We start from the raw sequence: 70,825 nt of genomic DNA, 5'->3' as shown, positions 1-70,825 counted from the left end.
CGTTAGCATTTCATTATTATTATATATGATGGATTTCACATTCAATCCTCACACACATGCATTATAATTACAAATTTACAACCCTTCTCAATTTCATCTCTCCACCACCTTTCCATCTTTCTTTATTCCCAAAGCTTTTCTCATCACCCAAACTCAAACAAAATGTCCAAAATAATTCCATACATCCTCTACTTCACTATTTTCCTTTGTTTTTACCCTACAAAAATTACTTCAACAACTGTTTCCAAGGAACAAATTGCATGCACAATGTGTGAAGTTTGTGAGAACCCTTGTCAACCACCACCAGTAGTAGTAGTACCACCACCTCCGCCGCCCGCCCTACCCGAATGCCCTCCACCACCCTCCTTGACACCCACAGTTCCAAAGGATAACCCACCACCTTACGGCGGTATCTCCGTGCCTACTATGAATTATTACTCTCCTCCACCACCCGTTGGCGGTGGAGGTGAACCTGGTGGTGGTGGTGGTGGTGGTGGTGTTGGACCTTACAACGTACCCTCGCCCCCGAATCCAATAGTTCCTTACTTTCCTTATTACTACTATGGTCCACCCCCTCCAAGAGATCACTCTAGTTCAACCTCTTTAAAATCAAAAGGTCATTTCTTTGTTACTTGTTTCCTCATTTTCTTGTCTTTATTTTTGAGATAAAAGTAAGCCTAAATATGATTTCCATTTTTGATATACATAAATAGTATATCTATCATAGTTTTTTCCATTAATAATAAGGTGATGAAGGTTGATAAAGCAGAAGATGATGATGGTTGATCGACCTTTCAACAATTGAAGAAAAAGAGATTGATGATGTATCAAGATCAGCATTTCTTTCTCTTAATTCAAATGTAGGTTTAATAATTTTTTTTTTTGTTGTAGTAATTATATACCGTCTACATAATTTACTAAGATAGTATACTTGTTATTGTATTTTTTTATTTTTTATGCTCTAATGTTGCATTAATATTAATCACTATTTCATGAATGAAATAATGTTTTGAAGGTGATATTTTATTGAGTAGCATACATTGTAATATTACGGAGTATTATACACATGATGTTGAAATTTGAATGCTTGATTCGCATTATGGCCTTATGGGTGATCATAAGTAGTTTAGGTTAATTCCTATACTGATACAGAATAACCCCTTCAAAAACACTAGTCGTATTTTGTCGATCTACAACTCACATATTTGTCATAGAAATCAGCATATTCGATTCAATAAGTGAAACACATTACATGAGAAGGAAAATATTGTTATTCGGACATTAAAATGATTAAATGTCTACTCGTATAGTCGTATATATTAGTATAGTAATTAATTAGTGGACTATAGTTTGACGGTGATTCAAAATAATGCATTAAGTAGTCATCAATTATTTTAATAACCAAATTTGCAATTTAATTACAATATGCTTCCATATGATGCTATTGTAAGATTTGTAACAGAAATTTGGACGTACGTAGAATATTTTTATATAAAGTAGTTAAGTATAATAGGTTGTTAGATTACTGTATTAGAATCATTATATTATGAACCGATTCCGAAGGTTCTGAATGCAAAAAACAAGAAGAGATCACATGGGGATGGGGTTGGCTAGCTTCAAACGTATGTATGGAAGGATATTAGGCGGCGCCGTAGCTAAAGGGTACAATTTTTGCATTTAACGTTACCATACGTTATGCTATATTAACTTGAAGCTTTGAAAGTATACCCCTTTGTTTTAGTATGATACTCTAGAGTTTAATACATCCCCTTTTACATGAATTATGACACTATATGTACAGTGATTTTGTATAAGTTAGGGTATAATATCCACAAAAAACTATATTAATTTTTTGTTTACCTTTTCTTTTACAAAATAAAATGTACATTGGTCCGTAATTTATAAAAATAAAAAAAAAATGAATATTTTTTTTAAAAAAAAAGAAAACTTTAAAATGAAAAAGTGTTGTAATCTTGTACGAAGTATGTCTATAGTAATTTATATGCTTTTATCTATCTATTTCAAAATAATTGAAATTGTTTGATTAGTCACATTACTCACATATTTCAATTCAACGCATACTTTTCATCGTTGGTCGTTTGACTATTAATACTCAAATATTGATCTATTGATCGAAACACAATTTTGACCATTAATATCTTTAATCATCGTGTCTTGTGTGCGGCTGGCCACATCATGTGGCCGCTTGTGAAAAATAAAGTAACCCCATAACACTGACTGAGTAACCCCTGTAATAATGACCAAGTAACCCCAAAAACACTTAATGAGTAATCCCTATAAAACTGACAAAGTAACCCCTATAACATGGACTTAGTAACCCCTATAACACTAACAAAGTTATACTAACGGTGTGACCAGCCACATATAAGCTAAGCTATAATTTCTGATCTTTAAGTACATTTTAGTAAAAAGTATTTAATAAACATTTATATTATAAAAGTAGATCTTATTATATTAAATCCAACAAGATATTACATGATGATGTTTATAAAGTCAAAGGTAACACATAAATAGTGCAAAATCACAAGTGATGCATTAAATAAAAAATAAATAAATGAATAAAAGGGTATCAGGGTAATAGTTAGTAATGCCTATGTGGCTAGTTAAGAAAAGAATTTGTAGAGATCCTAGGTCTTAATTCATCAAAGATAGTACAGTAGTACTCTTCAAGGCAATACGGGGATCGGGGTGATTATTTAGGCACAAATTTTGACAAACTATTAAGTACAGTAATGGAAAACTCTTATCATACGAAGAATCAATGGGACGGTGATGTGTTTCAAACTAATACAAGTACTATATTCTTTACTCTTGTACACCATTGACATGTTTTGTATAGTGTGTAATTATAAACAGAGATAATGAGGGTCTTTTAGTTTAACTAATGGGAATGGAATGGATAGGTTAGTTGAGAACCCATACCATATCATGTTGGTATGGATCAACCCCATACCTTGCTAAACTTGCTTGTTTAGTTTGAAATTGGAATCGATAGAATCTTAGGGGAAGGCGGGTATGAGATTTTAGGGGTACGGATAGAGTGAATACCAGAGTGAATACAATTAGCAAATTAAACAATGTACAATCGTACGTACTCCGGCAGTAATTAAGCTCTTCATTAGTATGAGACTCCATACCAAAAAAATGTCAAGGACTATAATCTTGCTTTCATAAATATCATTCCCTGAATCCCTTATTTGCATTGTTTTGGCTACTCTGCAGCCAAACTTGCAGTCATTAGTTAAGCTGTAAATCTGTGATATAGTCATAACTGATAAATCACATCCTATTCACGTTAATTCAACCAAAAAAAAAAACAATGGTTTTGAGCCAAACGTAAAGTGTCCAAGTGTCATGCTAAGTGTCGAGAATCCGACATAGACATGGATACTTGAAGTGAAATCAAGAGTCAATGGATATTTGAGGTGAAATCAAGAGTCAATGGATACTTGAGGTGAAATCAAGATCCATGTAACACACTCCGTAATATGAAGTGCCTAAAGTATTACAAGGAACAATTTGGAAGTAAACATTACCAATTACACAAACGAAGCTAACACATATACTATACTAATCTTAAAATTAAGTACTTAAAGTAGTGTCCATTTTTATCATCTTCGACATGTTACGGCACATTTACATAATACATATCATCCTAATATCTTATCATGGTTTGGCCTAATAATCACCAAAATTCACCACGAAGTTCCCTAAGAACTCGACCATGAGGAGAATCAGGATCACCCCTCATCTTATTCCACTTCCATATCTCAACAGCCCTCAGTAACGAAGCCTCGGCCGTATCCTGCTGCTCAGGCGTAAACAGGATCAACCCGGGTTCCCTCCCGTAATACGACGTCGGACTATCCGTAGCCTGCGTTACAGGCTTCCTAGTATCAGCAAAATCCACCTCTGATAAAGGAGATGCCTTGTGATCTTTAAAATAATTCTTGTTGTCTTCTTCTTGGGCTCGGTTTTGGGCCTTTCGAGCATCTGCGTTGTCTGATTGGGCCGGTTGGTTTGACATTTTACGCCTTTGTTGAGTGTTGGGCTCTGATGAGTGGCCCACTTCTGTGTGTCCTATCTTGGTGGATGAAGAGATTGGTGGCTTTGGTTGGACTGGTGGATCCGGTTCATCGGTCGCTGTTCGAGGCGGTGCGGTGGCCGCTTTGAATTTTGCTGCCTCCTCGGAATCTTTTCCCTATGACAAGAACAATAGTCAATTTTTCTCCGTTGCATTTGAAATTTACAAATTTATAGTTATGTGCATGTTTTGAAGAAGCATAGATGTCTCAAATATTACATTATGCAAAAGATCTTATAGGTGTATGTAATGGACCAATTAGGGCCGTCTCCAACAATTTGATGGCCCTGTTCTAACTATTAATATTGGGCCCTTTAATTTTTAGAGGACTATTTTAAAAGGTTAAAAAATATCATTATTATAAAATGACTTTTTTTTTTCAAGTAGTACTACAAATTATTATAGATCTTGCCCTCAAAAAAGTTATTATAGATCTTAAATATTCATATTACCAAGTTTAATAGTAAGTCAATCAAACAACAAAAAAAAAAAACTTTTTATTTAAAGGGTGTGATCCTTTTAATATTTTTTGAAGCAAAATCCTTAATTATATCTTCATAATCAAAGATGAATTTTAGGTTTTAGTTTGGAAATTGTGGTCTTTTACGAGGAAGAAGGTGAATATATAAGGTTATAATTTTTATTTTTTAAAATTTCGGCCCTGATTAATTTTCGCAGGCCCTGTTACATGTGTGAGAAAAAACATGTCTAAAGACGGGCCTAGGACCAATACAACTATTAGCAAAAATGCAAAGTAAACAAATATAAGTTCTGTAATTGGTCAAAAAAAAAAAAAAAAACACTATTTGATGCATAAGGGAAATATGATGGGTTTGGGTCTATATATAAAACTATCCTAAAATAAGTGACAGGTTTTAACTTAAACGGTTTTATAAGATCTAAACTTCATCGATTGATATATATGTTTTTTCATATTGAAGCATTACAATTGAATGAATTGATAAGTCTTTGTTTCGAAAATATACATTGTAACAACATATAACAAGTATACATAATAGCAAGACATTTACTCCGTACCTTAAAGTCTTAAACACAATCAAAATACATACAAGTACAAAAATTAAATCAGCTCGATATATTAATCTTGGCTTCTTAATATTGACTTAAATCATACGTGAGAGAATACAACCTATCGACTTAAATCATATACGAAGTATGACCTACTAAATGTCAAATGCTAATACTAGTCATAAAGCATGCTAAACAAGACATACCTAAATCTTATTAAGCGTGATAACACAGAATATGTAATAGAATTGATAATCAAATATATTGAAACAAAAGATTAAGGAAAATGTACATACCTTAGGAGCCTTACTATCTTCACTAATTAATCTTTTAGCAAATGTCCAATTTGCCCCTAAGTTGTTCTTGCTAATTAAAGCAGCTCTTAATCTCGATTGCAACATCTTTCTATTTCTGGAATTTGGTTCTTTTCTGTTTGAATAAGGTGGCTAGTTTTGACGTTTATAAGTTGAGCTTATTACAAAACATGAAAGATTTTAATGAAATTAATTAGTGGATTTGATGAAGTTCTAGAAGGTGTAATTGAAGATACTAGAAATAATCAAATAATCATGCTTTTGACACGAGAGAGTAGATACCAATCGTGGCATTTCATTCTGGTGACTTCTGGATTATGTCTTACGTGCCTTCTTTTAATTTCTTGGGCTCCAGAAATTTCCAGATACGGCCTGGTCCATTCTGTGATGGGCTTGTGTTACTTTCATATTTTGGCTTGGGCTTGTATCTTACAATGCCCTTTTTTGATAAATGGTTTTTTCATGGATTTTTTTTTTTAAAAAAATAAAATTAATTTTTGGCTTTTAGCTTTTTTATTAAGTCAAAACAGTTAAAATTTTGTTTATTTTAAGCCAAAGCAAAAAAGTTGCTTGGAGTAAGTTTGAGTTATTGGCAACAAACAAACATAAAAAAGTCAATGTATATAGGGCATGTTCACATTAACTGAAATAAGTTGAACTGAACTGAACTGAATTGATTAAAGTTAAAGTGAACTGAATTGATTGGAGTTGAACTAAACTGAACTGAACTGAACTAACCAGAGCTGAAATAAATATTTTATGAGAGAAGGAAATTAAGTGCTTCACAGAACTGAACTGAACTGATTGGAGCTGAAGTGAACAAGCTCATAGTCAGTCAAATCAATCAATCATCAACAGCCAATCATCAAATGTCCGTGTTGCGAGTGAGGGATAGCTCAAATGGCAGGAGCTTCCTTCCCGGTTCTAAGAGATCTTAGGATCGATTTTCACCCTCGCCCTTTATGGCTCTCTAAACACCATAAAAAATAAATAAATAAATAAATAAAAACCGTGTTTGTGTTTAGAAGTGAGTACCTCTATATTTTATGACAAAGAGCACCTCTATAATATTACATTGCTTTATTTATTACGAATAAATCTCAAGCAACAGTCAAAGTGAAATATTTAAATAGTGTCCAAATTCAAAGTGTGACCAACTATCAAAAAATAAAAATATACTCCCTCCGTCCTTCAGATATATTTCACTATTCATGTATTAGCTTTGAATCATTTGACTATAATTTTTACTAACATAATAAAAATATATTTTATCATAAAATATGTTGTTAGATAGGTATTAATGTAAAAGTTTCATCATATAACTTTTAAAATAATTTTTATAAATATTTAATCACATAAAAATAAAGTCAAATTAGTGCATTGGCATGTGTACAATGTTGACTGTGCCAAATATTCTGCGAGAGTGAGTATCCAAAGTGTAACCATTATTTCAAAACATAGTACAGTAATAAATAATTTTTCCTTTAAAAAAAAATTTAAGTAACGCTTGAAATATGAATTTTATATTTATGTACACTACTACAGTTCATAAGAGATTATGAATGGCTTTGATGATGTTTTGGTGGGCCAATTCATTGCAAATTGACTCAAACTTAATAAGGTCAACCAAGCTAGCTAGCCCAGTTCGTACAAGGCTCATTAGCTGGAATTTGATAATTGGTATACACTAGACCCTAGTGTAGATACCCCAACCTACACCCCCTCTAAACGATGTGTTTAGAGTGTTACCCACCCCACTAACCCACTATTTCTACCCACTAACTGTAGTAAAATAACCCTACCCCACATATATATCTACATAAATAAAAAAATCTATTTCAAATCATTTTCTCTCTCTAAAACCTTCTTTTTCATTTCTCTAGACTTTCTCTCTCATCAAACCCAACAAATTGGAATGAAAACTGCTTCAAACTACAACAAAATTGCTTCAAAAACTCCGAAATTGCTTCAAAATAGTAGAAATGTCTGACATTCGAGAAGAAATCTTACAATTGCAACAACCTTTACGAAAAGAGTAAGTACTTTGTTCATTTTAGTAAAATTGTTTGTGTAAACCCTAGATTTTATAATTTGTTGATGAAATTGCAGGTTCGAAAACATTATATCTAACTTCATTATAATTACTATTATGCATAATTGTGCATTTCTAATTATTTTTCTAGAACCAAAAAGATGTTTTAGAGAAGAGTACTACAGGAAAAAAATACTTTGGAGAAAATCATGTTGAAGAAGAAGTGTAAGTTTTATTTCAAATTAATGTAAAATTTCAACTTTATTACTGTATTTATTTGCAAAAACATTAACAAATTGTGAAAAAACAGAGAGCAAGATGTACAAAAACTAAAAAAAAAAAAAAAACTGTGAACAAAAGTCTCAAGTTATAGATCCAGAACTTTTAAAAGATATTAAACAATTTTATGGTACAGATGTTAATATTTTCCCTATACCGAGGTAATATATGAACATATACCGATTTATAAATGTTCATTAGTTCATTTGAATTTAAATTGGACTTTATATGCCAAAATAAAACATGTTCATTTGTATGATTCGTTATGCACATTTATAAAATTTATAATATTCATTCATTTGAGTAAGCAGATATGTTTATATGCCTAAATTTTACTTTGAAATATATGATCATATTTGATGCTCATAATGTTCATTTATAGATATAGTTATGATCATATGTTTATATTTGTTCATTTGAGTATTCATTGAAGCTTAAATAACAAATGTACATTTCATTGAAACATAATGCACATATATAAATATGATAATAACTATTGAAGACTACACAGTTATTTTGGAGAAGATGAAATGGCATAGCAACGATGATTATACAAATTGTGGAGTATACATCATGAAGCATATGGAAACCTTCATTGCTGATCCTAATGAGAGTTGGATTTGTGATTTAAAACCAAACAATGTAAGTGTGATAAATGTTCAATAATATTAGATATAATGTTCATTTATAAAATTGTGCATAATAATTAACATTTGTTAATTCATTTTGTTCAACAGGTGGACCAAATTAAGAAGTTAAGGATCCAATACATAACAAAACTGTTGTTATTTGAAGAAAACACTGAATCAAGGATAAATAGAAGAAAATCAAGAAAGTTTGCAAAAGAGTAGTGTCACATGTTCATTTACAAATATGTATATGTTCATATCTTATATATAGACTTATAGATGTTTTTTTTTTCTTTTGAGAAGCAGACTTATGGATTTTTTTTTTTTTTGGTGTTTAGAGAGCCACAAGGGCGGGGGTGAGAATCGATCCCAAGATCTCTTGGAATCGGGAGGGAGCTCTAACCACTTGAGCTATCCCTCACTCTCACAGACTTATGGATTTTATTTGTTAAAAAATTATTGTAATTGATATTTCATTTTAATCTTTGAATGAATTTATTTTTTTATAAATTTTATAAATTGGTTGTTGATTATTTAATTTTATTCTTTTTCAAATTACTAAATAAACATATATAAAGTTATACAGACATTTATAAAAACAATTTACTAAAAAATGTACTATATAGGAACAAATTTTTGTCCTTTACATACCTGAAAAAAAAAAAAAATTCAACATAAAAAAATAGTAGTTATATCAACATTTATAAAGTTCTAATATGCTAACTTATTAATTTTAATTACCCAAACTTTTAGCTACATTTGTATCAAAAAAGGCTAACAACTTGTCATATTTAAAAGAAATATTTCCAAAATCAAATTGAACATTTCTTGATTGAACATTTCTAACATGAGCACCTTGATCATTTCTTTGAAGTGTGGGAGGAGTAACTTGAACATTTGTTGATTGATCATTCATGGAATGAGGCCTGAACATTTCTTAATTGAAGTTTGAACAATCCTGAGTTGAAGTTTGAACAATGCCGGAAATCGTAGGTTGAACTTTTGGATTAACTTGAGCATTATTTTTAACACCAGCACCACCTTTATTTATAGGAACATTACATTGAGCTTGAACAGCAGAAACACCAGCAGCGCTTTTATTTGTAGGAACATTTAAATCCTTCGACTGCAAAAAAAAATTAAATGATCATATTGAAATATATAAATGTTCAATTACAAACACTTAAATAAACAGATAAGAAAAACAAAACTTTAGCAAGATATGAAATATCAGCTTTTTTTCCCACTGCACGAAGTTTTAATATACAATTATAAATGAACATAACAAGTTTAAAAAATGATCATATTAAATCCTTTAAACACTAAATCCTTCGCCTACAAAAAAAAAAGTTAAATGATCATATTAAAATATATAAATGTTCAATTACAAACACTTAAATAAACGGATAAGATAAAAACCTTAGCAAGATATGAAATATCAACTTTTTTTCCCACTGCACAAAGTTTTAATATACAATTATAAATGAACATGACAAGTTTCAAAAATGAACAATAATTAACAAATAAAATGTTCAATAACAAAACTGCACATGATCAATATGAAAATTTTGACACATAATATTATCAAGAAAAAAATGGTAAAAACAAATAATCATATATGACATAAAAAATATTAGTAAGTACAAATGATAAAACATATTGATTAATTTAAAATATAAAAATGATCCAAAAAAATAAAAAAATTAAAAGCATACAAACAAAATCACGTAATTCTCAAACATAGAGCAATGAAATAAATTGAAGCAACAAAATATTCATAACAAAGTATGAACAATCCAAAAACTTTCATCATAATCATAATCAAAATTTGAAAATTGACAACGAAAAGAATAATAATACATAAATTAAGTTGAAATAAACAGAGCATTATAACACAACAAAGTATTGATGATTAAAATTAAAAAATTATGATTGTAATTACTCACATTGTTGATGAACAAACGAATCAATCAATCGAACTCTATATAGAAACACACTTTCGTAATCACGATCGAAATTAGCAGAGGAAGAATCAGCCATTGATGATGAACAACAATTATCAAAATCGTGGGAAAAACAAACTGCAAAATTAGTATAAAGTCAAATGAAGAAGATGAATTAACCGAGAGAATGTAGGTACAAAAATGGAAATTGATCAATTGAGGAGAGAGAAAATATAGGGTTTAAAATCACTTATATACATAGCTTGATTGCTTGAATAATAAGAAACAAGTAATTAAAAAATAAAATTTATAAAAAAAAAGGATAGATTTGAAGCATGAGGTAGCTCGTGAGTACTCCCCGCAAGCTACAAAACGACGTAGCATCAGGGGGTGTAGGTAGACCATCCTACACTAGGGTGTAGGGTATAATTTTCAGGAATTTGAACCCACGTGGCCACAAATTATCCTCTGAAGGGCCCATTTAGGTCGAGATAATACGGGCCGTTACCGGTAGCCCGGAAACCGTTTAAAATTACACTTTAAAAATAAATATTTCTACTGTAAATATCTGATGCATGTTCATAACTGAAAAGACCAACCAGATGTTCTTATTCATTTGGATGTTTGAATATAAACCCAAAGGTCCAAACATGAAACGTTGCTTTTTTTCATCGATATTTGTTCTCTTTTCCGATTTTCAAAATTTATACATTTAATATTTGACTACAATTTTTATGTATTTTTTAATTTTCCCACTTCTTTTTCATACCTAAAATTACCAATTTACTGTAGCATTCATTAATTAGAGATTGATCTTTTACTGTGATGAGCTTGATCACATAGACCATCCTGTTTAATCGACACACTTTTCTTTCATGTTTAGTTGTCACACTTTTCTTTCATGTCAAATCGTTACACTTTTTTTCTTGATCATTAATCATGTTAAGCCATGATCACAACGAAAATGTGCTTAAATTTTTGAACTATTTGTTTTAATTATCATACTTTTCTTTCATGACGGTTTATTTTATGTTAAGCCATGATCACAATTCAATTAATTGTCACACTTTCTTTCATGATCATTTATTCATGTTGGAAATCATTACATTAGTCATGAAAGATGAAACCTATAAATCATGCAATTTGTGAAAAGAAAATAAGGATGTGATCAAAACACGTCGAGCAATATTTGCGATCAATAACCGAATTCATATTTGCGGATGATATGAAATGAGTATGATCACAATGAAAAGATTTCCGCCGCTCCTATTTTTGTACTACTTTTGACAAATTGTCACAACATACAAATATAGCAACAAAAAAATTTGCAAAAAGGAAATTAATGTCATGATCATAATACTCAAGCCAAAAATCCTTTGATAATTCAGCAAATTGCCAAAATGACACCACACTATCTACTTTTACAACAATGCCCTAATTATAAATAAATAACAAATCCGAAAAAAAAAAAAGAAAAACCCTTCACCCCACAAAACTTGAAGCCTATTTCGGCAGGGGTAAAATTGGAAAAAGAAAAAAACAGGACATTGGAAATACAGATAAGGGGTAGTAGGAACTAGGAAAGGGTAAGATTATGTTGGTCCTAGTCAGAGAAAGGGGTATTATCGGAAAACATAAAATATTCTCTCCCCTAAAAATAAAAACTAAGCATAAACAGAGCCATAAGACAGAGCCATCAAAAGCATAGCGGCTTGTTCAACTTCACCTAATTTATCTCTTAATTTCTCAGCACTTTGCCTAATTCCTCCTGAAGCCATTACTTTAATCTTCAATGGCGGCATTCCATGGCTTCCATTACTGCTACTCCCACTACTATTACTACTACTTCCACTACTTTTGTTGCTGTTGTTGTTGCTGCTCATGTTTTTGTTGATTTTCTTCTTTTCTACTTTGCCTTTGTCGAGGCCGAGAAGCGCCCTTCGTCGCTTGTGGTATTTGATCCCACATGCATTGCATAACGTCTGCGGAGAACAAACTCAAAAGATTAATTACATAAACACGACTAGGTTACGAGAATGTGAAAGCAAGAAAATGGGTTAGGCTTACTTTAGGACCAGCAGGACCGCCTCGCCAAAGAGGGGTTGTGGTTGTTTGACAATCGGTGCATCTTTTCAGCAACTCGCTGCTACTGCTCTGTGATTCGGATACTGAACACGGCTGCTGTAAATTCAAACACAAAATCAAAATTAAAACAAGAAAACAAATTACACAAAATAAAATAATCACATTATTTTATAATCACAAAAGGGTAAATGAAAGGATTATGAAAAAGAATACTCACTTCTTCTTTTAGATCTAACATCATTTTTAATTTTGAATTTGAGAGGAAATGAGAGGAAGAGAAAAGAAGAATGAGAAGAAATTGAAAAATTAAGGAGTGATCAAATAAGGGGGAAAATGAAGGGATGATCAAAGTGAAAATGGCGGGATAAAATGGAAAGAAAGAAGAGGAGGCGGCGGGCGGGGAGAGAAAACAGCGGAAAGAAGAAAGACAGAGAGTGGGTATTTAAACAAGTGAAGGAGCACTGTTTATTTTGCTGTTGGTCGCCGAACCCTAGCATGCTCTCTTTTTAATTGAGTACTTACCAAATTACCAGATTACCCTTCCCATTTTTCATTTTAATTTTATTTTTAGGTTTACGTTGTTTTATGAATTATATACCCGCCTCATTTTATTTTTCACGGTTTTTAAAAAGTACTTCGTATACTCTCATTATACATCCGAGTATAAAGTTATACAGATAATAGAGTAGTAGAGTAACTTTTTTTTTTTTTTTCTGGTTCATCCTTTAGGCTAATTTGGATTCGGGATCAATTTAGGTGTTTAGGTTCCCGTCCCCTCCCAATTGTTGTTATGGGAGATCGAACACAGATTCTCTCTACCAAGTGTAGTCTCAATCACCACTACACCAACATCTAATTGGTATCTTCTTTTGTTCTTTGATTATTCGTTAAAACAGTTTTATGACTTTAACATTGTTAAAACGTTTTTTTGACTATCTGATAATAGTCCGTATATACGTAAGGAACAAATTAATCATGCGAATATGGTGACTCTACCTTGTTTTTTTTTACTACTTGGGGTGATAGAGAACACTCTGTATGTACATAAGAAACAAAATGATCATTTGATTAATACGTAGTACTCCCTTCATCCCCGATTAATAGTCACTTTTGGTAGAAAATCACGGGAATTAGTAAACATAATTAAGAAGTAACAAAAGTGCATTCAAAAAGTACATTTACATTGGGTATGAAAAAAGTAGAGTGAGAAAGTAATTAAAGTACATGGGAAAGTAAAATTTACATAGGAAAGTTAAATTTGCACAAATATTTTTGCAAATGGGAGAAAATTTTGGTAAAAAAATAATATTAATAGTACTTAAAAAAAGCAAATGTGACTAACATTTTAGGTCACCAAAAATGGCAAAAGTGACTATCATTTTGGGGACGGAGGGAGTAGTTCGTAGTTGTCATGTTAAATCTGTCTTGATTTATATTTTGTATTTTTTAGATTTCTATTATTATGCCATCATATTGCAGTAATACAAACATTTTTTTTTTAATACAAACATGAATATATTTTACTTCGTAATATTTATGTTATATAATATTTCAAAATTATAAATATTTTACATGATACTCCAAAGTAATGTATTCGTATTTTCATTATTTGTTAGTTAAAACATAATCAAAGCTTACAAAAGTTAGACACTCAAAAAATTTCTTTTAATCAACAAAAAGATTAATTTAAAATTGAGAATGGCTCAGAATTGCTCTGTGTTTTCAATAAAATATTAATATAGATGTTCGTGTTGGTGATTGTTGTCGATCATGATTTTTTTAGACATGGAATTTTAAAATTATTAAAAAAGGACTAGTGAAATATATTAGTATAGTTGTACTAAGGTGGGTGGTGATACAATCAACAATCACCAAATTTTGGTCAAATGTAAGTTTGACTAGTGATGATATCAGGGATTAGGTTAAGGGATTTGCTAGTTTGCTGCAGCTTTGCATGATTTATTATTTTTTGGAATACAAGAATGCGGCTACTGTTGTATTTCTTGCAAAGGTGTTTATGTGTTTAACCCTCGTACCCTATATTTTATTTTAAGTTAATTTGATATACTTTGACGTTTTTAAAAAAAAAAAATGACTAAGAGAACTCCAATGGTTGAAAAAAGGGACTAGCTTGCAAATATTTAAGTTCTTAAGCTAGTAGCTAGTAGTAGCTACACCATTGTTGCACACCTTGTTGATTAGCTTTGGTAAACAAATTAGCTTTGTAGAGCTAATTAGCGTGGCAAATATTTATTAGATAAAAAATATTATTAATATAAAAATAAATTAATTTATAATTAGCTTAACCAATGGAGCCACAAATAGCTTTAATTGTTGTAACTTAAGAAAATGATGTGGCATGCCAAGCTATTAAATAAATTAGCTAACCATTGTAGTTGCTCTAAAGAGCTATCAAAGAAAAAAAAAACAATAACAGGAATAAACAAGCTAGAACTGAAAAAACAACAACTGCCGACAATTTGATATACTTTGATTATTTTAGATGAGTCGTATACTTTGGCTTTCATGTTTACCCATTGACTCGACTAATGACATATACTTAGCTTGTATATTTATAATTAAAAACCAGATTAGTTTCGTGCGATGCACGATATTAAAAATTTCTTTGAAACATAGAGTATATATTGAATGTATTCATATTATTTGATTACCTCATATAAAAAACATGGATTATGCATTGAAGGTGAAAAAGAAAATTAAATAAATTAAAGAATATAGATAAATTGAGAGGAGGTGAAATTAAATTTGAAATTTGAAACCAAAGAAAAATATTGACATCATATTTATTTTGGAGGGAAAATTTTTCTTGTAAACCTGCCATGTGGACAATATAATGTCAGCGGTTGTTACTTTAGTTATATTTATAGATTTATAGATAAGTAAAATAAATAATATTCTATAAAATCTAGATGATGTTACATGATTTTTTTTTTTTTTTTTGTAAAAAATAGGAATCAGTTTATGTTAATAGAGCAAAAATCAAAGTGTACATGAATATGAGATTACTCATTCATAGCAGTATATGCGTTCATGAACAACTTTTTTAATAATCATGAACAAACATGATTCCGTTCTATAATATGAATCTCGTTTTTTGTTTTGGGTGTCCTAAAAGATAGTTCCCATTATTCAAAATATAGTTCTTGAACACTCTTAGGGCATGTTCACATTTACTAAACTGGCTTAACTGAACTGAACTGAACTGAACTAAAGAGAGCTGAAATGAATAATTTATGAGAGAAGGAAATTAGGAGCTGAACTGAACTGAACTAAGCTGAGCTAGATTGAATTGGACTGAACTGATTGGAGCTGAACTGAACTGAACTGAAATTAAGCTGAAGTGAACATGTCCTTAGTTTAAAAGCGAGAATCAATTAATGAAAAATTTTCTAAGGACGAATAAGTATGGTTACTAAAATCAATTATTTTATTTCTCTATTTTTTTTATTTGCAACACACCCTTATGACACTCGTCTTGATAAAGAATTAGATAATATAAACAAGCATATTAATCAAAATGAAGGTAAAGGATATATAGCTCAAGTAGTTAGAGCTTCCCTTTTAATTCTAAGGGATTTTAGGATCGATTTTCATCATCCATCCTCATGGTTATCTAAACACCCAAAAAATAAAGAATGGTAATCAAAATTATTTATATAACTTTCGCTACATTTAAGTTGCAAATTTCACCACAACACGAATTTTAATACAAATTTTCATAATGGTTAATTAAGGGGGAGTGAGAGAAAGAGACGGAAATTAATAAATTAACCACCACCAACAACACCCACCCCACCACCCAACAATAGCCACCCTAAAACTATCCCTTCTCAACACGTACCACCCTGAAACAACCCATACATACTCAACTTGATGAACAACCTTAAATCCACCTCATCTCAGTTTAATTTGAACAACCTTAAAACAACCATCCACTCATCCCGAAAAACCCTAAAACCTCCCCCTCTTAACCTAAACAACCCTGAAACCCCCCCTCTCAACTCGAACCATCCCAAAACCACCCACAATGTACTCACCCTAAACCACCCTAAAACAACCACAACCCTTACTAATCACCGTAATAGCCGTAGTTTTTGGTTGAGTTGACCATCTAACATGCATGGTATTAAGAGTTAGTGTAACACAAAAGTCATGGGTTCAAATCTCATCCACCCCCTACTTTAAAGAAGGATATTTCGTGCTAGTTGTATGAGGAGACACATGCCGCATCCACACTTCAAACTGAAAGGGCTTTCATGTGAGGGGACGTGATGTTGTATATAAATCAATCTTAGGTTTTAACCATCAATTTAAGGTTTTAGTTTAGTTGGTGCTCTAACACCTCGAAACAACCCACACTCACCCTTAGCCACCCAAAAACAACCCCTACTCAACCTAAACCACACCACAACCACCCTTGCTCACCTTGATCCACCCCAAAATAGCTTAGCCCAGTACCCATTGCACCCCTCAAACCATCAGATATAAATGATTTTTTTTTTTAAGAAGGAGATCGAGAAAGAGAGAGGTAGCAACCTGTTTTGACAAAGGTTGCAATTATTGTGTAGCAACCTGGTTTGACAAAACTTGCAACTAACATGAAACAGAAGCCGTACATATAGTACCTAACCCTTCCCTACTCTAAATTTTATAATTATTCTGAATAAGTCGTACATTTATTACTACTATAATTACCTCCTAAAATTGTGTGCCTAAAGGTCGTGTTGCAAATAAAAGAAAATAAAGGAAGTAGGTTTTGGAAAGTTAATTTGACTTTTGATTTCAATTTTACATTATTTATGACAAGGATTTCAATTTTACATTGTGCAGTGTATTGGTTATTTTTTAAATCACAATTAATGTTATAAGTTGGGTTTCAAGAAATATAAAACCAAACAAAATCGAAAACTATAAGTCTATTAAAAAAAGGAAATTTTGTCTAGAACTACCCTAAAGATAGGGTCATTTGTGAACAACTATATATTTTTTTTTCTATTTGTTTAAAACTACCCGAAAGTTACAAAACATTTGGGTAGCACTACCCATTAACGTAATCTGTCCAATTAAGACGTAATTGGCCTACTTTTTCACTTTTTTCACTTTTTTCACTTAATTAACTCCCATAAATGCCTTAATTACCTTTTTTCTCCTCCCTAATTAACTTCCCCTCAATTCTCACTCAAAAAATTCAAGAGAACATACTAAATCGATTGAACACAAATTCTCAACCATTCATGTAATGTTTCACACTTTCCTTTTAATTAATTGTTTGTTGTATTTGTTTGAAAGTTTTAATTGAACGCAATTAACTTAATTAGGATGTAAATTAGTGATTCGGATTAGGGTTTATGGGTTCAAAAAAATTGGGGGTTTTGATTTTTAAGGTTTAGGGGTTCAATTGAGCTAGGGGTTTCGGTTATTTTGTCTTTGAGATTGAATTCAATTGCATTTTAATTACTAATTGGCCATTGTAATTGGTAGGATGTCTAATTGGCCATTGAAATTGGTAGGATGTCCAAATTTGGGGGTTTTGATTTCTAGAGTTTGGGGGGGAAGTTACTTAGAGAGGAGAGAGAAAGTAATTAGGGGAGTTAATTAAGTGAGAAAAGTGAAAAAGTGGGCCCATTAACTTTTTTTGGACGGAAAACGTTAATGTATAGTGCTACCCAAAGTTTTCTTAACTTCTGGGTAGTTCTTAACTAATAAAAAAAAAGGGTAATTGTTTACAAATGACCCTTTCTTTAGGGTAGTTTTAGACAAAATTTCCTTAAAAAAATTACGAAGTATAAGTATTTTAGCCATAAATGGCTAAATTTTTATATTAAGTATAACTAGTTTTTTTTTTTTTTTTTTTTTTTTTTTTTTTTTTTTTTGACGGGATTTTTTTTTGAAACATTTGACGGGATTTTTGGTTTAACAAGTTAAAACTAATTAACTAATTACAAATTAAAGTCCATATTTTCTTAAGAAACATAAAATAAATACGAAGGGTCTGTTCATATTTACTTAATTTCAGTTCAGCTCCAATCAGTTCAGCTCCAATCAGTTCAGTTCAGTTCCAATCAGTTCAGTTCAGTTCAGCTCCTAATTTCCCTCTCTCATAAAATATTCATTTCAGTTCAATTCAGCTCCAATCAGTTCAGTTCAGTTCAGTTCAACTCCAATCAGTTCAGTTCAGTTGAGTTCAGTTAATTCCTACTTTGTAAATTATTATTTCCTATTTATCGTTATGTTATTTTCAAACCTATGTTATTTTTAATATAGAGTTGATAAGAAAATGGAGAGCTTTCAAATTATCATCCTATATCATACTCGTAGTATAATGTAGTTATGTCGTAGACACCTCACAATCTTCAGAACAATCGTAACAGAAAAATGATTGTTTATACAAAGGGCAGGGACACCAAACATACATTGACAATCATTAATTTCAAATTATGGTATAATAAGATTCCATGCACGAGTGACCCCTTTTATTATTAGGACATGATTGTTTTTGTTTTGTTAATTGAATTTACACAAAATGTCAACACTTGTTTCGGACCTTTGCTAAGCCTTTCCAGCTTTGAACCATTAAAGTTCAAGTGATCGATATTGAAAAATAAAGATCGAGTACTTGCATATTTGCTTGAAATTTCATCCGAAAACTAAAGCAATATCTTGTTTACAACTTCTTACATAGACACATTTGGGTAGGGTTGCTTTTACATTTGGATCGTTTTTTTTTTTTTTTTTTTTTTCGAAGTTTAACCCAAATTTTTAAGTTAGCCAATGGTTTAAAAGTGTTACCTATAAAAGTATTTTTGTAACTCATTCATGTAAAATCTTAAGAATTCAGTGATTCATAATGCTCTTTTCTTTAGATTCATTCAATAAACACACAGTTGATTGATCACTGCATCATAATTACACCTCAATTTTAACCAAAAACATGTGCCCAATCCCAAGTTCCCAACAATCAAGCAATCTAAAGACTATACTTCATGTATATATCCGAGGGATTGAGGGTGGGATTTTAGGAGATGCAATATAATTACCCTATAACAAAGATAGAGTCACACTTAGGACATAAATAGATTGTTTGTTTGGTCGTATCTTGTTCATATTGGTTTAATTCGAGCTAGGTTAATATGTTATAACTGCTTTACTCTTTGGTGTGTATATATATAATCGTTGATTGGAAAACAAAGGTCACACACAAAAACTACCTTAAATGACGAAACTTTTCAGTTTGTTAGGGTATGTTCTCTTCAGCTTAGTTCAGTTCAGCTCAGCTCAGTTCAGTTCCTAATATCCTCCTCTCATAAAATATTCAGTTCAGTTCAGCTCAATTCAGTTCAGTTCAGTTCAACTCAGTTCAGTTCAGTTCAACTCAGTTCAGTAACTTAGAACAGGCCCTTAGCATTTTATTTTTTTGTTTTAATTCATTTTTGTTATGAATTAACATACTGGCTATAGCTCGATCCACTTTGACCTGCTATTTGATAATTTTTGGGTTTTGGCGGAATCATATTTATTTTAGGTTAAAATAGTTTCATTTTGATTCAAAAGTCAAAACTTAGGCCAAAAGATTTGGTCAAGAGTTGTATCTCCCACATATATTTGTATTAATTTGCTTTGAAATAAAATAAATTATAATTATTTTCAAAGTTGCAAACATACTTGAATTGATTGTGACGTATTCTATCAAGGTATCAAGAGTTGAAAATGCTATCATGAATTCTCGTTTTACATTAAGTAGGGCAGCTAACGTGCGCGATGCGCGCGTCATAGCTAGCCATATCTAGAAGGTTTTTTTTGGTTTGACTTTTAAATCACAAATTTATATAAATTAACAATAAGAGAAAATATATAAACAACTATTGACCCACAGGATTAAGTCAGGGTGGCTTAAATGGAGAGCGGCCACGGGAGTGTTATGCGACCGCAGCATTCCCTTAAAGTTGAAGGGAAAATTCTACAGGACTGCCATAAGACCAGTGTTGCTCTATGGTACAGAATGTTGGGCTTCTAAGAAAGAGCATATTAAAAAGATGGAGGTTACGGAAATGCGCATGTTAAGGTGGATGTGTGGAAACACTTTAAGAGATAGAATCAGAAATGAGGTTATTCGCAAGAAAGTAGGTGTGGCGGGCATTGTAGATAAATTAAGGGAAAATCGTCTGCGTTGGTTTGGACATGTAAGACGGAGACCCGAGGGTGCACCGGTGCGAAGAGTGGAAGAGTGGGACCATGGAGGGATTAAACGAGGAAGAGGGAGACCAAAGATGACTTGGTTGGAAGGAGTGAGGAAGGATATGAAGTGCATGGATTTACGTGAGGATGAAGTTTTGGATCGTAAGGGATGGAGGAGAAAGATTTATGTTGATGACTACACGGAATAATCAAATTTGGTTCATGTTAGCCGACCCCACTTTTGGGATTAAGGCTTTGATTGATTGATTGATTGATTTCGGAGATACAAATGTTCAAGATAACTAACATTAATGAAAGCATAAAAGTAAATAAATATTTTAGAGGATATAGTTGTCTAAACACTATTCATTAAAAATGGCCTGTACATATTAATGAGGGTATATATGTAAATACACATTTTGAAGGATATAATAGACATTACACTATTCATAAGAGTAGTTTTCTGCTTTTTATAAGGTAGGGATTTCTTACACATATTGTGCCCTAGTCTTACCCTCTTCTCCGATCCTCAGACATAGAAAATATTTATATCATATTCCGTTATAAATTTTTAAATGGATCTGGTTCACACTAATTTATTGTGGACCACTAACATTAGAGAAACTATGCTTGTTTTATTAATAAAAAAGGTCACTATATATGTTGAAATAAACGTCATTTTTGTAATATTAAGCTATAAGAGGTTAAATTAATTTTTTTAATGAAATATTTTATTTGGTCAATATAAATAATAAAGGTCACAATGTTAAAATTAGGGTCATAACATTGTATTTCAAATTCACAATAATATTGAACGTTATACAAGTTTTAATAAAGGTTATTATGTTAAAAATAAGTGTCACTATATTCAATATAATGTCACTTGCGTGTGTATTATTGTAGACCAGGTCCATGCAAGTCTTTGCATATCATTCTTGTGATAATTTCACAAAATAACTACTCGGTCAACCCCTAAAATAATTGGTCAATTAAAATAAAAATTGCACAATACAATAGAAAAAAGGTCATCCAAAAGGGAAAAAATGAAAATCATTGAACTCTCAAAATCTCAAATACCTCCATATTTTTGTGAAGTAGTACCTTCAATTCAATTTCTAGTTAACTACTCCATATCTTTGTACTTTAAAAAAAAAAAAAAAATTCAAAACAAAAGACGAATGATAGGAACAATTAATAGAAGAGACAGTGACAGAAAAAGGGACAAATTTTGGCCCATAATATCTGGTGGTGGTTATGGAAAGATAGACAAATATTTTTTTATTACAAACTTTTGTCTTAAATCACCAGGCAGATATTAGTATATTACTCACATAACAGCTCCATATTACACTAACCATACCTTGAAGATTTATTTATTTATTATTATTATTATTATTTTTTGAAACCAAAATTCAAGATTAATCCACTTTTTTCTTTTTTTCTTTTTTTTTTGGACAAACAAGATTAATCCCCTTGTTCCTTTTTCCACCACGATTTTCTTTTAATATACTTGTATTTAAAAAAAAAAAAAAAGTGGTCCAAATTAAACCCTTTAAGAGATTATATATTAGGGACACAGGTTTCCAATAGCCAATATTTTACAACTTACAAGTTCTCCCACTAATATTTGTGTTACCAATAAATTAATATTGATCCAAGAGTTTTGGGTTATAAGAAATACCTAAATACTGTAATGTCTATATACTCTGATACAGTCGAATTTAATAAATCTTATAAACAAGATAAATTTTTCGTATATATCTTATTATGAGAATAATATAAATTTGAATATAACTATATAAACCCTTTAAGAGATTATATATTAGGGACACAGGTTTCCAATAGCCAATATTTTACAACTTACAAGTTCTCCCACTAATATTTGTGTTACCAATAAATTAATATTGATCCAAGAGTTTTGGGTTATAAGAAATACCTAAATACTGTAATGTCTATATACTCTGATACAGTCGAATTTAATAAATCTTATAAACAAGATAAATTTTTCGTATATATCTTATTATGAGAATAATATATTTAGGTTTATTTATCTTAAGATAATATTTAATGAATAATATTTAGACTGAAGAAACCATACAGTGATAGCCATTAGGGAAATTCAAACCCCCCAAAACCATAATTTGGTGGAAATTAATGGTTTCCAAGAATTTGACCCCATTTTTCTTCTCAGCTTCCCCTTTTCAGCGACCTTCTTGTCTTCCCCGTTTTCAGTCTTCTTCTCATCTTCCCCTTTTTTAGCAACCTTCTTCAACATTACTGCATTAAAAGGTGTTACCCTCTCAAACCCAGAAAAGTATTGTGCAATGTAATCACACTGCTCTTGACGTGATGGTTTATCGAGAAAGATAGCCTCTATTGGAAACTTATCCGCCAACGAACATTTATTTTGGGGTAAAATTTTATATATAAAAAAATAATTAGTGTTAAAATTGTTGGTTTAATATCTGTTACCAGCAACCAATTCTAAACAATATGTGTGTTTTAAATAGCTAGTGATATAAAATTAGAGGGGTGTAATTTATTTTTGCCGTGTTTTTATTTTTTCCCTTTTCCAATTTTAATAATTTTGGGCAACGAATTGAATTTCAATTACTTCCATTTTTATATATTAAATCATTAAATTGCCTAATACTTTACAAACTTTCCCCTTAAAAATTTATTTAGCACGTAATGAAATCTAAATTTAATAAATATTGATAAATGATTAACAAAAAAAATACACTTTCTTCAACATTAATTGAATTTGCTTGACCTTAACATTTAGATTATTTAATTAAGAAATAAATTAGTTAATTTTAAATACTAATATGCTATGGATTTCATAATCTTAATTATCTTATTTTTTTTTGTAAATGACAAAAATTATTAATAACTAGCTTAAGGCCCGTGCCATGCACGGTAAGTCTAATTTTTGTAAGAATATCCAACAATTTTTTTTTTGATAAAACATACACATCAAATATATAAATTATAATGTCATAATATATATATATATATATATATATATATATATATATATATATATATATATGTATAGGAAAACAAAAAATTAAACAAAAATGGATTTTTTGGGCTGCCTAAACCCGAAAATCTTTTGGGCGGGGCTTGGTTTGATGAGGTCTAGTGGTCATATTAGTAAATACTTATTTATAAATGAATTTTTAATAAACATCAAAAATTAATTAAACAATAGACTAAAATTAATTGATATTTTACCTTTTCTAGAATTAGATATATGATATAATTGTCAAACACAATATTTATTTTATAGCTAGTTATACTATACTATATAAGTCCTTAATTTATAATAATATATACATAGTAGTAAAATTTCAAAAACAAAATTATAATTGATTTGAATATATAGTCATATTGAAATTGAAAAAAAAAGAAGAGTTTTTTTTAAAGTAATTCCTTTAATATCTATTATATGAATCAATTTATTATTACCCCTAAAAAAATAAGAATCAATTTATTATTACTTTTTTGACGAAATTTAATAATACTCCATTTGAAAGACAATTAAAAAGGATTTGGAATAATTATTTAGATAAATGTGTAGAAAAATTATGAACACAAAAAAAAATAAGAGAATATATTTTTCATAAAGACAATGCAAAATATTTGGAATGGTATTATTATAGAATCATAATCAAATTATTAACAAAAAAAAAAATTGCCATAAAGATAACATAAAAGATTTGGAATTATATTATTACAAAAAAATAAATAAAAAGTTTAAAAAGGGAAGGGAGTTTTGGAGGGAAAAAACAGCACCAGGATGTGACATGTGTCACTACTGGTGTCTATTTTAGCATCAAGTTATTGATTGATGTGCTAAAACTACACAACATAATTTCGTGTTTACATTATTTTTTAAAAATGTTTTTATTATAATAGGCCTAAAATTTAAAATAGCTAAGGCCCCTAAATTGTTTAAGAGACCTTGTTAACGATAGAGTAGAAGAATGGACAATGCCGACATGCATGCAGTCGATCACGGCTGAACACGAATTAGGTTTAATTTGACACTAGCCCGACTTAGCTCGGTGTGACATGATAGACATGTTATTAGGTCATGTTGCTCGTATATGAACATAAATTTTGATATTTAGCACGAACGCGATTGATCGACCCATGTGAGACCAATAGACCATATGACAAGTATTTGATTTTTACACAAAGATTAAAAAAACTATGAGTAAAAATAAAAATTTAAAAGTGCGTTGATGATAAAGCACAAGCTAACCCGGCCCGATCCAACTCATAGTGGCAGGTGTATGAATATAATTTTCAATGGTGGCGGGTACCAAATTGACACGAGCACGATGGACCAGAGCTAGCTCATGTGATATCTTGCTAATTTTAACCAAAGACTAAAAAAAAAAAATTGTGTCGTTGATACAGTAGTGTAGCTAGACTTGACAATCCTGACCCGACCCAAATAACCCGACCCGTAACCCAAAAGATACACCAAAACGTTAAACCAAAATTGACCCGACCTGACCCATACACGACCCGAAGTGGAGTTAACATGAACTTGACCCGAAACCCGAGTTGACCCGACCCGAAAACCGAATTGACCCGACCCGTGGTTGACCCGATACCTGAAGCGACCAGACTCGAAGTGACCTGAAACCCGAAGTGACCCGACCCAATCTTAACCCAAATCGATTGACCCGAATAGACACGAAACCCGAAGCGACCCAAACTATACCCGAAACGACCTAAATAAAAAAAATTGATACTCAAAATGATACTTTATATTTGGCTTAATTACTTTTACCCAAATAACACTTATCGAATATAACCTAAACCAAATCGATCGACTTATCTTATTGGACCTTATTGAATTTATTAGACCTTATTAAACTTATCGGACCTTATAGGCTTATGAACTTATTTGACTTTATTATTATACCTTAAACTTATTTTTATAAGGTGAACTAGTGAAGTGATGAAGTAAACAAGCCCTTCAAGTCTTGAACTAATTTAAATTTTTACTAATTAATCAATGACACTGATTATTATATGAAACAATAATCTATCTATCTATAAATATACTAAAATAACAACCGCTGACATCATCACCTTTTTCAAATTGTACACGTGTCAGCATCTTCTTCATTTTTTTCCGCCTAAACTTTTTTCTTTTCTTTTTCATATATTTATTTTTTAAAAATCTAAATACTGATTGTAAAGTACGAGTAGTTTAATACAGTACATTAAACTTTTTAGTTTTCATCACTTTTTCTTTTAAAAACCTTAAGAAAAACAAATATAACCTTTTATCTCTATCTAATTACAAAGTTCGCTAAATATTATTCTAGACGTGAAATTTCTTTTGTTTATATTATTCTAATTTTTGTAGTTTGGTTTATGTAAATAATATCGTATGTAATACAAAAAAATATGTACATATTTGGACTGATATATCTGTGAAGTTTACAGAATTACAAATTCTTTTATTATATCCGTGCATCGCACTAGAGTTAATCTAGTATTGTAATAAGCTAATAACTCTCGGCAATAATAATGGTGTTGACACTTAGATTTATATCTTAATAAAAACATTAGAAATTATAAAAATAACATTAATAAATTTAACTAGTTGAGCTTGATGCCTTGACCCAAAGTTTCGATCCAAACATGATCCGACCATAACTTGACTCGACAATTATACTCGAAGATTGACCCGACTCGAATCGACCCGACCCAAACTCAACCTGACCCGAACTTGACCCGACATTTGGACTCGATCTGACCCGACCTAAAATGACTCGACCCGAAGTGTTGACCCAATACCCGACCCGACCCGATCCTGACCCGAATATTGATTGACCCGACCCGAATAATCCTTTTGCCAGGTCTAAGTGTAGCACAACTTGATACCACCTAGTACCTTTAGCAATGTCTATGAAATATGATTTTCCTTGTAAACTTTTTTTGTCAAGACAAATGAAACCTAATTAGGCAATTAGCCATAATATTAGTATATTACCATGGAGAAACATAATTAATCATTGTGAATTTGTCAATCTGCTCGAGTGTGAGAGATAATTCACTTTTGGTCGTAGTCTCCATCTTCCATGTCATGTAACTCATGTTGGAATCCGCTTTATATTATCTTTTCCATGACTTGTTAATGGTTCTCTTTACCTTCAAGTAATGTTATTGTACTTTTTACCTCTGCTCATGAATTTAGCGATGTTAGGTCGGATCTTGTTCTAGTTTGAATCAATCTAAACATTAAGGCCATAGTGACCGAAATCTTATTCAGATCACTTTCTGGTTAATCAAGTTTTATCGGGCGGATCGGCTATATACAACCTCTACCCATGTAGAATAACAATAATTATTGAATTGTCTTAAGAATGTATAGGATATTGCATAACCTTAGGTGTGTGAACTACTGGATTTTACGTCTAATTAAGAAAGGCAATAACGGTCATACATTAGGTCCATGTTCATACTATGTATGGTTGTGTCACACACTCACACTTCACAATGCCAAAACAATAGTTCAGTGAATAGTATACACTTGTATTTAATAATCACACAAACAACAATGATTTAATTATGAAATCATATTCACACACCCAAAACATGAAGACAATAATGATTTTATGGATACTTGGATAGCTCAACGCCGCAATAGTACGTTAAACGGTGAAAGACTTAACGGTTGAGCCCCACAGGATCCGAGGCCACCAAGCCAACCATCATATTAGGTTAGAACTGGGCCTATTACTATATCTACAGCCCAAATACAATTATTTTTTCCCTTTGAGGAAACAGCCCAAATACATCTATCATCAATTTTAGACGGATATTTATACTCCCTCCGTTTTTGAATACTTGCTCCATTTTTTCATGTGCGGAGTTTTAGGAGAACTTGGAGAAAGTAATAAAATATGGAGATAGTGGGGTAGTTGAGAAAATAAAAAATTGTAAAAAGCAAAAGTGGTGGAAGAATAGGGGAAGAGAGAGTATTGTGTTGGATCCACTAAGTAATATGTATAAGCAATGAATTAAATATTGTAAAAGCTTTCCAAAAAAGGAAATGGAGCAAGTATTTAAAAACGGCCGAAAAAGAAAAGTGGAACAAGTATTTAAACACAGAGGGAGTAACTTTTAGCGGTCGAATAGAGGGTGCTATCAAAGCAGTGAGTACTATAAATTGATAGTGGATAGAAGTTTGCTGTTAATTAACGGTTGATAGTATATACTATATTAGTACGAGTGTTTGTTATATTAAAATACAACACCAAAATTGATTATGGGACACATTCTTGTGAGGAGCAATTTCAGTTTTCACAATAAAGGGCGTAAAAAACTCGAAATCGATTTTTTACCTCCCATATATGGCCCTACAATATCAATTATATAATCAATAGTGATTGTACTGAATTATCATAATCTTGCTTATTTGTCCAACCCCTCGATCAACAAACTAATCCGCAGCTTACACACTTTCCAGATCCCACAGATTTATTCCTTCACAAGGCCTTTGATACCAATCTCCCATACAAGAATAAGGCCTATACCCGGGTCACGTGCCACCCATGCCCCGGCTAAAATAAGCCTTATCAGGACTACCTCTCGCTACATCATCATGTTCAAGCACGGTGTGCGCACATCCCGGCCCTTTGATGGTGCAACCTAACGAACTCGTAAAAATCGTGTGTTTTGGTTGGTTTAAAGACCCTTCTTGCAGCAGCAGCGTGCAGCTCGTCTCAAGAAATTTGTCCTGCAACTTTCTCTGCTGCTTAAACAAGTAAACAATCCTATTTCGCGATGAATTTCAACATTTCTACGCTTTACCCACCATATCGTAGATGCAAAGAAAATGCGCCAATCATAACTTAAATTCCCCTTCCACCAACAAATTTTGCTTCACCAATCATGTTAGTTAGTAGTTACCTTAGAATGGCATTGTACTAGCTCGTATTTGCTTCTCGTCCAATACTAAACAAGTAAACAAAGTTTGCTTCACCAATCATGGTAGCATATATGCATAATTGTTGAGCCCATGAACAATCCACATGTGAACATTCTTCTTTTCCCACACTAAAAAAAACACTAAACATTAAAGGGGGAGTGTAGTGGTAATGAAATACCACATTGAAAGAATTCAAGAGTTACCACCACAATATAAGGCTAAGGGGCTACTCCCCTCATTGCCATATGGTTTTAAGGTGGAACCTCCTTGGTCTTATAAAGTGGTGGACTTGCACTCTTCCGTGACGGATGTGGCCCAGACCCGTATTTAACAATAATAGACCCCCCAAAAAGATGAAGTATAGTCTTCTCGTTTTCTCTGCAAACACAACATAATGTAGGAGATACTGTATTCTCGTTTTCTCGTTTTGTCAGGGGTTACTTGAAGGTGTTACTTGTATTCTGGGGTTACTTGTATGAGTATTATTACTATTTTGCCTAGGGGTTACTTGTATTCTGAGATTACTTGTATGGGTGTTACTGGTTTTGGTCAGAGGTTACTTGTAGGGTGTTACTGGTTAGGTACGAGATTTTGGTCTGGGGTTACTTGTAGGTGCTACTCAACCCCTACAAGTAATCCATGCAAGTAACCCCAAAATACAAGTAACCATAGAATACAAGTAACATCTTACAAGTAACACCTACAAGGCTACAAGTAACTCTAGAACCAAGTAACCCAGAATACAAGTAACCCCTGCCACACCATGTGACCCGCCGCACTGAAAAAGCTCTAATTTGTTATTACTACTGCTAATAATAATTTTTAAGAAAACAAATGGGTAAAAAATGTACCCCGTTTTGCTTGCATCATTGGGGTTATATTGTTTTTGTAATTAATTGGATGAAGTCGATGAGAAAGAAAATTGGTGGAACTAAATGTAGTGAATGTGAGAGTAAAGTGATAGTCTCTCATAGAGGCAAACAAAAGAGGATCAATGAAGTACTAAAAATGCTTTAGAGTTGGCACATTGTCTAGCTAGGCTATGAAGCAAAGTGTAAGCTTATATTTTCAAAAAAGAATAGGCAAACACTCTTCATTCCCATCTCACATCCTAGCCAATTGTATTTAGTCTCATTACTTTACATAATGACCGGAATAGATTTGACAATCAAGTTGTGTGTACTCGTTTCAATTCAATTTACATCTAGGGATCAATATGACAATAATTGGTATGGTTGAGGCTCATTCAATCAAATGTTCGGAATTATTGATAATTCAATTTAAATGAAATTCAATCAATTTATATATATAATATAGACGTACTCCCTCTGTCTCTATTTGTTTGCCCCATAAATAAAATATGTTTTGTTTAAGATTGAATCAAAAAATTGCAAGTGAGTGAGAGTACATTTGTCTTTTTTACTTTTATGAGTGTATGTAAGTGGGTTTAATTAATGGTGGGGCCATGTTACTATGTTAGAAAAGGGGCCATATTTAAGGGATATCTAAAAATAAAATATGGGGCAAAAAATAGGAATCGAAGGATTATATTACATTTAAAATCTACTACTTCGTATGATCCATATCTAGTTTCATGTACGGTTTGATTCCGAGCGGCTAATTCGGTCCAAATAATCGACAAAAGCACTGGCAAAATCAATCACCATTCGTTTGTCAATTATCTACAAGTTCACATGACTGAACTCTTCTTCAATTTCATGTCATATCATCAGTTCATCACATGTATTCAAAAAGTTGCTACTTTGAGCTTTGAAGATACACTAAAATATACTACAAGTAGGTGATAGAATTGATACTTAAGTAGGTAAGATCACATTAGTCAAACTAGTATATTATAAACATTTTTAACAAAACATGGCATGATTCTCAAGCATCATGCATGCATACATTTCTGTAAAGACGCAAAAAAATAAATAAAAACTTATACAAAGGAAGGTAATCTCTCGTGCAGATTGCCAAAAATATAGCAATGCACAATATGTGCTAAGCAAGGTTGTTCAAACAAACAAATACGAAGTACAAGTCTTCTGTAAGACGTAAGTACAAACATGTCAGCTCGGAGCTGTTATTTCATCCAAAAGGATGATTTGATTAGGTTATCACCCTACTAATTACGGAGTATATTATATAGATCAACACGAACAATCATCAAATCCGTCGAGTCCCTTCTAATTGAACTTTCGGTACTTTTGACTAGGACCAGAGAAGAGACGAGCAAGTAAAGCAAAGCAAGAACCAATCAAGCATAGGAACCATGAAACCACGTAGAGTGCTCTATCTTTGAAGTTCTTCTTAGGAAGATGGCTCATGTCAGACACGAGCAGTGCCCGGTAAACAGCCTCGGTTAGGGCGTATGCAGTGACCGGGTCACATTCTTCAGCTAGGACTCCACACTCAGTGAGGCAAACAATGTCATAAACTCCACTTGTTTCAGAAATTCCCAAAAATTGACATATTTTAACCCGGCCATCAATACGTTCCTCAGCTGTTAGTTTGTCACCGTGAGTGAGTACTAAAATTGGGTTCTGATCTACACAAACAAAAGCAAAATCAGTCATTAGTTCATATGAACAATTCATTTTCTTAATACAGAAACTTTAATGATCCTCAATTAAAGAATATTTTAACTTCCATGTAGTAGTGTATTCGTATTTTGCAATTCTTAGGAAGTTGCAATTCCTCCATTTCACAAATTTCATGTTGACCAAACAAGAGATCTAAGCCTATTCTAGGAATTCTTCTTGCTTATGTCAAACAAGCGCGACCAAACAAGCATTAAGAGTCTTTTTTTTTGAAATGATTGTTGTCATTTCCGATTTTGGATATTAAACAAAAATGGACACAGCCAAAGAGCAGAGAGTATTTATATTTAGCTATGTTCATTTTAAAACATGGGGTCGAAATCACATTATTGTATCATTTTCTTATTTCATGCATATTATTACACCAAGGGTCCATTAATTTTTTAAATCGTTTTCTTTCAAAATTCCACATTTTTCATTTTTCTCTCACATTCCAATTATTTCCTTCGTTTCTATAAAAAGTAAAGTGTAACCATCAATTTGAAATGAAGGAAACACTTACACAAGTTATTAAGACAAAAGAAATTCACACTTTATTGCAAGGGCTAATATAGATATGTTTATCATCAAAAGATACTATCAGAAAGATAAAAGTCCTTTAAACATTCAAGATCCGTAGAGATGTGAAGTAAACCTTTCATTATATATTGGGTATAATTTTACACTCTCTCATGTTCTATCCTCTATGTGAGAGGGCGTATACTATATATTGTATAAGATGGACACTTTGATATGGAGGGACAAACTTTTGCTAGTCATTTAAGAAGAGGTTTCTCCTAGGTTTCCTCGAGTTTTAATGATTATACAAATCGGCTACTCATTTAATAATATTATTATTATTTTTTTTTTTTTTACCAAATCTCATCAGAAACCAGCAGAACAAATAAAGAATTAAACATAATCAAGGGATTCTGAAATTCTTATGTCAGAAAAAACAGTAAGAAAAGCCACAAAATTGCACGATAATTTTGTCTAATTAAATAAAATTCATGAAATAAGTCAACAGATAAAAAAGATAAACAAAGAAACTTACTGCCTCTTTTCAAACCAGAGTGGCAAAACACTTCTTTTGTTGCCTCCAAATGTTTTGAGTCACCAGCCTGTAAACGATCATAAAGATCAGCCAAATTTGCAACCACAATTGCACAGTTGACTTGCCTCTTACTATACTTTCTTGATGTTGTTGTTGATCCAATGGTAATGTTTCGAGTCTCATCGCTTAACCTGCTGCAAGGCTGATTGTGCTTGACCCCTTCAGAGGTCCACTGGGACAGCTCGATGAGGCTCTCGTCTGCTCGATCACTGTAGTCAAACCCCCTTGAATCAAACACGCAGAACCCTGCTCTTACTGATCTTAAGACATTGTGTTCCTCCAAAAACATTGTTGTTGATTCAGAGTTTACTGAGCTTCCTGTGTTAAGACAGACCATAAAAAATGAAGCCTTGTAAACAAAATTTCATGAATGAAATGTTTGAAAACAGGATAAATGACAGCAATTGTATAACTTCTGAATTCTGACCTGATGTCTGAGCAAAGGGTATGATCCCAGCTCTTCCAAGCACACTGTACATAAGGTTGATCAAAGAACTCTTCCCACCTGCAGCAAAGCCAACCAAGAGAATGGTAACAGTTGACGGGATCTCCATGTCTTCCTTCTTAACCCCACCCATAGGAACCCACATATCCCCAGCCCGGTAAGCCACGAGCCTATGTCGAAGATCATCTAGACCCTCAGATGCTACCATTGCTAGCCTCTCCATTTCTCTCATCACCTTAAGCCTTGGAGTCAAACTCCCTACATCGGAGATGCTACTAACCTTCATGCTACTCATCTCTTCCGCTGTGGCACACGTTCGCCACCAGCAAAACTCAAACTCAGCTGATACGTCCTCCCCCTCTCCCTCATCACAAACTTGCTTGTCTCTCATATTCTATGCTTGACTGAATATAGCAAAATTTAAAAAAAGGAAGAGGCCTAGTTTGAGCATATAATAATAGAATGTCTTGCAATTATATAGGCAGAATTATAACCCAAGAATAAGAAAGAGACAAACTGTACTCCAAAAATCCATTTTCCTGGAAGCTACGCTAGTTGTCTTAAGTTGTGTTGTGGCTTTAACGCTCCATTATAAAAACTGAAACTTCAAACAAACTCAAAATTTTCAACAGAACTGAGTGAACATGTCTTACCAAAATGCCCTCAGATAGCTTGTCCCATTCGTACATGAACGGGGCACCGTTGTCTTTTCACGATATGACCGTTATAATAATATCACATTCAAGTTAATGACTACTTAGCGTTAGTTTTATATAATTAGTACTAGAGTATTTTATTAAGTTTAACAAACTTTACAATAATTAAAAATTATATCTAACCACATCAAGATATTCTTATCATAGATATTCAATGTAGTGACTGGTTCACCATAACTCTGGCACCTCAAAGAATTCAAGTATATCATAAAATATGTCATTATCAGACGACTTGTAAGATGAATTTTGAAAGCAATGCAGGGCACATCGAATCGATGTAAGCAAACATGTGGAAATAATTTTTAACAATATTGGTTTCTGTTATTTTTTAACAGGTATAGGAATAGAAGTATAAACAAAACCAATGCAAATAGAATTGGACTTTCATCAAAGAAAACTCAAAACTGAACAATTATATGACCGAACTTCATTCAACATCCGACTCCTTACAGACTCGACAATATCTCTGCCTTGTTAAGCATAAATAGAATAGGCCCTCAAGAAGAGGGCTTCCCATCTGATAAAGACCAAGTACATATTATGTGTGTATAGATGGAAACCCCTTGACCAAAAAATACATTTGCTCCATCCTTATTATGCAGCCTAAATATATATGACTCGAAAAAAACACGATTAATGTATATAGCTGCATGACTACCCCTGCTTGTGTTGAATTGACTTGACTAGGACACTGCAAAATATTAATTCCAAGAGGACTCGCTGACTCGTTGATGATGGGTGTGCTCCACAAATGTTGAAGTGCTTAGCGAGCACCTCAACCATAGGTGGCTGGACCGGACTGGACCGACAATCTGGATATACTCACAATATATCAATCCTCAAACTAGGGACCTCAATAGACTCCGCTGGCACATCATCCTGCAAGTTTTATACCAACAAATCAAAAACAGGACTAGGTAAACTGAAGATAGCTAGACTAATGTAACTCCATACTCTGGCCAAAGGTGTAAAAATATGTAGCAGATAATTCTGCACATATAGAAAAGCATAATATTCCAGAAACAAACTCGTTGAATACCTAGAGTTGGCTAGAGCCTAGTAGAAAATGTTTGATAAAACTAAGAGTGTCCAAGGACCAAGAACTGGAAAGTAATTTTACCCACCCAAAACAAAAACTACTTCCACTCAACAATTTTACATTACCAGCACACAGCACAACCAAAGTTCAAGTCCACATCTCTATTTTGGGGGGTATGAAATATCATATCCACCACATTGAGTGCCTAAAATTATTCAGCTAATTAAAATAACCAAACTAGATTTTGCATAGAAATATTTTTCGAACATGCTTTCAACATATCATTTAGTTTATCAAAAAATATAAAACATTGTATAGACACATTCAAACATGATTTTAGTAATGCATACATACCACTGAGAAGCAGAATGACATGGAATCAACATAGCAAGTGTTTTAGATTATTGAAGAAGAAATGCAGTTCATACCTCTAACCAAACTTGAATCCACCCTGAGGAACAGCAATATCATTCCCACCAAACTCGAACCCATTTTGAGCACCATCAGCAGAAGGCAACGCTTCATCTTCATCATCAATCCAATAGGTCTCAAGAATTTTGACTGCCTTCTCATAAATTTCATTGTTGTCATGACTCTGCAAGTTCTCTATCTTATCTAGACCTTCAGCATCCTCGATCATCTGAGCGTAAACATTCACACCTTCTGCACCCAGATTCTTCTCAGCTTCCCCAATCTTCAATATGTTCTCAAGACCTTCCAAGCAAACAGTGACAATTCTTGGATCAGGGCAAACTAAAAGATCGCACAGTGGCTTGACACATCCCTGGCTCACCAAAAACCTGCAACACATAAAAATCTGAGCTATACCATTCCAGCATATAGAAGAACAAGCAAAACTTTGACAAATCAGATAAAGTCATACTTTATTTGATCAGGGGAACCTCCTGAAGTAGCATTTGAAATAGCCCAAGCAGCTTCCTTCTTGATATCAAACTCGGCATTTTGGAGAAGATGGACAAGAGGACCAATAATGCCAGCTTCAATGACAAACTGCATCAAGGAAATGTAAGATCATCAACAAAAAATAAAAACAATTAAAAAAAATAAAATGTGACTCGAAAAAGTGAGAACTAGATGAATTGTGACAGAAGATCACCGCTTACCTGTATTTGCTCTTTAGTTCCTGCAGTGATGTTGGAAATGGTCCAGCAAGCTTCTTTTTTTATACTCTTCTTGTAACTTTGGTTCAGCAAGTTGAGAAGGCACGGAAGAGCCCGATGATCAATGATGCACTGCAGAAAAGTAAAAAGAGGTAAGAGAAATGAAGGCGGCAAGCAACCAAATACAGGAGGGGAAAAAATCATCATCAACGAGAACAAGGCTCTTACACTTCATCCAACTATCTATAATTCACAAAGCTGTGATTGCACAGAGATATAAGAATTAAACTTTCAAGCTGAGTAATATAAAAGCCTCAATATGATCTTAGGGGGGAAAAATCAGCATAGCTGAAACCCCATCAATAGAAAGCTATGGCTAATAAAACTCAAGCTAACTATAATGCTCTTCCTACAAATCATTATAGGTGGAGAGAAAGTTCATCCCAATTGGCCCAGATTCAACATATCAAGCATAATAAGTACAGAACTTGATTCTTAAACTGAGCTCAAACAATCAGACATACAAGGAAACTATAATCTCCAAAATGGAATCAGAAATCAAATGAATGAAATGAATGTCATGAAGTTATCAAATAAAACTAATCAGCTATGAAAGACTACTCCAAAAACCTATGGCTTCCAACTCCATTAAAGGCACCAACTAATTCAAAAAAGCACTACTATTCCTCTGTTCAGCCAAGACTGGATCTTTCTTTTCTCAGCTAGTGTAAAAAAAGTGAGCTATAAAATAACAATACATACACGCATACATAGGAAAATTTAGCTGGTAAAGCCTCGATAATAGATACACTCAAGTCAATAAATTCAGCACAAGTTTAAAATGCAGAACCAACCTGAGTCTGCATGTCATCACCAGTTACAATATTTCCGACAGTACGAAGTGCAGGAATCAGCACAGATGGAGAAGAATGACTGCAAGAGGAATGACATTATTAGACAAGGGGACTTAGAACTGTAATTTGAGTACATCAAGATACGAAAAGAGTACTCACAGTAAAAGCTCCACAAGCCTGGGGCAAACTCCAGCTTCAATTACAGCTTGGATCTTGTCGTTGGTACCATCAGATAGATATGAAAGTGCCCAACAGGCATCCGTTAGTATTTCATCATCATTTGAATGAATAAGCCTCTCAAGAGTGGGAAGAGCAGGTTTTGTCTGACCACGCAAATACACAAATGGACAAAATGTCAGCTACAAGAGAAACTTGGCATGCAAGCTTTCAGAGTATTATCTAGCAAACTAAAGAGGATAACCTGGTCAAATGATGGTTGAGGCTTGCCTCTGCAGAAGTTTGACAAGGTCCATGTAGCATTTCGCAACATAGACAGTTTGGCATGCTCGTTGAATTGAGCCATCAATGGTAATAGAGCACCATGGGCAAGGACCAAATCCCGACATTTTGGTGAATCACCAGCAATATTCCCCAAAGCCCAAACAGCCTAAAAAAAGAGCAGATTAGATACCATTGAAAGTGAAAAATATTGATTTGGCATTCACAGAAGATCAGAAAGAAAAGGAAAGAGTGTCAAAGAAAGAAAGTGCTTAATCCATCTGAAGATGAAACATTTTCATTTTCATGTTTGTCAACGCAACTTCTAACATTAAAAAATATTATCAACAAGTAAATAATATGTTTAAACATACATCAGGACGGGTTGGACAAAATTCCACTTGTCTATAATTTGCGTTAAAGTAAAATCATTTTTAAAAAAAAGAAAAAGAAAAAAGGAGAAAGTACAGTGTGCGATAAGTGAAAACATCAAAGTATTTCATCTAAAAAATGGATGAAGCATAAACAAGCCAAATTCCTCACTACGATTCGGCCCAGACACATTAAAACTTCTAAAGGCAGTAAAACAAAAGGCTGATCTTCTACAACATCTAACCTACATAATTATATTTAAATCCTTAGCAAACTACAACAAGCAAAAGACTTGTGCAGGGTTGACTTTCACCACCTTATTTTATACATCCATATTGTACAAACTTTATTTAATAATTGTATTAGAGGAGCATCAAAACATACAATTAAAAAATTGAATGGGATCCACATAGTTGCAACAAAACTATATTTGCTCGGGCCTTTCCGCCAAGGTTTTCCCTTCACCCTGGAGGCCCAATCCCCAAAAATAAATATAGTATACTACTTCATTATCCAATTTCAAATATGTACACAAGCATCTGTCAAGACTTTAAGCATTAATTATACAGACCTGTTCACGAACGTCATCACTTGGCGAACCAAGAAGCTTGACAAAAATTGGAACAGCGCCATGATCAATGACAACCTTAGTGTTCTCCGATGTGCCAGATGCAATGTTGGTAAGTGCCCAAGCAGCCTCAAACTGAAAAGGTACATTATGTTAGTGTAAGAAGGTGGCATTACACGCAATAATTTTGTTGTGAAAAACTATTGATTTTCATTCTTTTCCGATCCAATGAGTAAATTCACTTAAACAAACCTGAAGCTGAGGGTAATCATCTCTACCCAAAAATTCAACAAGACGGGGGACAACTCCTGATTGAACAACCTCTTCAATGGGTGGGTTACGCTCTGTGAAACAATCACGTAGAATCCCGTAAGAACGACTGACCTCAACTGACTCTTGTACTCAATAAATCATAAACGAAAAAACCAAGCAAAGAAACTTGATAAAAAAAAAAAAGCTACACCAGATAACATATAAACCTTAGAAACTATTATATCATACTTGTTTCAAATAAATTCATATACGAAGTACATTAATTCCTGTACAATTTTTACTACGAGTATGTGATTCCAAGAAACTGAATAGAGTGTGGCGTTTAACAACTATCTAAACCATCCAATGTGTTTGAATTAAGCAACCTACAATGAGACTTTGCCTAATTTAAGTGCGAAAAGCCGATGTCATTAATCAAATGAACTATACATTCACTACAAGATTAAACCACACACAAAAAATAATCAGATGATTCAATATAGTCACATACAATTCAACATACAGAAAAAATTAAATAACAGGAGATAAACCTATCGAAAGCAGCTTTCGGAAGTGAGTAGTGGCTTCAAGCTGAGCAGTCCCATCATCTGAACAAACACCAGCAACCATCTGTGGCAGACTTTCAATCTAAACACAAATCAAAAGAACACCAAATTAATCCCTAAAAAAATCCCCAAAAATTAACACTAATCAATCAATCAACTCAAAACCTAAATCACTAAACCCTAATTACACAATCAAATGAAAAACACATAAAAATCAATCAAAAAAAATAATCAAAAAAACAGTACGATTATACCTTCTTATCAAAAGGAGCAGCAGAAGAAGGCAATTGCTGAGAAGCAGCAGATTGAAACCCTTCACGACGCTTCTTCTGCAAATTCTCTTCTCGACGATTCTTACGAATCTCAACCATATTATCCTCTCTCCGACGGCGACCCTCCTCCGCGTCGACCGCCACCTTGTACCTGCTACGGCGGACTTCAGTCCTAGCATTTGGCCTCAACGACATCGTTTCTTCCTCGATCGAAAATCAACAATCAACAATCAATCAAACACCCAGAAAACCCTAACCCTAGGAGAGAGAAAATAACCGAAAATCGATCAAAGGGTTTTGGTTTTGAGAGGGTTGAGGAATTGGGGGAGAAAGAATGTTGAAATGAAGAAAGCAAAAGTAAGGGGTATTTATATATGGAGTATAGTAGAGTATAATAGCAGATGAAAATGAAAGAGGGTAGTATTGTGTAATTATTTTATATTAAGGGGGTTGGATTTGGTGGTTAATTACAGGGTGGTGCCACTCAAATTTGAAATTTGAAGATAGGTTGTAAAATTAAAAAATTAATTTGGAATTGTTTTTAGGAAGATTGATTTTGTTACCGTTGTGTTTGCGTCAGCCGTCAGATTGATTTTTTTTTTTTTTTTTTAAAAAAGGGTGGGTTTGAAAGGGATACTTTTGTGTTGGGGGTTTGGCTGGAATTAAGCTGGCCATGTACTTTGAGGATACTATACCAATTGTTTGGATTGGAATATGATTGATCTGTTTAGGAGTGTTATGTTTGGTGTGGGCTTATCTCGTACACGGAGTACGGAGTATATGGGGTAGTCTGTGCTACATGCTAATGATTTGAATGAAGAATATTTGTGGGATTGTATGTAATGTTATTTCTCATTTGTAAAATTTCACATGAATTAAAAAAATGAGAGGTGGGGATTGTGGGCATGAAACTTTTATTAATTTGGGTGAAAATAAATTAAATTATCTCGTTTTAATTAATTTTTAAATTGTTTCCATTACATTTGGTTATAATAGTAAAACTCAATATTGAAGACCCAACTTAAATGTACATCAAACCACCTAGGAGTACCTCACTCTATAGATTCATCGCTCTTTATTTCATTTAAGGAGGAGAAAACCAAGATACTACATCAGAAAATAGAGGAAATCTGTTAGAGAAAACTTGGAGAATTCAAAAGATAGAGAAAACCTCTCAAGAGAAATCTCTCAAAGCCTAGAAGATAAACAATAAGTATCCAACGTGTCGTTCTACTCTAGATTATCGTCCGTGGAAGAGATCAAGCCTCGATGGCCCTCAACACAGAGGAAAAAGAAGAACTTCAAATCATCAAGCACATAATAAATATCCTCTATTTCTAATACTAAGAAAATGCTCTCTAAGAAAAACCCTACAGAAGACCTTGCGAATAACCATGGAACCCTTCCCTCAATGGAGGAAAGAGATTGATCGCTTTAATAAGAAACCAAAAAGGAAAATCACGCAATGGATCTTTGGAGAAGATAATTCCCCTGATGAAGAGATGGTTGAAGCAGGCAATGGAGGGGTTGTTCTACCCTCAGAACAAGTTCAAGCACCAGTGCATAATAACCAACTCAACCAGCAAAATGGCGTACCCTCATTTCGAGACATGATTAGAGCAGGAAAAGGCTATTCATCCCAGCATCATTTTGTTGATCTAATGGGAGAAGAGGATGATGTAGAAATATCTGATGATGAAGAGGATATCCCTGATGAGATTTTGAATGATGTCAGATGTCCTGTTATTCATCTTACCAAGGAGGAAAAGAAACGTCTGAGGCAACCTTGGAGAACTTCATTGATCATCAAAATGTTCAGTGGGAAGATAGGCTATATGGGCTTAATAAGACGCCTAAAGAAGAAGTGGAATATTAAGGGTGAGCTTGCTCTCACTGACATTGGATGCAATTATTATATTGCAAGGTTTACGAGCAAGGCAGATTATGACTATGTGCTTACACAAGGTCCCTGGCTCCTGGATGACAATTACGTGACAATTAGGAAATGGGTGCCAAATTTTGTTCCTGATGATTCCCCGATCAAGGTTCTTACAACCTGGGTTCGTATCCCAAATCTCCCTGTTGAGTATTTTGATATCAATTTTTTAAATAAAATTGGTTCAAATATTGGCAAAGTTATTAAGGGTGGATAAGACCACGACTCAAGCAGAACGAGGTCAATTCACGAGGCTTAGTGTTGAAATTGATCTCTCTAAACCTTTATTGTCTAAATTCTGGCTTACAGGTAGAGTTTGGAGAGTTCAATATGAAGGCATTCTAATGGTCTGTTTCAAGTGTGGAAAATTAGGCCATGTTGCTGATGACTGTGAGCCTGAACAAGGAAATGGAATGCAACAGGAGATGGTTATGCATGATAATCTGTTGTACCAACATGAACTAAGACCTGAGGAGCAGGAAGACTTTAGCTCATGGATGTTAGTCAAGAAACCTGGCAAACAGAGAATTTCGAAAACTGATAAAAATGTAGGGGTGGTGAGGAACAATTTTGGTGGTGCTAAGGTGGCAGGGAATATTCTGGCTGCTCATAACAAATTGGGAGCTAATTTAGGAAAAGATAACTCCAGCGTGATTTTAGGAGAAAATAATGGTAAAGGATCAAGATTTAATATCTTAGAAAATCGGGATGATGAACTTATAGGAAATCAAGGGGAGATAAACAAGGAAATTGAAGATGTTGGTATGGAGACTCAAGATAAGGATGGGAACATATTTAACACAGTGAATTTGGGTGAAACATCTCAGCAAGATATTTCAACAGATTTGTTCCCATCTATATTCAATTTAAATGATAAGAGTGCAAGTTTTTTGAAATCAAAAAATATTCCCACAAAATCTTATCAAGAAAAAAGGAAATTATCTTTTCCTAATCGTAGCACTCCTCTAAAAGAGTCTTCAACCAATATTGATTCTTTTGTTGCCAAAAATATCGCTCCTTTGAGACAAGGCAAGGAAAATTCCTTATTTGCCGTAGAAGCCAACCTAAAAGCACCCACCCGAGCATCAGACGTGAACTCACAAGCAATAGAGAAGCCAATTCATGATGCCACTGACGATATAGATGCCCTCACTCATGTCTCGTCTACCTTACCCAATCACTCTGAATGTCCCACCAGAGAAGACCCTTTGTGTGGGTTTGCCGATGGATCAACCTTACCTAGTAGTGATGAACCCCCTGGTGCACGTGATGGAGGTTCATATGGAATCATTGCTACCACCGGTCTCGACTCCCCCGGACTTGGTGGTAACAGTGAGTCCACCAATTGAAATTCAACGCTTGCTGAGATTGCTTAGCCATGCTTATGTGTCCACTTTATCTTCAATACCTGTTTCCATGGAAGATAGACTCCCAAATTTAGCTTCTGATACTTTACCTATTACTTTCATGGTATGGAATGTGCAAGGAGCGGGTAACTCAAATTTTACGTCTGCCTTGAAAGAGGTCGTTCGTGTGAACCAACCCAATGTTCTTGCATTAGTTGAGACTCACATGGGAGGAGCTCAAGCTTTGAGAGTTGCAGCTGTGTTAAGCTATAATGGCCATGAACGAGTTGATGCCATGGGTTTTAGTGGGGGAATTTGGGTATACTGGAAGCCTAAATTTGTCACTGTTAGCCCGATCTTGAAGCACAATCAGCACATTACTATGGAGATTACCCGAGTTGGAGCATCACCTTGGTATTTTTCGGCTATTTATGCAAGCCCGGACCCTATGAAGAGGAAGGACTTGTGGGAAGAATTACAGAATTTTGCTACCATGCACAATAAACCTTGGCTTTTGGCAGGCGATTTTAATGACACACGTTTTCCTTCTGAGAGAAATAAGTCTTGCCATGAAACCAACCGTCGATCTGCTTTGTTTAATAACTGGGTCGAAGATATGGAATTACTTGAGGTGGAATTTGCTGGAGCAGCTCACACTTAGGCTCGGGGGAAAACTCAAGAAACAAGACAGAGCGCAAAATTAGACAAAGCATTATGTAATGATGCTTGGCTGTGCGTTTTGAGAGGGCTTCGATGAAACACTTACCAGCCATACAGTCTGATCATTGTCCCTTGTTTATTTCTCCAAATGGATTTGCGCCGTTACAAGCGATTCATAGACCATTTCGTTTCCAGGCTACGTGGATGACCCATGAAAAATTTTAAGGATTTTGTGGAACGTAATTGGGACTCGAATGGACAACTGATGACATCTCTATTCAAACTCTCATCTGACTTACAGATTTGGAACAGAGATGTTTTCGGGAACATCTTTAAACAGAAGATATTGCTTTTGGCTCGAATAGTAGGGGTTCAGAAAAAATTAGCAGCGTCTGTTGATAGAGGACTCATCAATTTGGAAGCAAAATTGAGATGAGACCTTGATGAAGTGCTTGAGAGGGAAGAAATTCTTTGGTACCAAAATTCAAGAATTAAATGGCTTAAACACGGGGATCGAAACACTAGTTTTTTCCATCTTAGTACAATTGTGAGGTGGTGGAAAAACAAAATTGTTGCCATCAAAGGTGATAATGAACACTGGTTGCAAGACAAGGATGAAATCAAAGCTCATATTGTGGGCTACTTTTCGAACCTATTTACAGAAGAAGGAGAACCAGATTCTTTTGATGTTCCAATTGATGTTTTTCCCGAGCTTTCTACAAGTGACTGGAGTGGTTTGGTGAGACCTTATGCCAAAATCGAGGTGGAGAAAGTTATCAAAGATATGGGGACTTTGAAAGTACCGGGTCCGGATAGGTTTCAAGCTTTGTTCTATCAAAAAAATTGGGACATTATTGCAGAGACGGTGTATTGAACGATCATGCCTATATTAGAGGGTAAAGGGCTGCCAGCTCATATTAATGACACCTTTATTGCTCTAATTCCAAAACTTGAGAAACCGGAACTTGCTTCACAATTCCGGCCTATTGGGTTATGCAACGTTGCATACAAGGTTATCACCAAGGTTATTGTGAATAAACTCAAGCCCGTCCTTCCACATTTGATTTCGAACACTCAAGCTAGCTTCGTTCCGGGTCGCCAAATTACGGATAACATTGTTATAGTCAAGAGGTGATTCACACTATGCGAAGAAAACAAGGTGCTAAAGGGTATATGGCTATTAAGATTGACTTTGAGAAGGCTTATGATAGACTACGTTGGTCTTTCATAAGGGACACTATGATGCAAATGAATCTCCCAATTTCTATGATTGAGCTTATAATGGAATGTGTGACCTCGGCCTCGTTGCAAGTCCTTTGGAATGGAGAACCGTCACAAAGTTTCAAGCCTAATCGTGGCATTCGCCAAGGTGATCCCCTCTGTCCTTATTTGTTTGTCATGTCTATGGAGCGTTTTTATCAAGTCATAGAGGAGGCAATTGTTCAAAACAGATGGAAGCCTATTCGAGCAAGTCGAGATGGGCCTTCTTTGTCTAATCTCCTTTTTGCAGATGATATTATCCTTTTTGCCGAAGCCACAGTAGAACAAGCAGAGGTAATTCACAGTTGCCTTGATCGATTTTGCAAAGCCTCGGGACAAAAAGTGAGCCTTCCTAAGTCTAGGGTGTACTTTTCGGCCAATGTAGGGAAAGATGAGCAAAGGTAGATTAGTGAAGCATTGCGCATGGATGTTACTCAGGACCTTGGAATGTACCTTGGTATGCCAACCTTGACAAGTAGAGTAACTAAGGACACCTTTAGCCATTTACGTGAAAAAATTGACCGTAGACTCGCGGGATGGAAGACCAAATACCTTCTTTGGCAGGGAGAATCACTTTGGCGAAGTCTGCTATTTCCACGATGGCTCTATACTCTATGCAAACTGCTAAAATCCCTCGCACAACTTGTGAAGCAATTGATAAGAAAACCAGAAAATTCATTTGGGGAGGCAATGAGGATAAAAAAGGAGTACACCTTCTTTCTTGGGAGATGCTTCAACGACCTAAAAGCCAAGGAGGAATTGGAATATATTCTGCTAAACAAGCAAATGCAGCATTTCTTACGAAGCTAGGATGGAGAATTTTAACGGAACCAAATGCACTTTGGTCAAGGGTCTTAAGGGCTACATATTGCAAGGGGAGATGCGATGTTGATATGTTTGAACCCAAGGCTGGAAGCTCGAATGTTTGGTGTGGAATTGCTGAAAATGCTAACATCTTGGGTAAGGGTACAAGAATTGCAGTTGGCAATGGTGCTAAAACGCTTTTTTGGGACCATTATGGTGCTCGGATGAACCCCTCAGTAATCTGGTTACACAGCCCATACTTGCTGAGCTTGCGGGTGCTACTGTTGCTGAATTTTGGGAAGAAGATGTTGGGTGGAGGTGGAACATATTTTCCCCCTTCCTCCCAACAGATTTGCTTAAGGTTATCCAAAGTCATGTACTTAGATTGGACCCGAATGTAGGTGACCTTGTCTATTGGAAGGATAATAGCCATGCCAAATTTACAATTAGATCTGTGCTTAGCATAATGAGGCACAAGGCTGATGTTGTAGATGATGTTTGCTGGGATACAGTTTGGAGGGCTCCAATGCAACTAAGGATTAGAGCTTTTCTTTGGCTTGCTCTACATGATCGTATTCTTGGGAATCTGAACCTATTTAAAAGACAACTCACTGATGATCCGAGGTGTTTTATTTGTGGCGAAAGTGAAGAAAATACTCTACATATTCTTCGAGACTGCCCTGCTGCTCGAAATATATGGCGTAAGATTGTACCTCAACACAACTTGTTGCAATTTTGTCAAGGTACCTTGAAGGATTGGCTTACAAAAAATCTGAAGCAATCTGATTTATCTGATGGTGAGTGCTGGGCTACGCATTTTGGTGTGGCTATTTGGTGGATATGGAGGTGGCGAAATTGTTTCGTTTTTAATAGAAGTGATGAATTCCCTGTTGATACTTGTGCCTTTTTGCGCATTAGATATGATGAAACTATCAGAGCTTTGTCTTCTGATTTGGAAGGGCAGCAACACAAGCATGGGCAGAGGGTTCAAACGAGGTGTTACTTGGCATGCTCTTGACCCTGGCTGGTATGTATTAAACTGTGATGGTGCGGCAAAAGGGTGTCCAGGCCCAGCAGGAGGTGGTGGTATAATCAGAGACCACGAGGGTCGATTTATTTCAGCCTTTGCTACAGCTCTTGGGCATTGCTCAGCGTTTAAAGCAGAGGTAATGGCACTTACTCGAGGGCTAGAACTAGCTAAAAATCTTCAAATTTCGAAACTGGAAGTGCAAATGGACAATTTAGCTTGCATTCAAGCTTTAAGGCAACAAGTGGTGCCAAGAGGTGAAAACATACAAGCTCTCCTCTACTGTCAGCGTATGCTTAATGACTCAAGATGGCAAATTAAAGTGGCACATGTGTATCGTGAAGGCAATAGAGCGGCGGATTGGTTGGCCAACCGCGGGGTCACTCTAGACTCTCAGTTGATCATTATTACTGTTGTTCCGTCGGAGTTGGGTCGTATTTTAGAGGAGGACTCTAGGGGTGTGGCTTTACCGCGCCTAGTCCCTCCGTAGAGTAGGTGCTTTGTTTTGGTTTGTTTTTTCTAGTTTTCTGTTTTGTCTAGTTTGTTTCTTTTTTCTCTTTCAGTTGGTTTGTAACCTCAGTTGAATAAAAAAAAAATTAAGCACATAATAAGTTTGTGCCGCTACGACGCTATATTAAATATCTTCGATAGATGTCAAACCTCATTGGCCCTTAATCAAGAATTCAAGTCAAAGGTTTACAACAACAATCTTTGATCGAGATCAAACTTCATCGATCGACCTTCAATCAAAACCTCAAGTCAAAGTTCTACATCAGATATCTTTGGTCGAGCTCAAGCCTCGACGACCCTCGATCAAGAATCAAGTTAACTCATGAAACAAGTCAAAGCTATAGTAGACAATTAGACATCAAATCAGAGGAGCAAATTAGAGATTGTACCAAAAAGATTATCAAATTAATAAAATTAACATTATGTTTCATTTATTTTAAATTTATATCTTGCAGATTTAAAAGTTCTGCTTACAAGCAGTGGCAGACCTTTATGAAGGCTCACAAGGGCTTGGCTGCCCCTAAAAGCTTTTTGGAAAAAAAATAATAAATTTAAGAATTGAATAATACTTGTGTAGCTTAAAGCCCAAAAAAGCTATTCAAGCTCACTATATTGTAATCTACAAAGCCTACAATAATTATAAAGATATAATAATATATAACACTGCAACGTACAGTACATGTATAAGGAACTCCGTAAGAACACTTTTAGGCCTTTTACTAATTTATCTGAGTAATCTGACAAAGTAATTTAGCCCCTCTCTCCTCTTACAAATTGCAACCGCCTACTCCTGTATCCATCAAAGACAACTAAAAAAAAAACAAATTACAAATGATGGTGATATCATATACTTCCTCTGTTTTTTTTATAGATGCAACACTTCCCTAAAATGGAAATATCACATTAGTTGTAACACACCGTAAAAGGAAGGTTTTTATGGTGAAAATTGTACTATCACCTTTAATTAAAACACATGGCCTACTTGATTATACTCCTAACAACCTTTTGACCCTATTTTAAGTGTATTATAACATGTGAGATCCACTTTTCTTAAATAGTGTATTAAAGTGTGTGTTGCAACTATAAAAAAACGGAGAAAGTATACATTATCGTTTAAATTTAGATACTTAATTAAACTCTTTTGTTATGTACAATTTGGTTACTTTTTCTTATTTAATTTTAACAATTGTATCTAAATTTATAAATCATATATTAGCGCGCCATACCAAAAAAAAAATACAGTTATTAATTGTGTCATTTAATAGTTGTGTTAAATATTCCTGGCCCTCGATAAAAAAAAACAAAACAAAAAAAAAAACAAAAAAAAAGTTCAAAATTTGTCACTATTTACAAGGACATAAAGTGTATGAAAATAAAGCAAATGTACGAAAAAAAAATTTGGATGCAGAGTGGCCGTGTGGGGACACAATGATAAGAATAACTTTTTGGAGCATCTAATAGGAAAACATGAATTACTATATTAGGAGAAGGAGGGAGTATTAAAAAACAACAACAATAATAATAATAATAACAACAATAATAATAATAACAATAACAATAATAATAACAATAATAATAATAACAATAACAAAATAATAACAATAACAAGAATAACAATAATAAAATAATAAGAATGACAATAACAATAATAAAATAATAAGAATGACAATAACAATAATAAAATAATACGAATAACAATAACAAGAATAACAATAATAAAATAATAACAATAATAACAATAACAATAACAACAAGAACAAGAACAACAACAACAACAACAACAATAATAATAATAATAATTATAATAATAATAATAATAATAAAATAATAACAATAACAAGAATAACAATAATAAAATAATAAGAATGACAATAACAATAATAAAATAATAAGAATGACAATAACAATAATAAAATAATACGAATAACAATAACAAGAATAACAATAATAAAATAATAATAACAATAATAACAATAACAATAAGAACAAGAACAAGAACAAGAATAATAATAATAATAATAATAATAATAATAATAATAATAAAATAATAACAATAACAAGAATAACAATAATAAAATAATAAGAATAACAATAACAAGAATAACAATAACAAAATAATAACAATAATAAAATAATAATAACAACAACAACAACAACAATAATAATAATAATATCAATAATAATAAGCATAACAATAACAATAACAATAACAATAACAATAACAATAACAATAATAACAATAACAAAATAATAATAACAACAATAACAACAACAATAACAATAATAATAATAATAATAATAATAATAATAATAATAATAATAATAATAATAATAAGATGATTCCATGGCTTCTTCCCAATTAGACTCTAACATAGGTTAGCTTTCATATCTAATCCAACCTCAATTAAGAAATGAGTAATAGGATTGATGATCTCAAAGGAAATCCAATTTGTAGAATAGGAGGAATTTTCAAGAGTTTTCACTAGACCTGTGCAATGAATCAGATTCGTATAATAAAATATAGTCATGTGGGATCCTGTTAGATTCGTATAATAAAATACTTTCACAATATCAACTTTTATAATTTTTACTTTTATACAATTGTAGATATTTAACATATAAAATGTGTTTTGGATGCATAATTTTATCCTTATTACAATATTATGGGAACAGAGGAAGTATTTTCAAAATATTAACTTTTCATAGTTTTTACTTATTGGTAGTTAAAGATACTATACTAATGATCGAATTTGTACATTGGTAAACATGAGTACATGACTACTAAATAGAAACGGAAGATATACTTCCTCCGTTCTATTAATATTGCAACAATGGACTTTTTGCACTATTTACTACTCTTGTTTGACTATATAATATGATTTATACGTCAAGCAAAATATAGTCATGTGGGATCTTGTTGGATTCGTCTCATAAATTACTTTCACAATATCAACTTTTTATAATTTTTACTCTTACACAACTATAGATATTTAGCATATAAAATATGCTTTGGGATGCATAATTTCCTCCTTGTTGCAATATTAATAGAACGGAGGAAGTATTAATAAGAAGTATAAAAACTTGATTCTTTTCTTTTGCAGCCAAATCCTTCGACCAAAAAGGCCCGAAAGGATATTTTTGATAATTTACTACTAACTCCACTGTCTCAACGCTAAGTATGGGTCCCTTTGCTAAGAAAATTCCATAAAAACTAACTCAACCCATCACTTTCTACGCCATTTTTACAAGCAACCAACTCTCCACTTCAGTCAATTTAGACTGCTTTATTATTCATCACTGCGCACTACACTTCTGCTCAAACTCCCTTTCTCTCTCTAAAACTCCGAATTCTTCACCCCTCAAGCTCTAACAATGGCGGAAGAGAGAGAAACTCAAACTCCTCTTCTCCATAACTCATCTACTTCCTCAACTCCAGAAATTCAAAGATACACTGAAGATGAAATTCTTCCTCCTCCACCTTCTGAAATTACAGAATCAGAGCATCGTACTGTCTTATCGTCGTCGTCGTCGTCGTCGTCAGTTCCTCTGAAGAACCAACGGCTGGTTTCTCTTGACGTCTTTCGCGGTCTCACTATTGCTGTAAGTTTTTCTCTGGAATTTCGTTCATTTTTGTTATTTGAATATTTTTTTTGAATTATTTGATGAGAATTTATTTTTTCTTTTGTGGATATGATGAATTTATTTGATGATTGGTAGAATTTTGAATTTTCTGGAGTACTGTGAAGTGTTGAGTAATTGTGTTAGGTTTGGATTTTGTGAATGAATTTGATCAAATTAAATTTTGAATTGAATTTAGTGTGTTATGCAGTGGATTGTACCTTTGTAATTTTGTACTCCTAGTGTTATGCTTGAGTTGAATACGTTATTGCGATGATCGTTTTTGGTTGATCAATTTTTGCTACTCCATATAATAGAATACAAATACATAGATATGAAGTTGAAAATATGATGATAATTGTATATATTAGCGTGTTCTTTGTTTGTTGTCCAAGGAAGAAAGACGGAAAGAGTGTGCTATATTGAGAGGTATCGTAAGATAGAATTCACTTGGAAAATTCTAAACCTTCAAGTTCAACATAAAATGTGCAAGCTATAGCTACTGTAGTTATTAAGACGCGTTTCGTTGTTGATTAGCCAAGTCTTTGGTACTTAATATGTCACTCGATTGTTTGGCTCGTGACTACCTTATTGTGAGGGGCTGTGAATGCAAGCCACTTAACAGTTAACTCTAGACTTGACTCAATTGGAAAGTGATTTGTGGACCGTTTGTAGGTAAGAAAAGGATCCTCGTTTGTTCTAATGAAGTGTATGAAAAAGGTGAGGTAACCTAAGCAGCATAACTTAATTTTAAGCTATAAATTTACTTTAGCAAGTGCACCTCACTTCACTAAGGCGTAGAAAATTCCCTATTGCCTCTCGTGGCGCCTTGATCTTTTTTATTATTTTTTATTTTATAAATTCTTCTTAAGTGGCCTTGTGCTAAGTTGTGATGGAAAAGACTAAAGAGAAGAGAAGTGTAGTGAAGAATAAGTTATTCTTAGAACATGATTCAGTGTAACGTTGATGCATATAGCCTTTTTGGTCCATGTATTATCAGACCATACATAGATATGTGGTAAATTCTAATAATGCATGTATCACACCTTAATTACATACACATTCATCTATCAAGTAGATGAATTAGCACTCTTTTCAGAATCAAACATAGACATAGGAAAGACAGAATGATTATCGTTAATTGATTATTTCAAACTTTAACTTTCCTGTGGAATTTTGCATATCATTTTATGTACTCCCTCCATTTTTAAATACTTGCTCCATTTCTCCATGCGCGGAGTTTTAGGAGAAATTGTAGAAAGTATATAGAGGTAGTGGGGTAGAGGGAAGAATATAAATTTGTAAAAAGCAAAAGTAGTTGAGAGAATTGGAGGAGAGAGAATGTGAAATTAATAAAATATGATTTATGTTGGGTCTACTAGGTGAGAGAAATGAATTAAATGTTGTATAAGATTTCCAAATAAGGGAATGGAGCAAGTATTTAAAAACGGCCGGAAAAGGAAAGTGGAGCAAGTTTTTAAAACCGAAAGTTTATGTTCTTTTTTAGATGGAAATATAGTATTTGATATGCATTGAATTCCACTGCAAGATTGTTGTTAGTGGCTTAGCTCGTGAAAGTCATTTTATAGTATAGCTAAGTTTTTATTTCGTAATTTTTACTCTTCCCTCCACATTTCATTGTTTTCTGTTTACAGCTTATGATTTTGGTTGATGATGCTGGAGGAGCTTTTCCATCCATAAACCATTCTCCTTGGTTTGGAGTGACAATAGCAGATTTTGTGATGCCTTTTTTCCTCTTCATTGTTGGTGTTTCCATTGGTCTGGTATATAAGGTATAAATTTGATAATGTGTGACTAATTATTGTGTGCACAATTCTCTTTATATCATTTAGCAATTGTTCATTTTATTTTTCTCTAGCCTTAATTTACTTAGCTATCAATTACAAGATCTCTTTAAATTGCTAGTCATGAATTCAGGATGTACCTTTGTCTAAAAGCCTATCCAACGTAGTCGTACCTCATTTTTTTAAGACCACCGCAAATGGCAATTCAGAATTCAGGATTAGCATTAGTCTTATATTGATTTCCAAGGCTAAAACTGCTTTTTTAAAACAACATTTATGGTTCAGCAGCAGATTTGGCGAATGGTTTACGTCGAACTTGTGAAATTGCATTTATTTTACAATATGCTGTCTAAATTCTTATCCATATTGTTGGCACTTCAGAATTCAGATCATCCTCAGGAAGAAAAGCCTTAGTCAAATATTGACCTCCAATAAGACTAAAACAGCATTGTTTTTGAACAAATCTAATGGCACAGGAGCAGTTTCGGTGAATGTTCCACATCGATAGGATGACATAATGTTTCGGATAGTTTGGACCAATATTCCATTGTTTTGAGTCTTTGGTATCATTTAACTCTGTTTTTCTTTCTTTTGCAAAAATCTCTATTTTCTCTTAGTGCTATACCCCAGGTCTGTTTTTTGTTTGCATTGTCTGTAACATGTATCTTGAAGATATGGGTGACAAGTGATCAGTTGAAAGTGGTTAATAATATTCTTTGGTCAAATTAATTTATTTTTATTATATATATATATTGATTCTTATTTAAGCAAACCCCTTTTTGTTTCATCAACTTGTTTCTTACTTGTGCATTGAGAGACTAAAATGAGCTAGGGGTCATGAGTCTCTTGACACATTGGGCACAAGTTAATGTAAGGACTCTAATTTTTTGAACTGTAGTTGTATCATTGTGGATTAGCACTTTGCAGGAGTAATTTATACAAATATATGTTCTTCAACTTGGTTCAAACTTGTTCATAGTTGAGAAGTTGGATTCCTTGGGGAGCAAATTTTCTCTTAATACCTTGCAGACGATAATTGTAGATTGTATAATGTGTGTGCTGTATATTTGTATTGAATGATGGCCTTATGTAACTCAATTTATATTAATTTCAGAAAGTTGACAACAAGTCTACAGCTACAAAGAAAGTTATTATCAGGGTAATCAAGCTCTTCCTTTTGGGTATCTTCTTGCAAGGTGTGTGCTTAGGTGGACAATTCTAATCAAGAATTTCTCTTTTGTATTCACAAGTTTTGCTTTTATAAGTTCTTTAGGCATATTAATGTTCCTTCAAGCTCTGAGTTCTAGGAATGCCATTGGCATTTACTTTGACACATATAACTGTCGAATGTATCGTCTATAGTACTTCATGACCATATTGTGTGGCCTTAGTATTTTTGGCTCGTGAGAAGTATTAAAGACTCTGACTACATTATCTTGGTGATTGTAAATGTAGGTGGATTTTTTCATGGAAGGAAAACACTGACTTATGGTGTTGATGTGGAGAAAATACGTTGGCTAGGTGTACTGCAGGTAGATTACTGGATTTATTAATGTTCAGTAATGTGCTTTAAAATTTGCGTATTTTATCTATCATCTATAGTTTAGGTGAGGGTTCTCAAGATGAGACAAAACCCATCGTATTTCTTTGCCTTTGTGTCCCTTGTTTGTTGCTTAATCTTGATGTTTGATGCGGATGTGGAAAACTGGAAGCACAAACAAATAGAGTAGCGAATGTAGTTTATAGTCTTTTTACATCTACATTCCCAAGTATTGTACTTTGGACTATAGAGTATGTTATGCGCTTTCTTCTAATTCTCTAAGCCATACATACACGATAGGTATATTACTTCTTGGATGGAACTGGAGCTTGTATCTTGAATCTTAATTTCTGCTGTGTAAGTATCAGCTGTAATTAGGAAATAAGTAACCATCATCATAAGTTAAAGATTAGAAAAGCCTCACGGGATACCCCCGTATTTTTGTAAAATTTTTGTGACATACCTGATTTGTGAAACTTAAAACTCTTCTTATAAATTGCATTAGAAGACATGTAGAGGGTATCCTCTAAAGGACATGGGTGTAACCAATGGGAGGGAGATATCAGAAATGGAGTTTATTTGACTATTTGCTTAGAGATTTCTCTGATATTCTGACATCTAACTTGATCAAGTTTTTAAAAAGAAATTTAAATTTTTATATTACTAATTTGTATCCTCAAGCCTCTCTTTCATACTATGATGACGAGTCCTTTTTCTCTGTCTGCATGCATGTACATCTATGAGGATGTAAATTCTGCCTGTTAGATGTTTATTCATTTTCAATCCTACATGCAAGGATTATTTGGGCTGCCATTTAAGAAATTATGTGTTGCTATCCTTTGCACCGTTGATAGATATGTACAATTTATCTGGGACGACATATCTTCGTTGCATATTTCAATGTTCTGCTGTTTCATAAAATTTTGTATCCACTAAAACATGAACAACTACTTCAAATAAAGGCAGAGCCAGAAGTTATTCCTTTGTAGAGCCCAAATTTCCAATTTAGAATAGTACATTGGAATGCCTTGTTTGACTAAATATATCTTGAAGTAGCATCATAGGCTTATAGCATAGTAGAAAAAGGTAATTTGTCAATTTTTATCTATTAAGTATGAACGAAATTACTCAAAATTTTTTGGCAGAATTATAGATTTAATTGTGAAGGAAAATATTATCTTATCTCTTCTTATGTTTATTTTTATATTTTTTGGTTTTATACATCTAAAATTCTTTTTTTTTTTTTTTTTTTTTTTTTTTTTTTTTTTTTTTAAATTTGAAACAAATAAATACTGCTAAAACACAGAATACAAATTACAAACTCAAATTATATCAGTGAAGGAACATCAGATTTTTTTTAGGGAGGGGGGGTGGGGCACATGCAAAAAGGAGAAGAAAGATAGTGACTACTGGGGAAAAGGACCAACAGAAATGGGACGTAATACAGTATAGAAAGTTTAGAAATGGGAGCAAAGGAAAGATGGAAAATGTAGGTAAATAACAGAACAAGGTATAGTTGATCTCACAGTTTCTTACTCAGGAATGAGACTGGTGGGGTTAAGTATAAACACTGAAAACAAAGGCTTTATGTCATTTCTCTACACAGTGCAGGCCTCATACACATCATAGAGTATCTTAATTATGGAGTCATTATTTCTACATGTAGCTGGTTAACTAACCCTCATCCATGTAAGAGCAAAATATTCTCCTATAAGAATTTAGCCTGAGACCTGAATTTTCATGCAGTCATGAATATGTCATTATGTTGGTGTATATTCAAGGAAATTAAGGACTTTAAGTAACATCTAAAAAAAAGTTGCTTTTCATCTGTGGATTAGAAAATCTGATTGCTTATGTGACTTCATTTTTCAAGTTTATGTCAATATGTCATTTCATTATGATTTGGAATTCAAAAACTGAAAGTCATTTTCCTTTATATACTTTGGATTCTTCTGGAAATATTTTTGAATATAAGCCTTTTCCATTACAGAGAATATCAATTGGATATTTATTGGCTTCAGTTTCTGAAATTTGGCTTGTCAAGGATTTGGTGGTGGACACACCTTTTGCATTTATGCGAAAATACTGCATCCAATGGTGAGGTTGGTTTATTCTACTGGCATTTGCAGCAACAGATATTTATGCTTTTATAATTTAAATTGGTTTGCTCATTGGAAGGAGTCTGGAGCTCATCATTGCTTATTCGCTTCAAGGTATCATCAGGTTGGGTTGAGTTTTACATTAGGTAAATTAGGTGGGTCATTGGGTATGAGTACAATGTAGACCTAGTTAAGGATATGTATCGGGATGTGTCAACAAATGTGAGGACATGCGGAGGGTTGACAAAAGATTTCCCTATTACAATCGGATTGCATCAAGGGTCTGCATTAAGCCCTTTTCTTTTTGCAACGGTTCTAGATGAATTAACTAGACCAATTCAAGATGAGGTTCCATGGTGTATGCTGTTCGCAGATGATATCGTTTTGGTGGATGAGACTAAGGATGGGGTTAATGTCAAGTTGGAGCAATGGAGGCAAAGGTTGGAATCTAGAGGGTTTAAGCTAAGTCGAAGTAAGACTGAATATTTGGTATGTCGTTTTGGCACTCAGAGGGGGACAAGCAATGAAGTGGTGAGTTTGGATGGAAAGGATTTGACCATGAGTGAATGTTTTAAGTACCTAGGGTCGATCATCCAGAAGAATGGTGACATTGATCAAGACGTGACCCACAGGATTAAGTCAGGGTGGCTTAAATGGAGAGCGGCCACGGGAGTGTTATGCGACCGCAGCATTCCCTTAAAGTTGAAGGAAAAATTCTACAGGACTGCCATAAGACCAGTGTTGCTCTATGGTACAGAATGTTGGGCTTCTAAGAAAGAGCATATTAAAAAGATGGAGGTTACGGAAATGCGCATGTTAAGGTGGATGTGTGGAAACACTTTAAGAGATAGAATCAGAAATGAGGTTATTCGCAAGAAAGTAGGTGTGGCGGGCATTGTAGATAAATTAAGGGAAAATCGTCTGCGTTGGTTTGGACATGTAAGACGGAGACCCGAGGGTGCACCGGTGCGAAGAGTGGAAGAGTGGGACCATGGAGGGATTAAACGAGGAAGAGGGAGACCAAAGATGACTTGGTTGGAAGGAGTGAGGAAGGATATGAAGTGCATGGATTTACGTGAGGATGAAGTTTTGGATCGTAAGGGATGGAGGAGAAAGATTTATGTTGATGACTACACGGAATAATCAAATTTGGTTCATGTTAGCCGACCCCACTTTTGGGATTAAGGCTTTGATTGATTGATTGATTGATTGATTGGGTATGAGTACACATGTTTCAAGTGAAGCAAATGTGAACCACTATCAAAAGGTTCAGAAACTCAGAGCAACAAATATTTGTTTTATGACCATGAGTACACTAGCCTATATAGATATACTACCTCATCTGTTTTATGTTTATTGAGAGTTGTCTAAACACTAAAATAACAATTTCCCTCCTAATCCTAGTAAAATAGTGTTTAGATATATTTGTGAGGGTTTTCAAATGTATCACTTGAACTTAAACTTATTGCACTTCAGTCTTGAAATAAAAATCAGCTGTATAGGAATCCTTGTATGATGTTTAATGGAAAGAAAAAGGTGTACACAAGAGTTAATACCATCCCTTATGAGGTAAATTTTAAAATCAGAAAGAATGAACTCATAATTAAGGATTCAGGAAATCAGGAAGCAACTAATGCATTCAACATTTAGGGGCTAGTGTAAAACATCTTCAGTCATTAATCCGTTTTTTACTACCCAAATTCACTGTATCAGATTTTATTCTTGAGGGAATAGCATAGGCTGCCCAGCGGTTTAAAGAGTTGGCATGTTTTCCACACGCTAATCCTCTTGCAATGTTGATAAAGTGGAAACAATATTTGTTGCTGTTCATGTGTCAACATCATGGTTATTCCGGTTGAATTATAGCTTTTTATTTTTTCAAAGATATTTTTTGTGAGCTAAACTCTCTTGGATGTCCTGAGACTCCTTACTGTTGCTGAAAATTTCATGTACTAAGTGCTTGATGATTCCATGTGTAGGATGGTAACTGTGCTGTTGAGCATTATTTATATTTGCTTGCTGTTTGGCCTTAAAGTTCCAAGCTGGGAGTATGAGCTTCACGGAGCAAATTCAGCACTGCTGCCTTCAAACCTTCAAACTGTAAGTTAAAGTCTTTATTCTTGATCATTCTTTTCCTTTGATATTTTATATTGCCAAACTGTGATTATTTTTTGTAATTGAATTCCCATCTTTAAAGAGTATGGATTGTGATCGGTACCAGTAAATGGAACATATAGAAGCGTTGATGGCTCAATTGGGAAGTCAAATGTCGTAGAATATTCGTAGAATAAAAAGACAAAAAAAGGCACCTGAGGAAATTGTAACTTGGTATGCACATTTGAACTATTAAAAAAATGCATGCAAATTGCTATGCATAGAACTTTAAAATTCTACTGTATTTATTGTATCTTGGAAGTTTGAAGTTTTGAACGGAGAAAAAAGCAATTTAATTCTTCAATGATGAAGACAATTTTGCACTTGATAATGGCTCATAAAAAGATGATCTTGTCTGTTTTGCCTTACCACTTAAATTAAAACCTACACCTTTTTCTTGCTTGTTATTCATATGTGTGATAATTAGTCTCATCTCTCATGTACTTGAAAATTTCTATAAACCCACATACTAGGAATGTGAAGCAAAGTTGATGCAATGAGGTTAGCTTATGCTTTTAAAAAAGTGCCACCCAGCCTCACGGGAAAGGCTCAACAACAGAATTTAGCAGTATGGGATATTCAATATTGGGCTACTATAGTGCCAGTTTAATCCTGTGTTTGTTATTATAACTTTGAATTATCTTACACATTAAGGCCCTGTTCTTTTGGACTTATTTTCAATTCAGTTCAGCTCAACTAAGTTCAGTCAACTGAGCTCAGCTCAGCTCAATAGAACAGGGCCTAAGTGCATAATGCCGAAATAATTCGTGTTTTGTCCGGTGAAACAAAGCTATTCTATTTAAGCTGATCAGTCTACCCAAAGCCCCAAAAGTCATAGAGCATGATGTGTACCATCTTTGAATGTGCAATTAGCCTAATATGCCTATATAACAACCAGACATGAAATACTTGTCCACTCTAATAATCGGGTGCTAAAGGTTCTGATCAGCCAAGTTTATTCTTGCTTTACTTGAGGAATCACTTCTGAATGTATTTATAATCCATGTAAATTTTGTATTTGTTGTATCATTCTCACTTTATATATGATTGAAAATTTGTTAGCGGTCTGAATATCCTGTATTGCATGTTGAAATATCTTGATCACTAAGTCCATTTATAGGTAAGCTTTTCCGCTTCCATCCACTAAACTTGGCTTGACAGAATAAGAAATTGCTGTAGTTATCATTTGTAGGAAGTTCAAAAAGTGTTGATTATGCATGCTTTTCATGTCTTTAAACAATGCATAACATCTCAAACTTGCAAAATAGGTTCAATGTGAAGTAAGGGGTAGTCTTGACCCGCCTTGTAATTCTGTTGGCTTCATTGACAGACTTTTGCTTGGTGAAAACCATCTGTATCAGCGTCCTGTATACCGAAGAGCAGAGGTCTTTTCTCTTATACTAATATTTTTCTTCTGTTTTTGATTTCATCTATGGGTAATTAAATGATAAATAATTGTTGTTACAGGAATGTAGTGTAAATTCTCCAGACTATGGACCTTTGCCAGCCAATTCACCTGGATGGTGCCTTGCTCCTTTTGATCCAGAAGGCATATTAAGGTATCTCCCCCACACTTCCCTCCCTCGCCCCAAGAAAAATATTCCTCATAACAACTATTGCAAGGAACAATAATGAAAGAATTTTTTATTTTTTAAGTTTCTGCGTGAATTAGTTGCTATCATATCCTGAAAGAATAGAAGACAAGATAGAAACACTCATAAGACTGCCGATCACAGCCAACTCTGAGCTTCAATTTTGTATGCAAAGATTTTTCTGCTTCCATTCCCCTTATCTAGGAGGACATTGCGCAAGGCATACAAAAAACATCTTTATTAGGCACCCCATCAGAAAACTCATCTCTGGAGCTTCTATTATTGAAGCGTACTGCAAAAGGCTAACTCAGTGGCCCTTCCCTCACATCTCTATAACTCTATTTCAACTCCCCTCTGTGGCCAAAGAACAGTGCTATATTTTCTTAATCCCCCCACCCCCTGTAAGGGTTTAGCAGCTTCTCTGCTTTTCTATCTTCTCTTTGCTCATCTTTCTCTCCTTTTTTTCTTCTACTTTCTATTGTTGCATAAGTATTAAGTTCTGCTATTTGCTGTACAAGTCAGCCGCAAAGAAGCAAAACCTAATTGAAATTCCATTTTCTGTTGGTACTCTTTTGATGCATTCAGTGTGGCTCACTGGCTCAATATTTTTAGCTTTGCCTGATGCATTTACAGTACTTCTTGCAAGTATACATCACTTCGTAAACATTATGGATATGCTGAGCCATTTGAGGGACTCTGCTTGCGACACTCACATTAGTCACATGAGTGCTTACTCTGTTGTTCCTTATAGATATTATTTGCAGCTTATTAGAGTTAGTATTTCCTCGACTTCTGATGTTGACTTGCTTCTTATTAATGAGGTCCAGCTCATTAATGGCTGCTGTGACATGTTTTGTGGGATTGCACTTTGGACAAATAATTGCACACTTCAAGGTTTAATACCTCTCATATTTGAATTTAAAGAGAAGAAGATGATAGCCAATTTTGTTCATGTTATATCTTCTCATGTTTTATGTTTCATTGCTATAGGATCACTGGCAGAGGATATTCTTGTGGTCTGTATCTTCTCTCTCTCTTTTGATCTCAGGGTATGTTTTGCTGATTTTAGGTATGTTTTCCTTTGTATCTACATTATGTATAAACTCAACAATCAGAATGATGTGGTCATTCACCTTACCCCCTATGTATGCTCCTATGCTGTTCATCTACAATTTTATCGTAGAAAAACAAATTACTTTTTGAGATGAGCACAATGTTCTACACATACATAATAGTTATGGAATACTAATCTGGACCATAGATGGGCACATTTGAGGAGAGTGACCATAGCATTCCCTTATCGTAAATTACTTTGGAAACCTGTAATGTGCTATTTTTTCCAGGGATGCCACTCTCTAAACCACTATACACAGTAAGCTATATGTGTATCACAGCTGGTGCTTCAGGCGTCATCTTCACCATCATCTTTTACCTAGTAAGTTATTGATCCCACATGTCAACCGTGTTATGTTTCTCTCAGAATTCCTTCATGAAAAGTGTGCTATTGACTATTGTATATTTTTTGGCTTAATTCTTTACCTAAACCAAAAATGGATAAAATCACGTGCTCTCTAATTCTTTCCTTTACCTCCTTTCCTTCCACCCCCCACCCCCCTGCTTTTTTTTTTTTTTTTTTTTTTTTTTTTTTTTTAACCGTCCCTATTCCATTTTACACTGTTTTTATGCTTAGAATATTTATAAGATTGACAGAGTGGAACAAATGGAAACAGATCTGTTAGAATTTCTCTCTATCAATTTAAGGTCTGTCATATAAGTTCTGTAATAGACACTTCCCATGCCTACCTTTCAGGTTGATGTCAAACATATTAAGAAGCCTGTCATATTACTGCAATGGATGGGGATGAATGCTCTTCTGATTTATGCTCTGGCTGCTTGTGAGATATTTTCAATTGCCTTGCAAGGATTCTATTGGGGCTCACCTGAAAACAACTTGGTAACTTGCCTTCTTTTTATATATATCTTCATAATTATACTATGCATTCAGTGGTGCCTCAAAAATTAATAAATTAATGACCCTGAAGTAGTTTTTACTGATTGGGGCAAATTTGCATATGGAGTACACGTCTACATTGGGATTTATACCCGATAGAAGGGGTATCTTGTATATTTTTTTTCTCAATGACAAGAATATAGAATATATAATTAGCTGAAAAATCAAAAAAGTAAAAGAGGAAACAGAACATGCCAGTTTCTGTTAATCGCCTAAATTGAATGAGGATGTTCAACTAAAGACATGAGTGTATCACAACGCCACAAAATTTCCATAAAAGCATTGTGCCACAAGGCCCACAACAGCTTCTGTCTCTTATCTTTACTAAACCCCATCAATAAACTTGTACTAAATTTTTCAACATTAAAGGGCAAGCCTGAGATTCCTGATGCAAATCAAACCGTCACTTAACTTGCTATTTCGTAGTGAAGGGAAACATATGAACAAGACTATCTAGTATACCATACAACAAAACTACATTTGGTTATATACCAGACCATCCCTTACCTACCTTAGGAGCATGTCATTTGTATTTATCCTACCCCATGGCAATGTCCACACAAAACCCTCATTTTAAAAGGGATGTTCTCCTTCCAAATCGACATCCCAATAGAGAAATCTTTCAGACAAATGCTGTTGAAGAATCCACAGTCCACACCTTTGAAACCTCCCCTGCAATCAACTAAAGGTTCTGAACCTCAAGCGAAAAGTTCCTATTAGTTTTTTTTTTTTTTTTTTTTTTTTTTTTTTTTTTTTTTTTTTTTTTTTGTGGTGGATGGCCTCTCAAAATTAGATCCCTAGCATTTTTCTAGATAGTAACTAGACATGGGCATTGTGTAGAGAAGACAAACAATCTAATCGAGGAAATCACACAACTTTGCTCTTCTCATTCTCTCCAAACATCTTGCCGAAATTGAATTTGATAACTGATGACCATTCACTATCTTGTATTCTTTGATCCTCTTTAAAGGGGAGAATGAAGGCAAAACCTATATAAATTTCCAGGGACAGCCATTTGTCACTTTAGTAGCACCTCAATCTTACTTGCAAGTTGCAACACTCACCAGTAATTCGAATAGGGAGAGATAGTACGAAGGGTTACTAAATATAAACATGATTAAGTCAACATTATCCTTCCTCCAAAAGAAAAGTAGACCTCTTAATAAAATGTTGCATTCTCGTGAGTTTTCCCCCTTTCCTGCTGAGAAAAACCTGAAAGTGGTGTGTTGTGCAGGTTGATGGGACAGAATCATTTTTTCAAGATGTATTAGTATCAAAGAAGTGGGGGACCTTAGCCTTTGTTTTGCTTGAGATTCTTTTTTGGGGCCTGGTTGCTGGTGTACTTCATATGAAGCGCATATATGTGAAACTATAGCATCCAATTTGGCAACTTACTAGAACGTTATATGTTCACTAAAAATACCACAAAATATCAAACCAAGGAATGAAGGTATCACGTAAATGCCACCCTCCTCCCTGTATATAGTTCTTGTTTCAGACAACTGTAAATAGAATCCTTAAAACGTACAGTGTTTGCTTGGATCAAGCAAAATCTACTTCCATAGATCCTATAGGTGATGATTTGTGTGTTGTATTAATTTAAAAGGAATGTGCAGTGCATGTCCAACTGAACTACATGAACGTGTGTGGTTGGCTGTGCTAGAGGATGTGATGCATATATGATCCGCTGGAGTGTCACATTTTTTGTAAAAGGCTGTTGATAATATGCTTATGCTGCTAGTAATTATCCTTAGGACACGAGTACTTAAGGTTGAGAGTGGACACAATCTAGCTTGCCGAGCTAAAAGATTTCATGCTTACTTTGCCTAGTGATTAATTCGATGCGTGACAACTTCCAATTATGCAGACATTCTTTCAGTTTTCATACTTTTTTTTAGGGTAGACTAGATTTTAGATTCCAGGTAAAGAGAGCAGTTGGGTCTAAGTTTATATTGACTTTGGCATGCCCATAATTGAAATGATAGGTAATTAACTATACTAAGAAAAAGAAAAAAATGGTGGTTGCCTCTTACTTTCACAGTTTCACATCATCTTTCTTGGAAAATTTTCGATATCTTCTTTTGTCCCTTTCAGATGATGAAAATTATCATTAATATTTGGAAAATTTGTAAATTACCACCCAAAAATAGAACCATTTTCGAAATAACCACCCATTAAAAATTTAATTTTAAATTACCACCCCTTAAATTAATTAATTACGCAGATTACCACCTTTTTCGAATTTCCGATTGAATTCAGATGTGTGGGGCCCTCCTAATGGCTAATAACGACTAGTTCTTGCTTCCCAAATGAATTCCCCCCCGATTTTTTCCTATATAACATATCTCCTACCCTAATTTGCGATTTATACTGCAAATTCTCCCCAAATTTCACAAAATTCACCCCAAACATATGAGCTTGTAATTGCAGAAGCGTTCTCAAGAAACTTCATAAGCGAATTCGCATGGGTAAAGACTTTAATTCTTTAAACTTAGGGTTCTTGTAGTACTTAAATTGGGGAAAACTGGTTGATTAGTTGATTAGGGTTTATTTTCTTCGCAAATTAGGGTTCTTATTGTATTTTAATTGGGGGAAATTGGGTGTTTAGTTAATTAGGTTTCATGTTCTTCGCCCAATTTTGGTTTTCTGTCATTGAATTGCTGCTATATCAGGGAAAATTGTGTTTGCAAATTGTTTTCGCCCAAGCTTCAAGCAAAACCCCAATCAGGAGTAACTTCTTTTGTGAACTAAATCTAATTTAGGGTTTTAATCTGCAATTTAAGATCCTAATTTGAAGAGTGGGTGAGAATTTATGGAGACAGGTGGATTTGCTGAGAGAATTGAGAGAGGAGTAGTCTTCAATAGCTTACATTAGTGAAATCGACAAAAAAGAAAAAAAATTAGGAGGGAGGTTACGACTGTGGGCCCCACACATCTGAATTCAATCGGAAATTCAAAAAGGTGGTAATCTGCGTAATTAATTAATTTAAGGGGTGGTAATTTAAAATAAATTTTGTAATGTGTGGTTATTTCGAAAATGGTTCTATTTTTGGGTGGTAATTTACAAATTTTCCTTAATATTTTTCAACTTCTATAAATAAAAACTTGCAATGTTAGTTTCATGTATCATGTACAAGTACATTTTATCTGTGTATATGCAAACTCTTTGCATATAACTCTGATCTCCCTATAACCTAAATTTGTATACTACGGTACATAATTTGTATGGGATCGTTTATATGCATGCAAAAATTACAGGAATCTAGTGATTTTCTTGTTTTCTCCTATATATTCTTCCTACCCATCAATGTTGGAAATGATGGATTTTACAGGAGAAATTAGAACTCTACCAAATCCTTAGATTTCCAATATCTTGATTTCTGAGAATTAGAACTCTACCAATAAGAAGTTAAAAACCCAACAAAGTAAACAAAAAGAAGCCATATTCTTCGCTAAGCAGCTAGTTGCTAGTATCTCTCATTCACCTATTAGGGCAAATGATGATACTACCAACCTTTGCTCAAGGAGAACAGGCTCTCTAACTTCCCTCAAAATTTCGTGTTTACAATGCCTTTATCTCCTCTTCGTTGAACGACGAAGCCAAACTCGCGCTAGAATTTGCCTCAACATTGTATTGCTTGGTCAATGACCCATCATCTGACCCATGCCTAGACCCATGCCTTGAACCTTTATCTTTTGGCTTCAAACTAGACTTGAGTGAGCTATCAATATCCTTGGATTTCTTTCGACGAGATTTCTTGGGTATGTTGGGAAGGCTTTGAGCGCTGGAGGATTCACCAACTCGGGGGCTAGTGGTTTCCTTTTGTTTTTGGCGTCTCCTAGAGGATCTGGTCTTGTGATTTGGACTCCCTATTGGAGAGTCTATTGATCCTATGCTGTCCATTGATGGTTGCCGTCTTGATGACTTTGGCAAACCTGGCATGTCTCGCGCTGGAGATTCCTTTACAGTACTTCTCTTGGGAGATGATTCTGTAAAAAGTTAAATCAAACCATGCAGCCAAATACACGGTTAAGTAAAGATGGGAAACAATACCACACTCTACGGTAAGGAATAAGAAATCAATATAACATAACCTCAATCGAACATAACCTCTATGGGATTTTTGTACGTCAATCCTAGACCTAGTAAACTCAACTAGATAGTACCCGATGATCCAATCCAAGCTCCAAATTATCGAAGCAATCATATCGATGCTATTTACAATAGCAATAAGCTAAATGTCTTCGAATTCTAGTGAGTATTTTTCATCTTTGTAAACTAGTTATTGTTTTAATAAACTCTTAAATAACTCAAACCTTGTCAAAAACCAAAAAACATGACTTGATGACCCGAATGTGACATGCTATGAAACGAATTATTCATCGCCTTTAAAATGGTCAAGTAAGAATGGACTAATGGTAAATACCATGTGAAACCGGTGGGTTGGCGTCTTCAACTCCATTTTGCAATGGATCTGCTGCATTTCCTGCTCCCTGGGCTTTAAACTCATTCATCTAACAACCAAATACATCAATGGCTTAGTTTAAAAGAAAATAAAATAAACTTTACTCTTAGAATTAAATTTCTAAGTGATGAAATTATAGGTCGTAGTAAAGAAAATTAGGGTTAAACCTAAAACATACCCAACTTGGTGAGTTAACAGATGGACCATCCCATCCAATATGAGCTACATGCTTTACATCTGTGGGAAAACCTATTTGCATCTCCTTGTCATCCTCCTCTTCCTCTAATTATCAAATCATTCCATAATATCTCGTTAATCGTCGTAATTAATCCTAAAATGATCATGAAATCAACCAATTTAAGTTATTTCTTAGAGGTGAGATGGTAACATACCAAATATCTGGGAAATATATCTGAGGCCCTTCAATAGGCCCTTCATTTTTATGCTCATAACCTAGAAAAATGCTACTTTATTTTTGTAAAATTTATTTGTCTTCCTAATCTTCCGTGTCCATTGCCCACGTAATATAGCCAACTGAAAAAACAAGGAGTAAATCAAATATAAAATCATTAGTTTCGGATAATTAAGATGAACATTGGCTACTCATATTTTGATCATGACATCTAATATATGATTGGTTCAGCATTACGGCGAGCATCTACAAATTATCATAATTATGTTTTATATAAGAAAGAAGATTAAGAATATGATTAAAGAGACTCAAACCTTCAAGATATACCTTGAAAATTAGCCAATAAACTAAAGATTTGATGCAATGAAACAATTACAAGAAGATGTTCTAAATTTGATTATTTTTTTTGTAGGGCAGCAAAGAGAAATATTATTTAGTCTTTCTTTTATTCTTCTTTTTTCCTCTCCTTTGCCAATACTAGATAGAATATCGTACAAAAATAAAATGAAAATGGTTTAGAAAAAGAAAGAAAGGGAAATTAACGGAAGCAAAGCTTTGTATATAGAAAGGCTAAGCTTTCGCTAATTACATGGACAAATGCTAATGTACTCTTGCTAATAAACCTTAATGGAAAGAAGCCATTCGATCATCGAAAATTTAGCATTTTGTCAAGGAAGCAAATGCAGGTTCTTTCATCACCTATTATTAGTATGTTTTTAATAAGTCTGTGGCTCTATGTATGTTAAAAGTAATCCTTCTCTTTTAACTAAAAATACATTAATATCCTAGGATTTAGCAAATTAATAGTTAACAGAAATTAGGACTACCTTATATTGGTTAATTCTAGTAGCATTATCTTAGGTGATTCTAATGTTCGTTTGGCAAATAATTTATGAAGTGCTATTACTGTAATCTTTATTTTTACGTCCTATATGTAATGAGATTAATGTGGAGATCGAAGGATTTCATAATGTATTAACTACGGCTAATTGTCATTCAAATCGATCTATTGAATAAGTTTACGATAACAATGTCGCTAAGTGCTACACGTACATTTTGCTGGTAGCTTATAGCTGGATCATTTTGCCCAAAGACTGTCGATAAATAAACAGGCAAACAGCTACCTTTTGTTAAATGTTAAGACAAAGAATCAGTTGTCAATCTTGTCATTACTTAGATAGTTGATTTGAGAGAGAGCTAAATTTATTAGTCTTTAAAAGTCTAGAGAACTTGTAATAAAAGTCTGTTAAAATACACCTCAAAAACCTAGCTTAGAAAATTAAATTTGTAGTTACGTATATACTTGTAAGTGATTAGTAATGATGACCCTAGGAGCATCTAGCAAAGAGAAAAGAGTCTAACTTATTACTTCCTCCGTTTTCTTTTAGATGCAACACACCCTTTAGCGCGGTAATTAAGAAAGATGGGGTTTACATGATATAATAAACTTTAAAATAGGATGAGTGGTTGTTAGGAGTGTAATTTAGCGGGTCATGTGCTTTAAATAAGAGATATAGTATAGTTTTTCCCTAGAGTAACTTTCCTTTTATAGAGTGTTGCAAGTATTGTGACATTTCCTTTTTAGAAAAGTGTTGCAAGTAAAAGAAAACGGTGGAAATATAAATAAAGCCAGTAAAAGTTAATATTAGGAACAATAGGCCTTAGTATGAATGTATTGAATTTTTAGTGGGGTGTACGTATGTACATCTAATAGAGTATTACAGTAAAAAAATTAATTCTAGGCTTAAATTATCAACTTAGGCTTTTGGTTGATGAGTTAGTCTTCTAGAAGACCGTTTTTCAATGCGGTCTTAATATCGGTGGGTAATGACCTTTACCATGTCAAATCTGGTAGGGAATTAAGAGTCATCGTAACAATAAATCACGGGTTCATCTCATCCAAGCCTCCTTTCAAGTGAATTAATTAATACTTAGCACTAGATACAAGGAGGTCCATCATGTAAGGTTTTCAAGTGAAATCGCCGCGTTTGATTAAGCTTTTTTTCTTAATTATTATTTTGGATTAGAATGGCTTTCATATTATGTCAAATAACAAAATGTGTCATCTCATCAACATCAAATTAGAGAGAGGCGAAAATAGTGGCGTGTAAAAGAGCAAAATGAGTAGTAAGAGGAGGACATTTGACTATTTGTAGAATAAATAGTTATACAATTATAAATTATAATGATGAATGATAAAGAATTCAAATCCTCTCTCCCACATTTTGAACATCATTTGAGTGTCAATTTTATTAAAACCAATCTTTCCTTTCTTTTATTGGTTGAACTTTGTACTAAAAACATAAGTTTTTCATCGCTATCTTTGTCATATGGCATCATACAAAAATGTATCCTTCATTAGAAATGTAGGATTTGAGAAATGAATTCATGCTCAAAAAGGGAGGGATAATCATGTACATGATGGTGGAGCAACTAATTACATGATGGTTGAGCAACTAATAATAAATACTCTTCTTTTGTTACAAGAATGATACAAAGGCTACTCAACTCTAGCAGTAGAGCTTAAGCTTGCTAGAGAAATGTTAAAAAACGTTGTGCAATTAAGTCTGCTAAACTATCAAACGCGCTTGTTTGTATACATATGTACACTTAGCTTCATGGAGCTTTAATATCATCAACTCCAAAACTAGCCTGTAACAAGAGTAAGACAATCATAAGCAATTACAGAACTTTAATGAGCTTGTTTAAATACTTTTCATGCATGTTATTCTAATGTTTTCAAAAAACTTACCAAGATTTTGTGATTTTCTTCAAGTACTGAAGCAAAAGTTCTACATAATTTTTCAATCTCAGCATTAATTTCGACACTCCCCCCTATTGAACACATAAATTTCTTTCTGTCTGGAGCAAGCTTAATGAGAACCTGCAAAAATTCATATAAGAAATTTGATTAATTCAATTCCTTTGTGCAAAAGTATTTAATATTATATGAGTAGGAAAAAAATTAATTTTGCACACTAAATTAAAGGTCATCCAGATTAAAATAATGTACTATATATGTACCTTAAAGGTTGAGATAGCCATCCAACCATGCCATTTCTTTAGTGTTCTCTTATAAGAATCTGTACAAGCTTGTGTCATGGACCATTCCGGATGCTCTAATAGGTTGCGAAAAAATTGTACCATAAAATCCATCGCCCTACAAATGTAAAAAAGAAAATGAATATTGATGTGTTAGAAGTAACTGTACTTAACTAGCTAGATACTAACTACGAGTATTAAGTTATATGGTCGAAAAAATTATATTATTGTTGAGCCCATGAACAACCCACATGTGAGCATTCTTCTTGTCCCACACTAAAAACACTAAAAGGGGGAGTGTAGTGGTAAAAAAATCCCACATTGAAAGACTTCAAGAGAACCACCACAATATAAGGCTAAGGGGCTACTCCCCTCATTGCCATATGGTTTTGAGGTGGAACCTCCTTGGTCTTGTAAAGTGGTGGACTTGCATTCTCTCGTGACGTCTGCGGCCCAGACCCGTATTTAACAATTATCGACGAATAACTCAATAACCTAATTATATATATCCAAGAAATTGAACTTCCAAATTAGCAACTAGTATTACCTGTTCAACCAAACAAGTGCATGGGTGCAACTTGATGAATTCCTTGCTATCTTAGAATCAACCTCCTCTTTTGTCATAGTACACAAGTTACTGTATTTCGAAGGATTAGAGGCATATTTCAATTCCAATTTCTGCAAAAGAGAAGTAAGAAATGTGACTACTAAATATTTACTTTTTTCAAATGACAATAAAGGTATATATACAACTAAACTTTATGTCCGTTCAAAAAAAAAAAAAAAAAAAAAAAAAAAAAAACCTAAAACTTGGTGTGATCAAAGGTAGCAAATTTGAAGCTATGCATACATCAAATAAAAATCATCAAGTGTCTTACCGTGATATTACATGCAACATCAGCCTTTATACAAGACATTTGTGAGCCAAATTTGTCTGTAACAAGATAAAATAGAGTGAGACTACAACCCATAAAATCGCATTTGAGATTACTATAGTAGAAAACTTGCAATTGTGTGTAAATTAAAAGGATTCGATCACAAGTCACAAACTAAGCTAGCTAGCAAGCATCGACTATGTACAAGAGATTGAGTACATAAGATAGTTAATTGCCATACCTATAAGGGGTAGTAACAATCTGCACAAATCCAAAAAGGGCTTAGTGAGTATAACTCCCTCTTCGGACCTAATAAGTTTAACTCCTTCCACTGCGCGATTAAACACATTTCCTTCCATTATTCTTGCTTGCACCTCACTTCATTAGCATGTAATTATAATGTATAGCAACTCCAGATTATTTGCAAGATGTTGAGAAAGGAGTGACTACAACCATACATCAATTTATCTGCATGCACCATAACATTCCACAAATTAATTAGAGAAAAATATAAGAAAATTGAATATTACACAATTGTTTTTGCATGAATAAAGTTTAATCACAAATTTAGTCACTAAATTAAGTATAATAACCTTTAATGTATTAGAACAATAAAAAAAAAAAAAAAAAAATTATACAAGCCAAACTATATGTAAATATGAATGGACCTATTTACCAATTATCCATAAAAGATAAACCTATGTTGTTCACAAATATAATGATGAAAACATTCAAACAATTCACAATTTAATGT

At 33.7% G+C, this 70,825-nt stretch overlaps 8 protein-coding genes and 1 long non-coding RNA gene across 11 annotated transcripts; 3 read left to right on the top strand and 6 right to left on the bottom strand.

Moving 5' to 3' along the window:
• Positions 1 to 3,706: 3,706 nt before the first annotated feature.
• LOC145616801 (uncharacterized) lies at positions 3,707 to 5,535 on the bottom strand. The gene is made up of 2 exons (XM_081671528.1): positions 5,431 to 5,535; positions 3,707 to 4,222 (listed from the first exon to the last, which is right to left on the bottom strand). Exons 1-2 carry the CDS (start codon positions 5,533 to 5,535, stop codon positions 3,707 to 3,709), a joined length of 621 nt encoding a protein of 206 aa, XP_081527654.1.
• A 1,823-nt stretch (positions 5,536 to 7,358) lies between these two features.
• On the top strand, positions 7,359 to 8,298 carry LOC145616509 (uncharacterized). Its single transcript, XR_014107650.1, has 3 exons — positions 7,359 to 7,483; positions 7,632 to 7,705; positions 8,271 to 8,298. It is a non-coding gene; the product is annotated as an uncharacterized LOC145616509 (long non-coding RNA).
• A 3,393-nt stretch (positions 8,299 to 11,691) lies between these two features.
• On the bottom strand, positions 11,692 to 12,882 carry LOC145618159 (GATA transcription factor 16-like). Of its 2 annotated transcripts, none has more exons than XM_081672949.1 (3): positions 12,634 to 12,882; positions 12,399 to 12,512; positions 11,692 to 12,313 (listed from the first exon to the last, which is right to left on the bottom strand). In XM_081672949.1, exons 1-3 carry the CDS (start codon positions 12,655 to 12,657, stop codon positions 11,996 to 11,998), a joined length of 456 nt encoding a protein of 151 aa, XP_081529075.1. In that variant the 5' UTR covers positions 12,658 to 12,882; the 3' UTR covers positions 11,692 to 11,995. The 2 variants fall into 2 exon arrangements, with proteins under 2 accessions (XP_081529075.1, XP_081529076.1); XM_081672950.1 differs by having other exon boundaries at positions 12,399 to 12,509.
• A 17,595-nt stretch (positions 12,883 to 30,477) lies between these two features.
• On the bottom strand, positions 30,478 to 33,147 carry LOC145618118 (uncharacterized). Its single transcript, XM_081672907.1, has 3 exons — positions 32,699 to 33,147; positions 32,212 to 32,589; positions 30,478 to 31,126 (listed from the first exon to the last, which is right to left on the bottom strand). Exons 1-3 carry the CDS (start codon positions 33,105 to 33,107, stop codon positions 30,765 to 30,767), a joined length of 1,149 nt encoding a protein of 382 aa, XP_081529033.1. The 5' UTR covers positions 33,108 to 33,147; the 3' UTR covers positions 30,478 to 30,764.
• A 635-nt stretch (positions 33,148 to 33,782) lies between these two features.
• Positions 33,783 to 39,259, bottom strand: LOC145618584 (importin subunit alpha-like). The gene is made up of 11 exons (XM_081673359.1): positions 38,897 to 39,259; positions 38,628 to 38,724; positions 38,077 to 38,168; positions 37,828 to 37,959; positions 36,868 to 37,053; positions 36,606 to 36,769; positions 36,447 to 36,525; positions 35,596 to 35,724; positions 35,355 to 35,482; positions 34,900 to 35,271; positions 33,783 to 34,311 (listed from the first exon to the last, which is right to left on the bottom strand). The coding sequence occupies exons 1-10, from the start codon at positions 39,107 to 39,109 to the stop codon at positions 34,902 to 34,904; spliced, it is 1,590 nt and encodes a 529-aa protein (XP_081529485.1). The 5' UTR covers positions 39,110 to 39,259; the 3' UTR covers positions 33,783 to 34,311; positions 34,900 to 34,901.
• Positions 39,260 to 42,266: 3,007 nt separating this feature from the next.
• On the top strand, positions 42,267 to 42,857 carry LOC145616800 (uncharacterized). The gene has a single exon (XM_081671527.1). The coding sequence runs from the start codon at positions 42,267 to 42,269 to the stop codon at positions 42,855 to 42,857; it is 591 nt and encodes a 196-aa protein (XP_081527653.1).
• Positions 42,858 to 49,716: 6,859 nt separating this feature from the next.
• Positions 49,717 to 62,805, top strand: LOC145617343 (uncharacterized). Of its 2 annotated transcripts, none has more exons than XM_081672031.1 (13): positions 49,717 to 50,057; positions 51,731 to 51,868; positions 52,995 to 53,076; positions 53,336 to 53,412; positions 55,411 to 55,517; positions 57,499 to 57,619; positions 58,942 to 59,058; positions 59,141 to 59,232; positions 60,093 to 60,159; positions 60,256 to 60,334; positions 60,609 to 60,700; positions 61,076 to 61,219; positions 62,511 to 62,805. In XM_081672031.1, the coding sequence occupies exons 1-13, from the start codon at positions 49,830 to 49,832 to the stop codon at positions 62,649 to 62,651; spliced, it is 1,485 nt and encodes a 494-aa protein (XP_081528157.1). In that variant the 5' UTR covers positions 49,717 to 49,829; the 3' UTR covers positions 62,652 to 62,805. The 2 variants fall into 2 exon arrangements, with proteins under 2 accessions (XP_081528157.1, XP_081528156.1); XM_081672030.1 differs by having other exon boundaries at positions 60,087 to 60,159.
• A 2,033-nt stretch (positions 62,806 to 64,838) lies between these two features.
• On the bottom strand, positions 64,839 to 66,192 carry LOC145616799 (CRIB domain-containing protein RIC6-like). Its single transcript, XM_081671526.1, has 4 exons — positions 66,135 to 66,192; positions 65,921 to 66,024; positions 65,704 to 65,791; positions 64,839 to 65,266 (listed from the first exon to the last, which is right to left on the bottom strand). The coding sequence occupies exons 1-4, from the start codon at positions 66,190 to 66,192 to the stop codon at positions 64,839 to 64,841; spliced, it is 678 nt and encodes a 225-aa protein (XP_081527652.1).
• Positions 66,193 to 68,770: 2,578 nt separating this feature from the next.
• On the bottom strand, positions 68,771 to 70,563 carry LOC145618482 (glycolipid transfer protein 1-like). The gene is made up of 6 exons (XM_081673252.1): positions 70,313 to 70,563; positions 70,075 to 70,130; positions 69,744 to 69,874; positions 69,179 to 69,314; positions 68,907 to 69,038; positions 68,771 to 68,806 (listed from the first exon to the last, which is right to left on the bottom strand). Exons 1-6 carry the CDS (start codon positions 70,428 to 70,430, stop codon positions 68,771 to 68,773), a joined length of 609 nt encoding a protein of 202 aa, XP_081529378.1. The 5' UTR covers positions 70,431 to 70,563.
• Positions 70,564 to 70,825: the final 262 nt, after the last annotated feature.

This window comes from Chenopodium album, chromosome 26, assembly GCF_948465745.1.
Source record: "Chenopodium album chromosome 26, dcCheAlbu1.1, whole genome shotgun sequence".
Taxonomy (NCBI): Eukaryota; Viridiplantae; Streptophyta; class Magnoliopsida; order Caryophyllales; family Amaranthaceae; genus Chenopodium; species Chenopodium album.
Note: the sequence above shows the minus strand (reverse complement) of the source record. Positions and strands in the feature narration are given on the sequence as shown.

Bases quoted from the DNA above. Each gene is read 5' to 3' on its own strand.
- LOC145616799 (XM_081671526.1), bottom strand. From the start codon at position 66,192: ATGAGCATAAAAATGAAGGGCCTATTGAAGGGCCTCAGATATATTTCC. The intron at 66,025-66,134 runs GTATGTTACCAT...TTTGATAATTAG, and splicing joins ATATATTTCCCAGATATTTG to AGGAAGAGGAGGATGACAAG. The intron at 65,792-65,920 runs GTATGTTTTAGG...TTTGGTTGTTAG, and splicing joins CTGTTAACTCACCAAGTTGG to ATGAATGAGTTTAAAGCCCA.
- LOC145618482 (XM_081673252.1), bottom strand. From the start codon at position 70,430: ATGGAAGGAAATGTGTTTAATCGCGCAGTGGAAGGAGTTAAACTTATT. The intron at 70,131-70,312 runs GTATGGCAATTA...ATCTTGTTACAG, and splicing joins ATTGTTACTACCCCTTATAG to ACAAATTTGGCTCACAAATG. The intron at 69,875-70,074 runs GTAAGACACTTG...TCTCTTTTGCAG, and splicing joins ATGTTGCATGTAATATCACG to AAATTGGAATTGAAATATGC.
- LOC145616801 (XM_081671528.1), bottom strand. From the start codon at position 5,535: ATGTTGCAATCGAGATTAAGAGCTGCTTTAATTAGCAAGAACAACTTA. The intron at 4,223-5,430 runs GTATGTACATTT...TTCTTGTCATAG, and splicing joins AAGATAGTAAGGCTCCTAAG to GGAAAAGATTCCGAGGAGGC.
- LOC145618159 (XM_081672949.1), bottom strand. From the start codon at position 12,657: ATGATGTTAGATCTAAAAGAAGAA. The intron at 12,513-12,633 runs GTGAGTATTCTT...TTGAATTTACAG, and splicing joins TGTTAGATCTAAAAGAAGAA to CAGCCGTGTTCAGTATCCGA. The intron at 12,314-12,398 runs GTAAGCCTAACC...TGTTCTCCGCAG, and splicing joins GCGGTCCTGCTGGTCCTAAA to ACGTTATGCAATGCATGTGG.
- LOC145617343 (XM_081672030.1), top strand. From the start codon at position 49,830: ATGGCGGAAGAGAGAGAAACTCAAACTCCTCTTCTCCATAACTCATCT. The intron at 50,058-51,730 runs GTAAGTTTTTCT...TTCTGTTTACAG, and splicing joins TTCGCGGTCTCACTATTGCT to CTTATGATTTTGGTTGATGA. The intron at 59,059-59,140 runs GTCTTTTCTCTT...TTGTTGTTACAG, and splicing joins CTGTATACCGAAGAGCAGAG to GAATGTAGTGTAAATTCTCC.
- LOC145618118 (XM_081672907.1), bottom strand. From the start codon at position 33,107: ATGAGAGACAAGCAAGTTTGTGATGAGGGAGAGGGGGAGGACGTATCA. The intron at 32,590-32,698 runs GTCAGAATTCAG...GTCTTAACACAG, and splicing joins ACCCTTTGCTCAGACATCAG to GAAGCTCAGTAAACTCTGAA. The intron at 31,127-32,211 runs GTAAGTTTCTTT...TTGTTTGTGTAG, and splicing joins CTCTGGTTTGAAAAGAGGCA to ATCAGAACCCAATTTTAGTA.
- LOC145616800 (XM_081671527.1), top strand. From the start codon at position 42,267: ATGGAAGATAGACTCCCAAATTTAGCTTCTGATACTTTACCTATTACT.
- LOC145618584 (XM_081673359.1), bottom strand. From the start codon at position 39,109: ATGTCGTTGAGGCCAAATGCTAGGACTGAAGTCCGCCGTAGCAGGTAC. The intron at 37,054-37,827 runs GTCTGTATAATT...CTCTTTTTTTAG, and splicing joins GTGATGACGTTCGTGAACAG to GCTGTTTGGGCTTTGGGGAA. The intron at 36,770-36,867 runs GTTATCCTCTTT...TTGCGTGGTCAG, and splicing joins CTCAACCATCATTTGACCAG to ACAAAACCTGCTCTTCCCAC.